General features: G+C 42.5%; 1 protein-coding gene across 6 annotated transcripts; it reads right to left on the bottom strand.

Annotated features, from left to right (window-relative positions):
• Positions 1-13,481: 13,481 nt before the first annotated feature.
• On the bottom strand, positions 13,482-59,514 carry ADGRF1 (adhesion G protein-coupled receptor F1). Of its 6 annotated transcripts, none has more exons than XM_045801859.2 (17): positions 59,067-59,514; positions 53,053-53,113; positions 50,744-50,809; positions 46,130-46,306; positions 44,747-44,804; positions 42,599-42,748; positions 41,187-41,360; positions 39,409-39,509; positions 38,496-38,554; positions 34,238-34,398; positions 32,926-33,089; positions 31,073-31,261; positions 28,037-29,410; positions 26,371-26,412; positions 25,047-25,106; positions 15,621-15,687; positions 13,482-14,217 (listed from the first exon to the last, which is right to left on the bottom strand). In XM_045801859.2, the coding sequence occupies exons 4-17, from the start codon at positions 46,196-46,198 to the stop codon at positions 14,144-14,146; spliced, it is 2,742 nt and encodes a 913-aa protein (XP_045657815.2). In that variant the 5' UTR covers positions 46,199-46,306; positions 50,744-50,809; positions 53,053-53,113; positions 59,067-59,514; the 3' UTR covers positions 13,482-14,143. The 6 variants fall into 6 exon arrangements, with proteins under 6 accessions (XP_045657815.2, XP_045657839.2, XP_045657824.2 ...); XM_045801883.2 differs by having other exon boundaries at positions 46,130-46,260; XM_045801868.2 differs by lacking the exon at positions 50,744-50,809.
• Between the last annotated feature and the right edge of the window lie 12,575 nt (positions 59,515-72,089).

The following is a 72,089-nucleotide window of genomic DNA, read 5'->3' as shown; positions in this document are numbered from 1 at the left end:
AAGAATGTTCTTTCTCTTCCCTTCAGAAGTGCATGAAGGTAAAGGTCCTTTTCTAAGCGACCTACTCCCCTCCCAGGCCCAGAAGAATGACGTTTGATTGCTCATTCCGAAGCTTGCATGACTACCAGTGTTAACAAAGGTCACAAAAGTGTTCAGCCCTTTACGAATGAGCCAGTTATTTATTTTTCCTGTGTCATGTGTGCACTCTGAGAATGGAGTATGTGTGGTAGAATTTATTGTGCATAATGACTTCAAATCTAGTCAAATCCTCGGATTTAGCTTCAACTAACTACAAAGAAAGGATCTATCCCAAGAGCTATGGGATATATTCAGGAGGAGGAAAGGCCCCAACTAAGAGAACACAGAATGAGTTGATATGTCAATTCATAAGATGAAAATAAAAAGGAGACCATGTTTTATTCCTTATCCTAAAACTAAAGGTAACTGTGATATTTCAGTGTTTTCTGAAAATGACACTGTCCTCATCCTCTCGTGCTCTCCACCTCTTCCACACAGACTTTTTCCTTCTAACACATGGAAGGAAGTAAAGTACGCAGCTCTTTCTCCTTGTGTAGTCTCCCAAGCCCTTCAGGAAAAGATCACGCCCTCCGTAGCGTTACCTTCAGTGTCTGCCCTTTTTTTTTCTTCTAGGAATATGAAACCTTTTGTGATTTCTCCACAACATACTCTCAGCAGCCCTAGGAATATAAATCATTGTTCTCTCCCTCTTTTCACTTTTTTTCTCCCCCTCACGCCTTCATGCTTTCCGATACCCAATAAAGGATTTTTACTGATGTGTTTGTTCTTCCTTTGTTCGCTGGCAGGTCTCCCCTGTGCCCAGGATCCAGAGAAAAGGGCAGAGAATGGAGTATTTCCTAGTCTCAGTGACGCGCCTTTTGAGTCCTCCACTAGGGGAGGAAGAACCGCACTTATCTCCCCATTCAGGAAATTCAGCCTGGAAGCCTGGCTTCCTGTGAGTGTGTCCTCACTCTCCTCAGAGGGCATTCAACCTTCCTGATGTTCTTGTCTGGCTGTGGATTGTGGGAGGGAAGGTTGGGGAAGCGAAGATTGGAGCCTGTGCTGTCTGACGTGGCTGCACATCCCGTGAAGGATGTAGGTAGACGCAGCAGAAGGCCACCAACAACGAATTCTGTGGTCAGTGTTTTAGTGGTTAAATGATGACATTTCTTGCTAGGGCTAAAGCAACGGTTGACAGAAAGACGTTAACCAAAGTAAAATAATGTGGTAGATATCAGAAGGCATCTCGGTAACCTCCCTCTTACCGGTGTTTCAGTGATTCTTGGATCTTGACTCGTTTGGGACCAGAAAGAACAAGGGGGATTTGGAGCGAGAGAGTTTCTGAGCTTAAATCTCATTTTTGTTATTTTCCAGGTAAGTTGGTCTCTAGTTCCTCATCTATAGAACTGAGAGGATAATAATGAGGAAGAGTAAGTGCCATTCTCTGTTAAAGAATCTCACGTTGAGTCATATCAACGGGACACAGAAGATTTGTCATAGGCTTGTTGAGCCTAAATGGGGTTGCTCTTTAATAAGCTGACTTGAGTGGACTCTTTGTGGGTAAGGTGGAGACGATAACAACGAACATCCAGCGTGGCACGAGGGAAACGTACCTGCATCTAGGCTCGTGTCCGACCAGGAGGCAGAGCTGTGTCTGAAAGGGGTGAGAGTGCGCGTGTGTGGGCACGCGCATTGCGCTTGTGCACACGCACACCTTGTCCTGGACTCCCTGTGACCACTCCTCCTCTTGGGAATGTCATAAGATAACCGAGCACATGTATACTGTGCTTTAGTTCATCCAGAAGAAGCATTTGCAAAGAAAAGGCTGGACTTCAGTAATGAAGTCTCACCTCTTGGTGGTTGACGTTGGCCCTGCCGAGGTAGAGATGATGTCAGATCTTGAACAAATTTGCTCATTGCCCACATACTGCTATGTATTTTTGCACATGAAACTGGTTCATCAGCTGCACTGGAGAGGGAATCCCAGAGTTAATACATTGAATTGGGACTTCATGGCACTACTGGGCCTGGCATGGAGATGGGAGGAGGAAGGGGGTGTGCGTGGGGCGGGGGTTAACACGTCTCTTAGAGTTACCTTTGGGGTCAGCATCACAACCTTCTGAATACCTTCTATGATGACAAAATCGGCAGTTTTGAGAGGGGTGTGAAGCTTTTGAGAAAATAAAATTCTTCCAGACGACTTTTATGGATTTAAGTAGGCATATAAAACAAGGCAGCTTTTATTTTGAAAATTAGGTATAACTCTAAAGTTCTAAACTTATAAGATCTATTCCGCCTGTATTTCATACCTAGGTCAATCTCATAGAAAATTTCCAAACTTTGTGTGAATTTTTTCTGGTTTGTAGCTCTTTTTTTTTTTTTTTTTCTTTTTGGTGCAAAATTGGTGGTTTATTAAAGCACGGGGACAGGACCCTTGGGCAGAAAGAGCTGCTGCACCGGGGTTGTGAGGGCTCTTTATATACCATGGGGTTGGGGGAGGTAAGGAAAAAGGGAGGTTGAGAAAATACTTTCATATGTTAAAGAAGATTCACAAGATACCGGAGGCCTTGCCATTGTCAAGTTAAAGCTGTTTTTCCCTCTAGCAAGGCTTTAACATTAAGATGGTTGGGAACTTCCTGGAGGCTGCAGATTATAAGGGCATTTAATTCTATCTACATTCCCTTCTGGAAGCTAGGTTAGCGATAGAAATGCTTCGTTCTTGAAAACTGCTAAGACATTTGCAAACTGAGGGTGTTAGCTCTTCTGTATTATTCTTTTTAAAAGCTTTCTTTTGCTGGGGGATTTTTTTCTTTCGTCAAATCAAGGGTCATTAAATCTTTCTATAGGATAATGAATAAGAAAAAGAAATATGCATAATGGGTCCCTCTCCTTCATGTCCTCCTCTGGTCTTTCCCCTCCTTTTTATTTTTATTTTTTTAAAGATTTTATTTATTTATTTGACAGAGACAGAGCACAAGCATGGGGAGCAGCAGGCAGAGAGAGAGAGAGAAGCAGGCTCCTCACTGAGCAGGGAGAGCCCCATATGGGGCTCAATTCCAGGACCCCGGGATCACAACCCAAGCCGAAGGCAGAGCTTAACTGACTGAACCACCCAGGGGCCAGCTCCCCCCCCCCCCACCTTTTAAACAAGTATTTTCTAATCCATCCAGATAGATGTCCTAATATGAATATTTTGCTTGATTAAATCCCTGGCGCATTGACCTTCATACTCTTAAAATTTAGGGAAGGAAGGAGAAAGAAAATTTAACACCTATAGTGTACAGGCACTCAACAAGCTGCTTTACGGACTTCATCTGAGCCTTCCAGTGACCCTGGATCTTTCCAATTTTACAAATAGAGATAAGATAGCCTGTCCTAGGTGGCCAGTAGCAGAACTGAGATCTGCAGCTTTGTCTATGGTTCCTGAAGACTGTACCTTTCCTCCCAGTGCACTGCTTCCGTGCAGTAACAATGTCATATGGAATCCATGCTTCATTATTAACACGGTCATTATAAATGTCATTAATAGCCACCATTTGTCGGATGACTAGCAAATACCAGGCAGTATGCTAAAAACTTCCAGCTTCTCTGGGCGCCTGGGCGGCTCAATCCGACTCTTGGTTTCAGCGCAGGTCATGATCTCATGGGTTGTAGGATCAGGCCCGGCCTCCGGCTTTGTGCTCAGCGAGGAGTCTGCTTGGAGATTCTCTACCTCTGTCCCTCCCCACACTTGTGCCTGCACCTGCTGTCTCTCTCTCTCTCTCAAATAAATAAATACATCTTAAAAAAACAAAACAAAACAGAAGGAGGAATGAACCATGAGAGACTATGGACTCTGGGAAACAAACTGAGGGCTTCAGAGGGGAGGGGTTGGGGGACTGGGATAGGCTGGTGATGGGTAGTGAGGAGGGCACGTATTGCATGGTGCACTGGGTGTTATACGCAAGTAATGAATCATGGAACTTCACATCAAAAACTAGGGATGTACTGTATGGTGACTAACATAATATAATAAAAAATATTATTATAATAAAAAACAAAAAACGAACTTTCAGCTTCTCTCTAATGTGCTCCCAGCAGTAACTTTACATGGAGTTAGTACCTTTGCTTACAGATGAAATAACGGAGGTTTGGGAATATAACAAGTTAATACAATTAGCAAGTGTTAAGAGCCAGGCCTCAAACCCTTTCTTTCTTAACAGTGATGTTACATTATCCAGAATCCCACCATACGGCGTTAAACACTTCTCTGCTCAGAAGTGTTAGCAATAGAAAATAAAACTGAAAAAAAAAAAAAATCCTCATTCTCATGACCTACACTCCCACATAAGGGGAGGTTCCAGAGTCTGAGAATGCTAATCTCCAGCCTCAGTCTGGAACATTCCCTCTCTGAGTTCTCGAAGTCAGTGGTTCCCAAATCTGCATGTGCATCAGAGTCACCTGCGGGCTTGTCAAAACAGAAGGCCCTGCGCCCCACTCCAGAGTGCTTTAGGAGGTTGGGGGTGGCATGTCTAACAAACTCCTGGTCATGCTGATGCTTGGAGAATGACTGCTCTGGTCTGAGAGAAAGCAGGGCTTGGGCACTTCCTGCCATGGCAGACTTCAACGTGCACACAATTGTTGATGTAAGTTCTGGAAATGATTCTGTAAATGCAACTTGATTTTTATTCCTTTTTAAAATTGATGGGGAGGAAGGCCACATAACATTGCCCACGATCAAGTGAAGCAGAGGACAGGTGGTACTGGCTCCCGGACCCACGCAACTTCGGGGAAACAAACCCACATTATCGCCAGGGCCCGCGAAGCTCTCATGCCTCAGAGAGTTGTCCTTGGCCGTGCCCAAAAGCACATTGTCATGGAATTCACAGCTGCCCTGCTCATGCCCTGTTGGGGGACATGGCTGACATCTAAGAACCAGGAAACCTTATCCACAAAAGCAATGTGTCCCTTGGCAACACATCACACTGGGGCGCTCCCCTGCTCTGGTTTGAAGCATCAGGTCAGAATTCCAAAGGGGTGTTGCCTCCATCTGGTAGGCATAAATGTAGCTGTTGGCAATGCTTTATCTATGATTCCTACCCAGCAAGATAAGGTCCTGCCAAACCCACTTGGGCTGGTACTCTTTGGTGATAAATTTCTCTTCTCTTGGCGTGTGACCTATGAAGAGACACAGAATCAGAGAAAGGCCGGACTGGCAGGGTTCTCTAAGCTTATCTAATGAAAGCAGCTCTGTGGTTTTACTGATGGGAAACTGAAGCTCGGAGAAATGCCCAAGGCAACTGGAGGCTAGGCCTCACAAGGACCCCTTCCCAGAGACAACCCTCCACGTTCGCCCCAGGACACCATCAAGAAAATGTAACTAGCACAGTTGTTTGGCATCAAGCCAGGTGAAACGTAGACCCATTCTGGGAAAATTCGTTGTCATCTCTGAACAGGGGACTCTACCCCCATCGCTTATGGTTTTGGTTGTTTCTCAAGTCCCAGCCCTTCCCCCAACTTCGCTCAAGTGATCAGAAGAATCTGGAGTCAAGTATCTGGAAAAATAACATCATGGTACCTTGGTACCACGGTATCCTTTTAAAAGAGAGCCTCGGGGGCCCAATATTTATCCCAAAGGGGTAAATCTCTGTTCATAAACTATCAGGTGCCATTGCTGCTTGTGTGGACGGAGGCCGAGAGGTTTTCTGAACAAAGGAAGTGAGGCAGAGTAGGGCACCTTGGAGCAGAATCTACTGTCCCCGTGTTCTCACCACAGGCAGGTTACCCAAACCCTGAGCCCCTACTTCCTTCTACAGAGGGGAAAATGATATATAACTTGCTGTGTGGTTTTGAGGATCTAAGGAAGTCATCTATGCTGCGTGTAGCACAGAAACAGGGATATCGAAGGCTCGATAGTTTCTGCTCTCTCTTCCACCCTTCCTTCATATCCCACCGAGTGCTAAGGCGAACGCTGGCGCTAAGCTGAGGGCCGAGGAGTGCCCTGCCAGCCACCCGATCCTTCCTGAGGAAGCTCCGAGGGCTGAGTAAATTCCAGCTCTAAATACAGCAGTTTGATATTGCTGTTATTTTGTCCCCTCTACCCCTAAGACGTTGGGTACAAAATGGAACCTGAAAAGAGTAGATAACTCAGTCAGGGAGTGTGTGGCTCGTATCTGACAAAGCTACAGAATTTACTAAATGACTTCCTCCCAAAGGAAGAGAGGAATCCAAAAAAATCCAGAACATTCCCAATCTATTTTGTACCATGTGCTTGAATTAACTCTATATTTGCCCAAAGCACCCAAGGATATCCCATTGATGCAGCCCAAATTTAAATAAAACACGGCCTTCCTAGCAGGTAGAAATCTCGAGCCAACCGTGGCTAATTCCTGCTTGGCGGAGAAGCAGGCAGCCTTCACTATTCACCAGCGCCCTCGGGCATGAACCCAGGAAATGGAGGTATTGTTTGCCGTGTCGAAACAGAGCTATTATGTTCTTAGCTCCCTAATCTCTTTTACTGTACGAAACACAGCAGAAACACTGCAAATCGTTCCTAATTAGGGCAGTTGGATTAAAACGCCTTTTATTCCCCCAGATGCCAGAGAGCGTGTCAGGTGTGTTTAAGCTTTGAGCAATTTGTCCGGGATTATTTCTTGGTCAGAGTCCGCCCCCTGAAGTTTGATATAGGCAAGTACAGCACAGCCCCGCTGCCTTCTTCACAAAAGACAAATTGTCTTTCCACTTAAGAATCACTTGAAAGGACACAGATTTGGGCATCTTGCCAAAATCTGCATCAGTGTGAAAAACCTTCTAGGTGCTCCAGAATGACTATTCCTCAGCCCCTTTATTTGTTCTGAAAGCAACAGGAAAAATTTGGAGAAAATAAGATGGGAATGAGCAAGTCGGGGTCTTTATCTTCCTTGACTCTTGAATCCTTGAAATCTCTCTTGAAATGCTTTTCTTTTTCTTTTTTTTTTATGATTTTTTATTATGTTATGTTAGTCACCATACAGTACATCCTTAGTTTTTGATGTAATGTTCCATGATTCATTGTTTGCGTATAACACCCAGTGCACCATGCAATATGTGCCCTCCTTGATACCCATCACCAGCCTAGCCCAATCCCCCACTCCCCTTCCCTCTGAAGCCCTCAGTTTGTTTCCCAGAGTCCATAGTCTTTTCTTAGCTCCTGGGATGGCACGTTCTCCTGGTTTCCCCCCTACTTAACAGGCTGCTCCTTCTCATTCCCCTTTCCTAGGTCTTCCTCTTCTCCCTACCTCTAGACGATGAGATGCCCAGGCTCAGTGCTTGGACCTCCTCACTTCTGCACTGTACTCACTAGGTTATTTCATCTGGTCCCATAGCTTTAAGCACCATCTTTAGCCCAATAGACTAGTATACACAGTGGCCAACTTGACATCTCAAATTGGAGGTCTCATAGGCATCTCAAAGACCCGGAGTAGCTAGCCAAACCCACATGAGCTTGGACAGCCCTGGGGCCTCTGAGTTCAAGGAAATGAATCAAGGGGACTTCCAACTTTAAGAGAGCCCATGCCCTCTCCAATTTAGACACACACACTCATGCACATTTATTTATATTTAACCATGGTTACGTGGATAAGACTCAAAAAACTATAATTCCTGCTTCTCAGAGAAAATCTCTGTTAACTGTTTTAGCTCATTCTTGTGATAGTTATTTCCATATTTCTAAGTATCATGATTATAGGTTGCTTCTTGGTTTCTCAGTTTTATTGATTTCCAAACACAAGGCAAGAAGATTTAGATCTCTTCTGCTGTCCCCCCAAATAGACATGTTATTCTCCACCTTCCCAAACATTTATATTGTTATTATCTCGGGTATAAAAAAATCACTTTGCATGATTGGTATCCTGTATACTCTATTCATAGTTGAGCTGGGTAGTAGGTTTAATTACTTTTTCTTTTCTGCACATTTTGTTTCTGTTAGATGTAACACTTGCTTTTTTTTTTTTCTTTTTCACTTGTTCGGCTTTCTGTGTTCTCATCAAAATTCATCCCAACCCATCCCCAGGTATGTAAATCTCTTCTAAATAACACTCGGATCTAGTAGGTGTCCTATTATCTGGGGCGCCTGGGTGGCACAGCGGTTAAGCGTCTGCCTTCGGCTCAGGGCGTGATCCCGGCGTTATGGGATCGAGCCCCACATCAGGCTCCTCCGCTGTGAGCCTGCTTCTTCCTCTCCCACTCCCCCTGCTTGTGTTCCCTCTCTCGCTGGCTGTCTCTATCTCTGTCGAATAAATAAATAAAATCTTAAAAAAAAAAAAAGTGCCCTATTATCTTCACCCCCTTGAGCAATCTCCCTTCACATCCAGCCTGGATCCGCCCCGAGCCGTTGTCCAGGTAGCAACTCCTTTTACCCCCACCCTGGATGCTCCCCCTGCTCTCTCTTCCAATGCACATTTGCACCTTTCGTTTCTGGGGTCCCAAGTCTTTTTCTTCTGGTTTATTGCCACATTTGGTATAGTGTATTTCCCAATAGCTTTTGGGAAAGGAAGAATTGCAGGAAATTTTATGGAGAATTTCTATGTCTGAAGAGATCTTCTTTCTTCCTTGCACTTAATTGTTCCTGGGTTGCAATAACTTTTTCTCAATATTTTGAAACCATTATCCCCTGTTATCTTAGCTGACAATGGAACTGGGAAGAGTGTGATAATATTCTGATTCTGACCTTTTACATGAAGCCTTTTTTTTCCCCCTCTAAAAATGTTTGGATCTTCTTTTTTTCTTCTGTGCCCTGAAATTTCACAATGATGCTGTCTTAGCTGGTTCAGCCGCTTGAATGCCTTATAAACACACACTTATTTCCCATAGTTCTGAAGGCTGTAAGTCCAAGATCAGGACGCCAGTATTGTCAGGTTCTGGCAAAGGCCCTCTTCTGAGATGCAGACTGCCAACTTCGGGCTTTGTCCACACTTGATGGAAGGGGCTAGGGAGCTCTGTGGCGTCTTTTGTAAGAGCACTATTCCCGGGGCACCTGGGTGCCTCAGTTGGTTAAGCATCTTCTTAGGCTGGCTCAGGTCATGATCCCATGGTCTTGGGATGGATAGCCCTGCCTCAGGCTCCCTGCTCAGCGGGAAATCTGCTTCTTCCTCTCCCTTTGCCCCTCCCCCTGCTCATGCTGTCTCTCTCAAATAAATAAAATCTTAAAAAAAAAAAAAAAGCTCTAATCCCATTTCAAAGATCCCACCCTCATGACCCAAATACTTCCCAAGGGTCCCACTTCCTACTACTATCAGCTGGGGGGTTAGGTAGTAACACATAAATTTGGAGGGGCACAAACATAAGTGTGGGTCTATTTTCCCCTATCTTCCCCTTGAGTGTGGCCAGGACCCGTGACTACTTGACAATAGAATATGGTCAAAATATGTGATGTCACTCCCCTGATTACCTCCTGTCATATTCTGTCTTAAAAGCAGACTGGAGTAAGAGACTCTTCTTGCAGACTTAAGGGCGTACGTGGCCACATTGGAGAATCCCATGCGGCAGGGAAGTAAAGATGGCCTCTAGGGTCTCAGGGTAGCCTCTGGCCAACAGCCAGCAAAAAGTCAAGGTTCTCATTCCCACAACTACAAGGACATGAATTCTGTCAACAACCTGAAATTGGAATTCCCCAGTCAAGCCCCTCGTTGAAAATGCAGCCCATGATTACAGTCTTGTGAGACCCTGAGCAGAACACCCAAGTTAGCTGCACCCGGACTCCCGGTCCATTGAAACTATGAGATAATAAATGTGTATATATTGTTTTAAGCTCCTAAGCGTGTAGCAGTTTTTTTTAATTCAGCAATAACAACTATTACAATGTCTTACTCTTTCTGACTCTTTTATTGTTTTTAGTAGCATTTGGGTAAGGAGCTGAGGTGAATGTTGTATGTAATCAATGGGTTAGACAAACACGGCATATGACATGGTCAAGCGCATTTTTTTTTTTTTTTTGTCTTTCATCATCCTTATAAAATTCATTCAGTGGGGAAAGCTTTTCCTTCCCACCGGATACGTTCCGGACGTTACTCCAACACGCTCCAGCAACAGCAGCGCTGTGGTCACTTTCAAGGGCTACCACGCTCTCAGTTCGGTGATTAGGATGCCCACTCCGCTGTGACAGCAATAACTACAAATCATTCGGCATTAAATTTCTCTTCTCCCCCAACTGAGTCCTGCTTTGTGATGGCTGCTTGCACTGGCACATCTGTGCTGAGGGACAGTTTTGCTTAGTCTTTCTTATTCTCCTTCCAGCCCATCGTGAGCACTGAGGTTTCTGACCTCCTTTCCCTCAAGCCCAGGGAAGAGAGGTTTGTATTACAAGATGGCGTTGCCTTTACATGGACTCAGGTCTCTCTGGATAATAAGCGGAGGTGCACTCAGGAACTCCATAAATTCCATATCCCTGACCTCTCTCACATGTAATTTCTTTACCTCGTGCAAATTCATCTGTATTCCAGGTGCTCACATGTGACTCCTTCCTCATCCCCTAATCTGGCTTCCTCTCCAGCTTCTTGCTGCTCTTCCTCCCCACTTTGGGTAGTCCTATCACACAGTACCCAAGACAAACCCACATTGGCCATCCCTTGCTTGCCTGTCTCACCATGTACCACGTGTACGGGAAGCACACAGACATGCTTCACCCTGCCAGACCCTAGGCGTGGAGGCTGGTCTCAATGCAGAGACCATTTAGGGCCCCACTACCAGAGCTGCGGCCACAGCTTCAGGCAAGAATCAGAACCCCTCTTCTCTCCTCCCGGTCAGCTGTGTGATCTAATAGAAAGCTGAGAAATCTTTCCTTAGGTTTGAGGTCAAGGGACAAGCATCTCTTCTCTCACCTTTTGGAGAGATGAGGAGGTTCATGGAGTAGCTTTCTCCAAGGAAATGCTCAAAAATTTCTCTTTTGATTTGTATACCTCTGTGGAGTTTGAGACCATCTACTGGTCCCTCGTTATTTTCTTTGAACATCTCACTTTAGTATTTCACGTGTGCTACATCTTGGTGCCACATGGAACCTCATATTTTCGTTTGCTGTATGAATGCCTATTTAATCTGCCACCACTAACCAGAAGTTCCCCGTTGCTCTCTTTATTTGAACATTATGAAGGTTATTCATGTCGGGAGGCCAACAGATACTTGTAGCTCTCAAAGTGGCCCATTCAGAAATCTGTTCTCTGTCCTACTAGAATATGCCTACTGAATGGTCAATGTGTCCCTGGGACTGAATTCAGGTGCACCACCCTGAGTAGGACCTGTTGTGGTAGAGAGCCTGGCTTGCGTACCAAATGGTTGGCACAAATTCACATCCTCCATCAGTGACTCCAAATGGCCATCATGAACATCCACATCTCCTCTCCTGTCAGTAGGAAAACAGTGAAAGAGTGTGGAGCAGGAACTGTCCAGCCAGGAGTTTGACCTCCGTGGCCTTGCTCTTCACTAAGTGCTGGCACTCACATCTGACCTGTCTAGCCTGAAAGACCGAACTGTTGACTGTGGGTGTAACCAGGCAAAGTGAGGCAGAAACTGGGAGGAAGCTACCCTGAGCCACTCTTACGCCATGAGCGTCGGGAGCCGTAGAGACATCTAGGATCAGAACTCTTGGCATGGCCATTGGCATGGCCATCAGAGAGAGGTGTGGGGTTGTGAACTCACCAAAGAGCTTCTATAAGCAGCAACTGTGAATGTGTGAGAGGCAGAACAAGAAAGGGAGGCCAAAGTGGGTGGACCTAGTCAGAGTTACCACAAACGACTGTGCAGATTATGGCCTAGACCACTTTCAGTAACACCATTAATAGTGCAGGTATGAGAATGACACCTTCTTCAGTACACAGCCTGTGAAGCCTTATGCGGTGACCCTGTGAGGTTGTCCTTCACCATTCCCTTGGGGACGTCAAGAAATAACTGGGAGAGCATGTTGAAAAAACCTAATTTCAATTAAATAGGCAAATTACTCTAGCTACTTGTTATGGACTGAGCTGTGTCTCGGCAAAGTTCATACATTGAAGCCCTAAACTCCCATGTGCCTGTATTTGGAGATAAGGCCATTTAGGAACCAATTAATGTTCCATGAGGAGATCGGGGGGGGGGGGGGGGTCCTCCTCTGGCAGGACTGGTGTTCTTAGAAGAAGAAGAAGAGACACCAGAGACCTCTATTTACATACACACAGAGAAGAGACCGTGTGAGGACACAGCAAGAAGGTGGCTGTCTGTGAGCAGAAAGCGTGGTCTCAGAAAATAACCCTAAAGACAGCTTGACCTTGGGTGTCTTATCCTCCAAACTGTGATAAAATGAATTTCTGTTGTTTAAACCATCCAGTTGGTGGTACTTTGTTATGGCAGTCTGAATTAACACGCTACTATAGAGAGCCATTAAAAGTGGACATGACTTCATCTTGTAATCACGGGCTGCTGAGACTCAGGCCACCAGGGTTACATGTAAAATACTAACTAGATGATGCAAGATCTCTAGAGGATTCTACAGACCAAGGAGTGTAGGATTCTAATTACAATTACATAAACAATGCCATTTCCTTCTAGTCTGATTTATATAACCCACTTCCCATTATAATTCAACATCCACAGCTACTGTCCTGGCACTGCCATTCACCATCCATGTCACCCTGCTCACATTCTTTAACCTCTTCATGCCTTCTTTACCTGCAGCTGTAAAATGGGGGCGCTAATGTTCCCCATTCATAAGTTTATCATAAAGACTAAATGAGTTAATGTAGGCAAGCACTTAGAATAGTGGACACTTGCTTGAAACACTACCTGTGCAGATTTCTAGGATTTCTAAGATTTCTGGAAGTGGGGATGAATCAAAGGGCTCCATCCTTCTGGGCCCAGTAGTCAGGGTTGAGACTCAGGTGAGTCCAAGGGGTGAAAGTATGGAAAGGAAATGTCACTTCATGTGGTGTCTATCCACCTGCTGTTCTGTATCTCATCTAACAGTGGCACTGGCTATACATGCAAAGAATCCCGAAAGTACTTACAGCAGTTATCAAAGAAAACCAGGACGTGTTAGAGTAGCTCAATTTGCCTTTTACATGAAGAGAATTCTGGGGGTAATGAATCTCATATCTGACCTTGTTAGGATTGCGGGTGATTCCCAAAGGCCTTTATGGACTGTAGAACCGGACTAGGAACCAAAGTCCTAAAAATCCCCAGTACCCCTTTACTGGCTTCCCAATCTTCACAAGTCACTCTGCCTCTCTGAGCATCTGTTTCCTCATCTCCGCTTTAGAGCAGCCCGGACACCTCACTTCACTGGATGGGGGACCAGATGAAAGCACCCTGTAGACTGAAAAAGACTGCATTACCTATGAAATCAGATTGTTATCCTTCCTAACTAATGGCTACAAAGCTGTCTGCAATGGAATTTTTTATTTGATTTCTGATTAAATTTCAAAGTTAAGTGACTAAACCGAAAAGGCAAAAATAAGCACATAATTCAACTCAAAAACTTGGAAGGGGAATGCCCTTTCTCTAGGAAATTTGCGCCAGTGATTTTTTTTTTAAAGATTTTATTTTTATTTTTTTGAAGAGATAGAGACAGCCAGCGAGAGAGGGAGCACAAGCAGGGGGAGTGGGAGAGGAAGAAGCAGGCTCGTAGCGGAGGAGCCTGATGTGGGGCTCGATCCCATAACGCCGGGATCAAGCCCTGAGCCGAAGGCAGACGCTTAACGACTGCGCCACCCAGGCGCCCCCATCGCCAGTGATTTTTTGATAGAAAGCACACATGGTCCATCAATGTATCTAAGGTGATTTCATGATGTTTTCTTACTCCAATTCAGATAACCGGAAATGCCACATGAATAATGCTATTTTATAAGAAAGGAAATCACAGTCTGTGGCAGTGAAAAGCTGGTACCACTGATGCAATTTCTAATAAAACCTACTTTTCTACATTTATGAAGTCATTCCTTTGAATCAAACCACATGGAAATAAATCATTCCATTTAACTGAAGATACAAAGAGCAGTGAGGAAGCTGCTGAAAACTTATTATTTTATTCCAGACTCCTAAATCAGAAAATTCCATTTAAGATTGAGCTAATTTTTTCACTGACATTTAGCTGTAAATGTCAAGTTGCTCCAAAAAATTTTTCTTGATTTTATGGTTCGCAGCCTTATTCAGTTGATAAAAACTGAGTTAGCATGATGTCGTTTGAGGATTCTCCAGTATGAGAAACTGTATAAATGCCTAAGAGAGGAAAGAGAGAATAAGAGTTATTGTTTCTATATTGGAATCAAGCATGAGACCAAAACGAAACCAAGCCTATGCAATTCCTTTCAACTCTGGCCAGTTCCAGGAAGATGATAGGGAAAGCTGCAGAAGGCAGTTGGTTGACAGACAGCATTTCATTAATGCCAAAGAGACCTGCATGTGTCAGACATCTCTCATTAGAGAAGAGAAGCATCACATCTTTCAGATACTGTTGGGAAGTGAGATAAAGTAGATTTGAGATCATAAAATGTTATTGCTGGAAGGAAACTTCGTGATCTCTTCGCTTTTCGTTTTACTGATTAGGGACAAATGTCCAAAAGGTTAAGAGGATTGTAAAAAGTACTGAGGCTGGTTGGTGACAGTGATAACAGGATACAAGGCTTCTAGGCGAGCATGTTGAACATTTTGGGAGGGAAGTGCCTTTTCAAGTTCAGAACCTTGAACTTTACTTTGGAAGTCAAATAATTGTGCTTACGATCTAAACTGAATGACCCATTTCTCTGCTTTAATAAAGATATCAACAAAATTCAACATGAAAAGGAAATCGGACACTTAAAGATGACTTCAGCTTGACTTGTAATGCAGTGACTCTCCTTCACCCCCCCTGCTCCACTCCTCCCCCAGGCATAGGGCGACTATTTGCAAGGCTTACAAGAGCTGAATATCCTTGACTTTAGCAACAGCCAATATACGAACATAAAACAATGCATGTCACAGGTGAAGGGGATAGTGCTTTCACACCCATAGCAGGTGGTGGCTTCTCCCTCGGTGGGAACATTTTAGGGAGAAGGGTATGTCTGATGGGGCACAAATACCTGGCCCACGCCCACTGCTCAGCAGCTGGCACAAGAAGGGTGATTCTCCAGTCAAGACACCATCGATGTTCATCTAACCAAACTCCTGCACCCCATGACCCCAGTGATCAAGGTCACCGATTTACAGAATGTCTAAGTGAGGAAATGGCTGTCATTTGTGATGAAATTAAAAGGGACAATAGTGGACTCCATGAGCATCTACTTCCTGCCCCTGTTCTATCAGCCCTGAGCACCAGCCAGATGAGCTCCAAAAACATGGCCAGCTGGTACTCCTGCACTTCTCACTGGTTTTTAAAAGTAGCCCTTCAGGGGCGCCTGGGTGGTTCAGCTGGTTAAGCATCTGGCTTCAGCTCAGGGCATGATCCCAGGGTCCTGGGACTGAGCACCACATTGGGCTCCCTGCTCAGCGAGGAGTCTGCTTCTCCCTCTCCCTCTGCCCCTCCCCTCCTCTTGTGCGTGCTCTCTCTCTCTCTCTCTCTCAAATAATACAAAATAAATAAAAATAAATTTAAAAATAGCCCTTCGTTTTACTTTTCGTTAACCTTTGGCGTATTGTTAACTCACCTTTGTGCTGCAATGGGTTGAAGAGCTTTGGGAATTTGGGTTTGGCAGATATATCTGATGAGTCTTGCTGCATCAAAGAAAAACAAGTCATTCGGGCATTAATAGTATTCTTTTAGTCACGCTCTGCATTTCCTGACATCTTAATGTCATTAGCAATTCTTTGCTTCACTTACGTGGTGCCCTATTCAAGAAATTAGAGTACTCCTTTCTTACCCTTTCTCTGGCTTTAATCTATTTAAAATGCTTAAGAACATATTTCTAAGTAAATTCTGTGTTCCTGTTTATTCTCACAACTTTTGACAACAAACTAGAAAGCAGTTTTAAGGAAGGCATTTCCTTTTGCATGTCCGTGCTTGCATTTCTTTGGTTCCCACATTTATCTCTAGAAGAGGAACCCACAGAGAATAAGACAATAGTTCTACAATAATCGTCTCAAAATAATACTTTGCCTTATTCTCACTCATCTTAGCATTCAAATCCCTTTATGAATAATCTTTTAGTAACTGGAGTAGAGGCTAAATGGAGTTCAAATTTTTGAAAACCGAATTATCTAATGGAAATAAAATATTTAATAAAAAACGTACTTATGGGGAAAGGTAGACGTTTAAGATAAATTGTGTTTTTGTCCACTCATTAATTGAATTATTCATTAATTTAACATCTCCTATTGAGTACCGCCATGTGGTAGACACTAGGAATATTGGAAAGAATGAGTTTCCATTTCCTGCCACAGTCCATGTCATGAGGAAGCTAAATCAAGATGGGAGAAATAGGTTCCTGTTATATGCAGTGGACAGCCCAATGATAGCTTCTGATTTTCACTGAAATATATAAATGGTTACCCCATATTGAGCCTTGGGGGGAAAAATTATCATAGGAACAGTAATGAGAAATGTCTAAAAATTCCAAAGCAAAATAATTGATTTTCTAGAATTCAGGACTCAGTAAACATATAATATGATAGCCCTAAAGAAAAATTCTACAGTCATCATTGCATTTAAAACTGCATCCTGCCCCATTTGGAGACAACTTAGATTGCAACACGCTCAGGGACTCCACATGGTCTGGGGAAAAGCAGGCTTTTCAGACATTAAGCTAAGCTGTTGGTCAAATAACAGGACCTGAGTCATTGGAACCATTAATAAATAAATCTCCTCTCTGGAGAGAGAATCTGTAGGGGCCACCAGTGTCTGTTTCTCAGTAAAGAGTTACAGAGAACTTGGCCAGGGACAATGGAAGGGCCAAGAAGGGGCCCTGAGCCTCCAGCAGAGAGAGCATTTTGAGAGAAACCACACTGTGGGTCCCCACAGTGTCATGGTGGCTTGGGGGGATGGTCCTTGAGGAGAACATTGTAGGCTTCTTTCATTCTTTTCAGCCAACAACCCAAATTTTCACTACCCTTTTAAGACCCTATTTTACCATCCATTTTTCCATCTCTTAGTGTATAGCCTTTTCTCCTACTTGAAAAACAAAACAAAACAAAACAAAAAGGTACCCAGGTCTGAATTCTTTCATGCTGTAACCCAATCTGCTTATGTTGCCCTATGTGCATCAGACTGATGCTTCCTGTGTCCGGGGAAGAGGCCGATCCTTCCATCTTCAGTCCAGCCACTCCATCTGCCTTTCCAGGAATCTTCTTCCCTCAATCATCCCCGCCCCCAACCCCCATTTGTCTTCAGACTCTCTAAGACTCTCTGCTGGCTCATCCCTCCCAGCATATGGACTTGCTCACATCCTCGTGACTCAGCTCTACTGTCGCCGCTGGTCCCGAGTCTGTGTCTGGTTTCCACCCTCACTCTTTTCTCTCACGAGTCTCTTGACAGGAACATTCCCACTGAGGTATCTCTTCCTCACCTTCTCTCTCCTCAACTGCTATAATCTGGGTTCCTGCTTTACACTCAAACTCCCTCAGAAAATTAAAAACACCCATCTTCTCTTCTGCCAAATATACATTTATTTTAAAGCAAACCTGAAAACAAAGTCATCTGATTTAAAACCTAACCTGAAAACAAAGTCATCTGATTTAAAAACGACATGGGGAAGGGAGCGCAAATCCAGGAGATGCAGAGAAAAGCGTCAACACTTCACATTAGAAACAGGGAGGGAAAAACACTGTGGGGCAGCCTTGCTTTTGTTCTTGTTTTAATTTACTTTGGGGTGTTTTTCTCTCTTTGGTTTTCAAATGAGAAAAATGCTCACTTCCTGGCAGGGTGGGGGGTGCCTGTCTCACTTATTAATGACAGGTTTTTCTATACTGCCGTCACATAGGCTGTAGCTCCCTCCTTTTCTTAAGCATAATGAGTGATGTATTAGTTTCACATTCTCTGGTTCAAGAGATTTTAGTTCTCCAAGACATAAACTCGAAATCACAGAAAGTCAGAACTTCTACTTTGAGTAACTAGTCCAACGGTTAATGTCCACGGCTGAAAAAAAATGAAAATCAAGATAAAAAAGATGGCGGAGGAGTAGGGGACCCTATTTCAACCAGTCGCCTGAATTTAGCTGGATATCTACCCAACCATTCTGAACACCCATGAAATCTGCCTGAGATGTAAGAATATATACCTGGATCTCTACAAACAGAATATCTCTGATGGTCTCGAGGTATGAAGTGGGGAGCCATGATGCTGTGCACAGATATTGGAAGATAAACAGAAGGGGGAGGGCCGCCATAAGCTGGTGACGGGAAGGTAACATAACACCCGAGCGCAAAAGCATCCCATGCTGGGGACTGAGCACAGACTCACAAACTGGTACGGGGGGGAAAGGACTTCAGTGCAGCCCCCAGATGGGATCCAGGGCAGCTCGCGGTTTTAGAAGCACAAAGGGCCGAGGTGTGCCTGGCCCTGGGTTCTACCGCTGGGAGAGCTGCTGTGGGGTGCACAACCCAGGACGCTGTGGGTTTTTAGCAGCACAGACAAAAATGCAGACAGTGTGGCCTGGTGAGCTCAGAGAAGAGCAGAACACGACCTTTCTGTTCTGAGACAGGTCTGGATGCAGTCATTTCTGCTCCGACTCTCAGAAGAGACGCGGAAAGCCGCCAGGGAAAGCTGCCAGAGGACAAAAGCCCAAAAACACTGGTTTTCACTGAGCCCCACCCCTTGACTGGGGGCAGGGCAACTCTGCCCAAGCAGGGTTGCCTCAGTAACAGCAAAGCAAACCCCTCCCCCAGAAGACAGGCTGGAAGAACAAGAGGATGACAACCCTAGGGTCCCTATAAAACAGGTGCATCTTGCTTGGGTTGTGGTTAATACTTTGGACTCTGTACATTCCCTCAACCACCCCCCAACAGAATGACTAAGAGGAGGAACCCCCAACAAATAAAAGAATCATAGACTGTGGCCTCTGCCGCAGACCTAATGGATATGGATATAAGCAAGATGTCAGAAATAGACTTCAGAGGAACAATTATGAAGTCAATATCTAGGCTTGAGAAAAATATTAGCAACAATATAGAATCTCTAAGGGCAGAAATGAGATCTAATCATGCTGAACTTGAACATGTTATGAATGAAACACAGTCTAAACTGGATACTCTGCCAGGGTAAATAAGGCAGAAGAATGAATTAGTGAGCTAGAAGATAAGATGATAGAAAAGAAGGAAACCAAGGAGGCCTGAGAAAAACAGATTAAAGCCCAAGAGATAAAACAGAGAAGTTAATGATGCCATGAAATGTTCCAGTGTCAGAATTATTGGGATCCCTGAGCAGATGGAGAGAGAGAGAGGTCTAGATGATATATTTGAGCAAATCATAGCTGAGAACTTTCTTAATCTGGAGAAGGAAACAAGCATTCCTGTCCAAGAGGCAGAGAGAACCCCTTCCAAGATCAATGAAAATAGACTGAGGCCCAGACATATAATAATACAATTCACAAATCTTAGCTCCAAGGAAACAATCTTGAAAGCAGATAGGGGGAAGAGATTTCTTACGTACAGAGGAAGGAACAACAGAAGAATATCAGACCTGTCCACGGAGACCTGGCAAGCCAGAAAGGGCTGGCAAAACATATTCAGGGTACTAAATGAGAAGGACATGCAGCCACGGATACTGTATCCAGCAAGGCTGTCATTCAGGATGGATGGAGAGACAAGGAGCTTCCAAGATCGGCAGAAACTGAAAGAATATGTGATCACCAAGCTGGCTCTGCAAGAAATATTAAGGGGGTTCTGTAAAAGAAGAAAGACCCCAAGAGTAATATAGACCAGAAATTTACAGAAACAATCTATAGAAACAAGGACTTCCCAGGCAACATGATGGCAATAAAATCATATCTTTCAATAATCACTCTCAACATGAACAGCCTAAATGTTCCCATGAAATGGCACAGGGTTGCAGATTGGATAAAAAGACATGACCCATCCTTATGCTGTCTACAAGAGACTCATTTTGAACCTCAAGATACATCCAGAGTGAAAGTGAGGGGATGGAGAACAATTTTTCATGCCAATGAACCTGAAAAGAAACCTGGGATAGCAATTCTTGTATCAGACAAATTAGATTTTAAGCTAAAGACTGTAGTAAGAGATACAGAAGAACACTATACCATTCTTAAAAGGTCTGTCCAACAAGAAGCTCTAACGATTGTAAATATCTATGCCCCCAACATGGGAGCAGCCAACTACATAAGCCAACTATTAGCCAAAATAAAGAAACATATTAATAATACTTTAATAGTAGGAGACCTCAACACTCCACTCTCAGCAATAGACAAATCACCTAAGCAGAAGATAGACAAAGAAAAAAGAGCTTTGAATGACACACTGCACCAGATGGATTTCATAAATATATATATAGAACATTCCACCTTTAAACAATAGAATACTCCTTCTTTTCTAATGCACATGGAACTTTCTCCAGAATAGACCACATACTGGGTCACAAATCAGGTCTCAACTGATACCAAAAGATTGAGATTATTCCCTGCATATTCTCAGACCACAATACTTTGAAACTGGAACTCAATCACAAGAAAAAATTTGGAAGGAATTCAAACACTTGGAAGCTAAAGACCATCCTGCTTAAGAATGTTTGGGTCAACCAGGAAATTAAAGAAGAACTTAAACAATTCACGGAAACCAATGAGGATGAAAACACGTCAGTCCAAAACCTATGGGATACAGCAAGGTGATCGTAAGGGGGAAATACATACACATTCTAGCCTCACTCAAAAAAAATAGAAAAAATCCCAAATACACAGACTAACTTTACACCTTAAAAAACTGGAGAAAGAAGAACAAATAAAGCCTAAGCCAAGCAGAAGAGAAATAATAAAGATTAAAGCAGAGATCAATGAATTAGAAACCAGAAATACATTAGAGCAGATCAACGAAACTAGAAGCTGGTTCTTTGAAAGAATTAATAAGATCGATAAACCACTGGTCAGACTTATCCAAAAGAAAAGAGAAAGGACACAGATTAATAAAATTATGAATGAAAGGGGAGAGATTACAACTAACACCAAGGAAATAGAAACAATTATTAGAAATTATTATCAACAACGATATGCCAGTAAATTAAGCAACCTGGAAGAAACAGATGCCTTTCTGGAAACCTATAAACTACCAAGACTGAAACAGGAAGAAATTGACAATCTGAATAGACCAGTAACCAGAAACGAAATTGAAACAGTGATCAAAGACTCCCAAAAACAAGAGTCAAGAATTTGTTTGATGGATTCCCAGGAGATTTCTACCAAACAGTTAAAGAAGAAATAATACCTATTCTTCTGAAGTTGTTTTAAAAAATAGAAACAGAAAGAAAACTTCCAAACTCGTTCTATGAGGCCAGTATTACCTTGATCCCAAAACGAGGCAAAGATCCCATCAAAAAGGAGAATTACAGACCAATATCCCTGATGAATATGGATGCAAAAATTCTCAACAAGATCCTAGCTGATAGGATCTTACATTAAAAGTACATTAAAAGAATTATCCATCTTGACCAGGTGGGATGTATTCCTGGGATACAAGGGTCGTTCGACATTCACAAATCAATCAGTGTGATAGAACACATTAATAAGAGAAGAGACAAGAACCATATGATCCTCTCAACTGACGCAGAAAAGCATTTGACAAAATACAGCATTCTTTCCTGATTAAAACTCTTCACAGTGTAGGGATAGAGAGATCAAATTCATAAAAACTGTCTCTGAAAAGTCCACAGAGAATATCATTCTCAATGGGAAAAGCTGAGAGCGTTTCCCTTGAGATCAGGAACATGACAAGGATGCCCACTCTTGCCACTATTGTTCAATGTAGTACTAGAAGTCCTAGCCTCAGCAATCAGACAACAAAAAGAAATAAAAGGTATTCAAATTGGCAAAGAAGAAGTCAAAATCTCTCTCTTCACAGATGACATGACACTTTATGTGGAAAACCCAAAAGACTCCACCCTCAAATTACTAGAACACATACAGCAATTCAGTAACGTGGCAGGATACAAAATCAATGCACAGAAACCAGCTGCTTTTCTATACACTAACAATGTAACTGGAGAAAGAGAAATTAGGGAATTGATTCCATTGACAATAGCACCAAAAACCATAAGATACCTAGGAATAAACCTAACCAAAGAGGTAAAGGATCTATACTCTAGAAACTACAGAACACTTATGAAAGAAATTGAAGAAGACTAAAAAGATGGAAAAATATTCTATGCTTATGGACTGGAAGAATAAACATTGTTAAAATGTCTATGCTGCCAGAGCAATCTACACTTCAACATCATCTCCATCAAAATACCAATGGCATTTTTCAGAGAGCTGAAACAAACAATCCTAAAATTTGTATGGAACCAGAAAAGACCCCAAATCTCCAAGGAAATGTTGAAAAAAAGAAATACAAAGCTGGGGTATCACATTGCCTGATTTTAAGCTATTCCAGAAAGCTGTGATCACCAAGACAGCATGGTGTCTGACACAAAAACAGACACAGATCAATGGAACAGAGCAGACGGCCCAGATATGGACCCTCAACTCTATGGCCAACTAATCTTTGACAAATCAGGAAAAAATATCCAACGGAAAAAAGACAGTCTCTTCAATAAATGGTGCTGGGAAAATTGGACAGCTATATAGAAGAGTGAAACTCGACCATTCTCTCACACCATACACAAAGATAAACTCTAAATGGATGAAAGACCTCAATGTGAGAACAGGAATCCATCAAAATCCTAGAGGAGAACATAGGCAGTAACCTCTTTGACATCAGCCACAGCAACTTCTTTCAAGACACATCTCCAAAGGCAAGGGAAACAAAAGCGAAAATGAACTTTTGGGACTTCATCAAGATAAAAAGCTTCTGCACAGCAAAGGAAACAGTCAACAAAACAAAGAGGCAATCCATGGAATGGGAGAAGATATTTCCAAATGACACTACAGATAAAGGGCTGGTATCCAAGATCTATAAAGAACTTCTCAAACTTAAAACCCAAAAAACAAATAATCAAGTCAAAAAATGGGCAGAAGACGTGAACAGACACTTCTCCAAAGACATACAAATGGCCAACAGACACATGAAAACATGTTCAATGTCATTAGCCATCAGGGAAATTCATATCAAAACCACATTGAGATACTACCTTATACCAGTTAGAATGGCAAAAATTAACAAGGCAAGAAACAAATGTTGGCAAGGATGTGGAGAAAGGGGAACCCTCTTACACTATTGGTGGGAATGCAAGCTGGTACAGCCCCTCTGGAAAACAGTGTGGAGGTACTTGAGATGTTAAAAATAGAAGTACCCTATGACCCAGCAATTGCACTACTAGGTATTTACCCCAAAGATACAGATGTAGTGAAAAGAAGGGCACATGCACCCCAATGTTCATAGCAGCAATGTACACAATAGCCAAACTGTGGAAGGAGCTGAGATGCCCTTCAAGAGACGAATGGACAAAGAAGATGTGGTCCATATGTACAATGGAATATTACTCAGCCATCAGAAAGGATGAATACCCACCATTTGCATCGATGTGGATGGAACTGGAGGGGATTATGCTAAGTGAAATAAATTAAGAAAAAAAGACAATTATCATATAGTTTCACTTATATGTGGAACATAAGGAATAGCATGGAGGACATTAGGAGAAGGATGGGAAAAAAGAAGGCGGGGACATCAGAGGGGAAGACAAACCACGAGAGACTATGGACTCTGGGAAACAAACTGAGGGCTTCAGAGGGGAGGGGGGTGGGGGAATGGGATAGACTGGTGATGGGTAGTAAGGAGGGCACGTATTGCATGGAGCACTGGGTGTTATACGCAAACAATGAATCATGGAACACTACATCAAAAACTAGTGATGTACTGTATGGTGACTAACATAATAAAACACACAGAAAGAGAAGAAAGAAAGAAAGAAAGAAAGAAAGAAAGAAAGAAAGAAAGAAAGAAAGAAAGAAAGAAAGAAAGAAAGAAAGAAAGAAAAAGAAAGAAAGAAAAAAATGAAAACTGAATGGTACCATATGACTTTCCTAAGATCATTCAGCCAAACGGTTACTGAATCAGAAATACAGGGCAGGTCTGCTGGCAATGGGGCCATTGCTCCCTAATTAACAGCAGAGCTCCGTACTAGAAAATGCAGACCCAGGGAAAAATTTTAAGGTCAAAGGTTAATTTCTTCACTTTCTAAAAATTATTATTTCAAAAGATTATGTTGTCCCCTGTAGAAATCTCTAAGCACCCATGTAGCTTTCCAGGCACTTGAGTCAGTTGACTTTTATCAGACACAGAAACTTCTCTGCCTTAGGGCTCCTTCTGAAAGGCGTTCAATGTTTTGCTGAAGGGCAGAAGTCTAAATCAGCTTCAAAAATACAAAATCTGAACACGAGGGCTTTTGTTGCAAACTCTGTCTCCTCCTACGGACTGTACTTTCGTGGCAAAGAATGAAACAGGAATCCTCTGTTTCCATCCAGATGTCTCAGTTTGTAGATTTAAGAGCTCAACTTGCAAGGGACAAAGTCAGTTATGCCTGCTAAAGAGGGAAAACTCAGAGAACATCTCGCATGTTAGAAGTTAACCAAGATTTCACCCTTTCCTTTTACGAAGGCAAAATGATCTACAGAAGGTCCAGAAAGTCAGGCAGAGAAAAGGTTCTCACGGACTCTAGATGTTGAAGGCAAGTCCGACTAAAGCAAATGATACCATTCAAAGGTATTTGCCCACCGCAGCACACACAGACCTCAATGCTTAAGCATCTTTGTACCTTTCCATGGCTTCTCATTCTCTCTCTCCCTTGTTCATTTTCTCACTCACTCAACGTTATGGATAGCGACCCTGTGCTAGGCACCACACCAGATAGCAGAAATAAAATGGTGATGGAGGCTCAGGGGGTGACACAAAGGTGGGCTCACTGTGGGACTGGACACGGTGAAAAGTGTGAAACCGGAACTTCAGGCATTGGACCTGTGGCAGCGGGAGATAATTACCTTGGATGCTTGCTTCCAAGAACTTAAAGGAGACAATTTGCTGAACAGCAATTGTCGCAGCTAGAAGGCAACAAAGAAATATTAAGGAGAGGCACATATACAATCACAATAGACAAAAACCCAGAACAAAACTGCAGATTGGAATTGTTACTTAATAGAGGAATTTTCTGGAAGTACTTACTAGACCATCATCAGCATAGCTATCTGATGAAAAGATTTGTTTTATTTGTTTGCTTTACCTATAAACAAATCTAGGATTAAACAAAGAACAACAGTACCAAAAGCCATAATAATTCAGATTCTAGACAACAGTAATTGATAATAATTGCTAAACTGTAATTTATCTCTCAAGTAAAGAGTTTCCTAATCATGTGAATGGTGCCATCTAGAGAATTATTTAGTCCAATCAAGAAAAGCAAATTGCTTCTTTGTAAACAGGGATTCTGTGTATGTGCTACAGTTGTGCTAATTATAAAATCTTCTTATCTCGGGGCGCCTGGGTGGCACAGCGGTTGGGCGTCTGCCTTCGGCTCAGGGCGTGATCCCGGCGTTATGGGATCGAGCCCCACATCGGGCTCCTCCGCTAGGAGCCTGCTTCTTCCTCTCCCACTCCCCCTGCTTGTGTTCCCTCTCTCGCTGGCTGTCTCTCTCTCTGTCAACTAAATAAATAAAATCTTTAAAAAAAAAATCTTCTTATCTCATTGAAAACAAAGTCTATCACTTAGCTTAGTTACTGTCTTCGCCTCTCTCAACAGAATTGTTCAAGGCTTGGGAAAAATATGAAACAAGTGTATATAAATTTTTTCTACCATCTTTTCCTTACATTCGTCGTCCTTCATTAGAGTTTTTATTTGATGTTAAGAGCTATTTATATTTATCATAGAAAACTCTAGAAATTTAGAAGTATTCTAGATATATCTCTCTGCATATTCTATATAAATGCATACATTTAATAAAGGAACAAAATGGAATTCACACCTCCAGAAAATACTTTTGCTCTTTGATGGTTGCCTAACCATAGATGAATGTAGCAAAATGAAAAGTAAAAACAACTTCCTTTTTTTCTATAATGTTCAGGTTATATGCTATCATTAGTTCTATAAATTTTCTTACCAGCACATTATATATGTTGTGATTAGTTCTCTACAGTTTTCTTATCAACAGTGAGTGTTTTCACTGAATCTTCTTTTTCATAAAATTATAGAATCTGATGACAAGAGTACCCATGGTCTCACCTCTTACATCTGAATAAGAGCCCAGAACTGAAGGGGATGGATGCCCTGGATTAGAGGAAGGAGATGAAGAGAGAAATGAACACACTTACCTTACTGTCCAAGAGCATTCCAAAACATAAGATGAAAAAACCCTTAAAAAAAAAAAAGGAATAAATCACCTCTGTGGTCTTTTCTTCCCCAGAGAAGAAAGCATTGCTCTGTAATACTATTCTATCACCCAATATTGTTTTCTCTCCTGTCTCCCTACCAGACTCTGGGCTTCTCAAGGCAAGGACACCGGCTGACTCTACAGTGCCTGGCATAACACAAAGCACTCAAAAAAATGTATAATATTGAATGTATAAATAAATAAATGAGTGAATACGGTTTTAAATGCATGCGGAGCTTTCTTTTCCCCTTTGTGTCATCCTAAACGCCAAACAAATCACTTCCATTTGCTTCTGTATCTTAGTCTTTCTTTAGAGCAGGCATTAAGTAAACATTTACTGAGTGCATGTCAGTCTGTGACGGCAGCGGGCACTGAGGTCCAACCCTAAGCAGAGGACCTGTATCTGCACTCTTTCCATCAAGCCCAGCCCTTGCGGAACTCTGGGCAGAGGCTTTCTTGGACCTTGAGATCCCCCTCCCAGTCAGAGCACCTCAGTGGGTGCCTGTTCATACAGCATCTACCCATGGACCTGCCCCCATTAGGCACGTGCTCCCCAAGTTTGTGAGCTGTACTACCCCCGAAACATTCACTGGTGTGCGGATATAGGGGAAGAACCAGTTGCTTTTAGAAGACAGATTAGCATTTCGTACATGCCAGGCACTGTGCTGAGAGCTAAATTATGTTATTTAATTTACTTTATGATAATAAAAGTAATATTATCCCTGTCTAACAGATGAGAGAACTGAAAGAGAGATTAAGTAATTTTTTAGAGGTCACAGTTGATAACATGCCATATTTGAGCCCAGACCTATTTAACTCCATAGCTCAAACATTTGCAGAGGTGACCAGCAAACGTCCATCGAACCAAGGCTAAAGGCTCTCTTCCAGACTCATGGAAACCTGAAGATTACTTTGTCCACCTACTCTCTGAACACTCTTTGATCGTGGACTGTAAAACCCATGCTTTCCAGCAGGTGTAGGCAAACTTTTTCTACAAAGAGCCGGATGGGATGTGTTTTAGGCTCTGCAGGTAGTCCAAGTGCAACTGCTCAACTTTGCCGGGTAAAGCAAGCATTCACAAACCAGATCTACACAAATGGGCATGGCCGTGCTCCAATAAAACTTTATTGACAAAAACAGAGTTGGTTAGTTTGCCATCTCCCGCTCTGTCGTGCTCTAGAGACTTCCTGTGCGCCATTCAGAGTCAACAAGCACTCTTGAGTTCTTTCCCTTTCCCTGTGTGCTTTTGCAGAGGTCCTGCCCAAGAGAAAGAGGACTGAGTTGGTAGCAAGAGGGATTAACATTAGCTCTATGAACTCAAACATTTAAAATCCTGGGTGGATTCCTGAAGAAGTCTAATACTCTGCTTCAGTATGAGAATAACTGTTAGAAAATATGGATCCTGTTGTTTGTTTATTTGTTTATTTTCTACTCCCTGCTGCCAGGCAGTGTTGGTTACAGAGTTGCTGGAGGCAGGGAGACGAGATAGCCTGCAGAGTGGTGGGACCAACCTCAGTTCTCTATCATTATTCCAGTCACCTGATGATAGAACAAGTTATTCTTAAAAAAAAAAAAAAAAAAGAAGAAGTTATTCTTATTGTTCTCACCTGGAATGCATTGAGTAATGCAAAAATAACATGCCAAGCCAGATTCCGGTTGTCCACTATTGTTCCTATGCCAAAGCCCCAGGTAAGCCCCAGCAGAGGGGTCAGGATGAGAAGGCTCTTCCCCATGCGGACAATAGTGGCCTTGTTCTCATGACCCAGTCTTTCTCCAACAGTGGGCCTCCAGAGCTTCGTGAGAACTAATAGCACCACCACCAAATTCACAGCCACAACAGTCAGTGCAGGAACAGCAAAGGCCAAGAGGGGTTTGCTCCTATCAGACCAGTTAAGCCAACATGCATCTTTCCTTTTGTAGCTATTGCTTGGCTGCGTGACAGCAATCGTGATGACAGATATGATGAGAGGGCACCCATAGCCCAGGCAGAAGCCAGCAGCCATGACTGAAGGCACGGCCATGTGATGGAACACGAGGAGGATCCGATACGCCAGCAGGATGCCGAGGGTGAGCATCCAAAAGAACAAGGAGAGGTAGAAAAAGTGCATGAAGAACACTGCAGCTATGCAGACTCCAGAAAGGTCTACGGTGGAGCCTCCAGCGGCAGCAACAAGAAACCAAACATCAGCAATCAGGAGGCACAGGGCTATGTTCACCATGCAAACATGACGTGTGTAGGAGGTTTGGTTCTTCTTGACCTGCTTCCAAAATAGAGCTTCAATGATCAGGCACAAGGTGAGACTTCCAATGGAGATGCCCAGTCCCACAAAAGTGATCCATTTCACCACGGGGATGATGGCAGGGGGGACAAAGGGTGACATCAGTACCGAGAAGGAGGTCAGGTGGGTACATCGGCACATCACGGTGTCTGGAGTTTCGTTGACCAGGTGGCAGCCCGCATTGTTCCATTGCAAACGACTGAAATCCCAAAACACACAATGGGGCTGGCTCAGATTTGACTCTACCTTGGAAAAAGTCAGGAAAATCTCATTTATGGAATAGTTTTGAATAATTGTGGATATCACGGGCCCATTGACCTGAGCATTTCCATTTTTGTTAACAGATAGGATATTCCCCAGGGTCAAAGAGGCCATGCTGACAATAGTTTCTGGAAGGGACCACTGGAATTGGTCTGACTCAATTAACACATGGCTTCTGATGGGACTGGAGGAATTTGGGGGGAACATTTCGGTCTGATAGTTGTAACCCATCTTGAGTTGGCTTTGGGACACTGGAATCCCTTTCCAGTTAATGAATTCCCGAGAAAAACTCAGAGGCAGAGCTGTTGGAGGTACGAGGCTACTGATGTTTTCCAGTGTCTTCAGTAACCGTGAGCTGGCTTGCTGTTCTTCCTGCAGTAACACCGTCCAGTTGGTCACTGATGTTGAATTCAGGATGTGGTCAGCTATACTGATGACATCCTGAAATACAAGGATGAAAGTCAGTTTGTGTTTTGAATAAGCAGGTCAGAGGACTAGGAGGGGATAGTCATTAGTATTAAGGATAGCACAGTGGCCCCAGAGGTGGCCCCGTTGAGGACCACGGCAAACTCAACAGTGAAAATCAGTTTAGTCACTGCACAGTGGAAGCTTTGGGTTAAGAAACTTGGGTCAGCGGAATCATATAAGTTCCACAGTGATCTCCCCAGGGCATTCGTATGCACACTGGGGTCCCAGCATGGCTGAGAGAGAATCCTGTGATGTGGGCTGCCTCAGGGCCCACTTTCTTCGTCAGAGATGACAAACATGGCTGCCTTACTGCTCAGGCTGAGGCTCAAAGAGTGAGACATTATTCTGAACTGCTTTCCAGCATTATATTTGTTTTGCTAACATCAGAAGTTCTAAATTTATGTCATGGACATTCAAGTTATAATTCACATGTATTTATGAATTAATAGAAAAAATATAAAGCAAAAGAGAATATAAAGCAAAAATCTTTAAACACTGGACGAGTGACTGAGAAACTTGGAACTGTTTGTCGGTTTTAAGGGTCAGTCTTAGTTTAAGAGATTCCTTTTCCAAACAAGTCCTTGAAAGGTGCCACTTTCCCAACAGGACCCTGTCTCTGGCTTATGGCTCTGGTTCCCAGGCATTCTGCCTCAGGCATCGTCACGCTGACCAAGCCTTGCCCTAAATGAGCCCTCTGCGGCTTCTGGCCCCGAGTCCCATAACATGCTTCTTTTACTGCCCTCTAACCTCTGCCTTCTTTTGGTTTCTGTTTGCCTGCTCTGCTTGTGCCCTTCATTTTATTTTTAGCCTTTCTGTGTCATTTTGTTTTAGTTGGTTTCTTGTAAACAACACAAAGTCAGGCTTAAAAAAAAATTTGAGCATCTTCTCTTTAATTCAGAGTTTTAACTTAGTTATATTTAATGTCGTCTCTGACATAATGTCACCTTATATAGCTAAAGTATAATTGTGTATTATGTAACAGTATAACCCACTGTTGTAAAAAAATATTACATACTTTAAATTACAAAATGCACACATCCAAAATATTTGGAAGGACATTTATTTAACAAATATTTATTGAGTACCTGCTATATGCTACTTTTCATTTTCTAGGCACTGAGATGATACCTAAAATGCAAGCAGTGGTTGCCCTAGGGTGACCAGATAGCATACCAATTTTTTTTTTTTTTGCCTACTTGCATTTCTTAGTAAGCAAGTTTTATTTGCATAAAATTCAAGATAATTTTTAAATATCCAAATTAAATCATGAATTCCCCAGTCAAAAAGCAGGAGTTCTTAAAATATACACTACTAAAGTCAGAGCTCTTAGCCACAGGAAAGACAACTGCAAAGACATTAAACAGTGGGCGTCTGTGTCATACAGTGTCATACGGTGCAGATGCTCACCCCTTCCTCTAAGCCTGCCTAGAGGTAGCCCCCTCTTGCTTTGAACTCACATAATTGATCCCATGAGTTTTTGGTACACTGTGGAGGACGCAATAATGCTCACACAACGACTGTTCCATGACCCTTCATTCCTTTCCATTAGTGCGCCTTCAACTCGGGCTTTTGTCATTCCTCCTGAGAGACTGAGCTTCTAAAGTGAGTCCAGAAGCACAGGCAGACAGACCATACCTCCATTGTTGAGTTGGACACCTTGAAATGGCTCGCCAGTGACAGGGACAAGACGTTGTCCAGAATTGACACCACTGAAGCCAGATTGCCAGCTGTGGTTGATGGGTTTTGCTGAATCACGACTGAAAGATTTCGTACCAAGGATGACACAGCTGTCTCAGTGGCATTGCCTGCAATCACACTGAAATTCTAGGAATAAAAATGGTTAAATTATAGAGAACAATGAAATGCTTGTGTTTCATATAAATTACTATCCTAGTTATACAGAAACTGATAATTCAGTGAGATTCGGTGACTTTCCAAATGGCACCCAGCTAGAAAGTGGAAAGGTAGGGTCTACTGGTACTAAATCCTGTTATATCCACTATACTATGCTGAGAAATCCTTGTAGGATGAAAAGATAGAGGGACATATGGGAGATCTGACTACACTTTGTCATTGGATTCAGAGTTGCTTCTTCCTTGAGGCTCCTCTCGTTTCTACTACACTGAGCTATCTTGGATGGCAGCCAAAAAGGGGTATTCCTTTCCATTCAAAACAAGTCAACCCAGGAACCAGATCCCATCTGGTTTGTTTTTTTTTTTTTTTTTTTTTTTTTTTTTGAGAGAGAGAGAGTATGTGAGCATGAGTGGGGCATGAGTGGGGCAGGGAGGGTCAGAGGGAGAGGGAGAGGGAGAGAGAGGGTCTTAAGCAGGCTCCACTCTCAGTGCAGAGCCTGACAGGAGCTCAGTCTCACGCCCCTGAGATCATGACCTGAACGGAAATCAAGAGTTGAACACTTAACCAACTGAGCCACCCAGGCACCCCTCTTCTGTCTTTCTGTTTGCTCTTCTCAGCTGACAGTAATGTTCTCTGCTCAGAGTGCCTGGGATCTGCCTGCCCTCACACCCTGGGTTGGACTAGTCCCAGCTATGGTCCATGTTCAGAAATGAGGCAAAGAAAGCATGAGCAAGGATAGACTCCAGAAGCCATCTGGTCCAATCTCTCCCATCCAGTTTACAGATGAAAAACCTCAGAAAGGGAGCAATAAACTTTCTATAGTCCCTTGAGAAAAACCATTCTGAGTTTCATCTGTAATAGTAGGGTCTCTGGCTGGGTGAGAAGTTCTGCTCAATATGGACATCTATTTGCAAAACAGTGTCTGTGAACTGGTCTCAGAGTCCCTCCTCTTTTCTATGACTTGAGTTCAAATTCCTCACCATTTGCTTCCATCTTTGTATCTTCCTTGCCTTAAGAACTTGAACCTTCCTAAGAAAGTATCATGTGGGGGTGATAGTTCTGGACTGGAAATCAAGTGACCATGTTTCTAGTTCAACACTATTGCTACCAGAGGGACTATTGGGCTCTTAGTCTTTCATTTCCTGATCTATAAAACAGGTTGACAAGCCAAATGACCCTTAAGACTCAGTGTAGTTTGGTCATTGTATATGGTTCACCTCTGGCTGACCCACTCCTGGCCCAGATTTCTGACATATATACATATCCTTACTTGTACTGAGTTTACAGTTTCTGACTCACACTTCTCCTTGGATCTTTGTTTCCCAGGCTTTCTGGACTTCTAAGAGCAGTTTAGTTGGTGTTTTATCACCTATCATAGATGTATTCAGCACGGATTCATTCTTCTGTAGTTCCCTCCCCACTAGAACCATCGACTGTGACTTTTTCTGACTCTCTTGGCTTCTACTTAGACTCTGCTACTCATGCCAACACTGCCTTAGTTTACCAGGGTCTGATAACACCCTTGACTTCTGCGCACTGACCAATGAGACAAACTGATATATTATTCTCCACCTAGCCGTGCTCACTGGGAGATGCCCACGTGAAACTCAAAACACAAGACAGAGGTGCTTTACCTTTCTCAGTTCTTCCAGCCGAGAGTGTACACACGTCTCCCTGAGGACCTGCCACCCAGAGGGCTGGCACCTGACTGTAATGTTCCCGGTGTAGCCGCTGCTACAGGGAAGAACGTACTCATCGTTCCTGGACCCAAATCCAAAGACAATGTTGTTACACTGGGCTGGGGGGAAAAATGGAAACAAAAAGGAAAACGTGTAAATACCCTGGCACTCTATACAAAGCATACAGCAGTGCTTTAGAAGTCATAGTTTCAGAGACAAAGCCCGGGCAAAATTCAGGAGTAGAAACATGTCCTTGATGCCCAGCCTCGTCCCTCTCAGTACCTTTTCTCCTTTCTGATGCCCTCTCCAAGGCCAGCCCCTTTCCCTCCAGGTGTCTGACCTGTGCCAACAATCCTGATTTTAGTGAGCCATAAACTAGTAAGCATCAGGTGAAAAAAAGACAGGGTATGATCATTCTCAGGAAAGAGTTTCATTCTGTAAGGCAATGTTAGAAAATCAGAAAACCTGCAAGAAGCTATGGAACAAAGCAGTAATGATGTGGTTACAAGACTGGCAGTTGCCATTTTAGTGTGACCCATCCTACTTTTTGCCCTTTGTAAAAGCTTTTCACACTGTGACCAACCACTAGCCCTCAATAGTATATTCTGACCGTGACTGGGACCAGGAGAAGGAAACCCTGAATGGAAGACCCTCCAGGGCTTTGATGTTTGCTTGTTTTTCCCAGTACTGTGTCCTAAATGCCTAGACAGTTGGGGCACTTAGTAAATATTGTTGAATAAATGTTATTGAAAGTGGCACATATCTAGGTACAAGAGGCTTAAGATTGAATGTAAAAAAAAAAGGGGAAAAAGTCTGAAGAAAAGTGGAGTGTCGTGTGTGTGTGTGTGTGTGTGCACGCGTGCGTGTGTGGGTGTGTATGTGTTAAAGATCGAGATATGTGCGTTCTTTCTTTGGTTCCTTGGATTATGATTTGGGAATATGTCAGCCCCAGGGCTCCTTCAGCATGTGTCGCAGTAAACTATTGCTGAGCGATTTCCATCAGAGCCTGCAGAGTGGTCAGCATTCCGCAGTGTTACCCTGGGAGCTGGAGACCACATCACTGGTCGGCAAGGATCTGAAATCGGTGGCCGACATGGAGTTTCATCATGGTCGGGGAGAAAACAGCTGCCTGTGTCTCCTGAAAGTCAGTGAGTCTTAGAACAATTCTGTATCAGAAAACATGTCCAGTCTACTTCCCAAAGACATAAATGAGCTACTAAGTGGGGGACCCCCGTCACCTAAGCCGGGGGTGGGAATTCAGAATTACCTTTTCCAAACACTCTGAAAGAGCTGTCTTCTAGTAGGAACAGCTTGTGAAGGCCAGCCTTCACCTTCTCAGCCACCTGTTCAATGGCTGACAGCAGCTCAGATGTGCTGCTGGAACCCACGACTTCAAACCCGGCAATGACGCTTCCATCTCTATAATGACTGCGTGGAAAGAAAAATGAGATTCATTCAGTCGGTCACTCAGGGCCAGCTGTGTGTATGCATGTCACTGGGTCCATAGGAACGCATCAAATAGATATAGTCCTTGCCTTCATGAAGCTTACATTCTAGTGCAGAAGATGAGGCAAATAAGAACCAGTCACCACCATATATAAGTAATTTTATAATTATATATAATATATATATATAAATTTAGTTAAGTGTTATGAGGGACAGATGCAGTGATAAGAATAGCAGGTGGAGATGAGGCCCACTTTATTTTTTTTTAAGATTTATTTATTTATTTATTTGAGAGAGAGATAGAGTGTGCACGCATACATGCGGGGGCGGGGGGGCAGGCAATGGGAGAGAATCTCCAGCAGACTCCCAGCTGAGCACAGATACAAGGCGGAGCTCCATCTCAAGACCCATGAGACCATGACATGAGCCAAAAACAAGAGTCTGATGCTTAACCAACTGAGACACCCAGGCGTCCCGATGAGGCCCACTTTCAATAAGGCTGGTCAGAAAAGGCTTTTCTGTGCAGAGGGTAAAAGCTGAGGCCCAAATGAGAAGAAAAGGCTAGTGTTACAAAGAACATCAATGTAGTGTGCCAGCATGTGTGAAGGTCCTGAGGCAGGAAAATGCCTATGAGTTAGGCACATTTAAAAACTAGCTGCCAGGTCAAGAACTGGACTTGCTTCTCAATGTGGGTTTGAATTATCCCAGGGAGAATAAATTGAATTCAGTAAAATCAGTTTAAGTTAGAGGACAAAAATTAATGAATTGATTTTAGCATAACTAAGTTTCAATGAGCAGTAGAGAAATGGTAGGAGGTGATATTAGGTAAGTATCCAGGAGCCAGATGGGGTGGAGCCTTAGAGTTTGAATTTTACTTTTATTAAAAGGTTTCTTTCTTTAGTAAAAGTCAGTGGCATGCTCAGGTTTATTGCTTAAGAGCATCACTCTGGCTGCTGCATAGAATGGACGGAAGAGAGGCAAGCAGGGAAACAGGAGGACCCATCAGGAAAGAGGTGATAGCGGCTTGAATTTGGGGACAGTGCCTGTGGGGAGAAGTGGTCAGGTTGTACTTGAAGTCTGAGCCACAGGAATTGCGTAGGATGCTGGGAATGGAGAAAGGAACCAGTCAAGAAAGACTGCAAGGGATGGAAAAACAAACTGCAGTGTACTCATACAATGGAATAGCACTGGGCAATAAAAAGGAAGGAATCCCACCCCCCACCACCAGGGGCACCTGGATGGCTCAGTTGGTTGAGTGTTGACTCTTGGTTTCAGCTCAGGTTGTGATCTCAGGGTTGTGAGATCGAGTGCCAAGACGGGGTCTGAGTTCAGTGGGGAGTCTGCTTAAGACTCTCTCTCCCTCTCCCTCTGCCCCTCTCCCTCCACCTCTCTCTCTCTCCCTCTCTCTCTCTAAAATAAATAAATAAATCGTTAAAAATAACAACAAAAGGAAGGAACCCCTGACACTCAGAAAAACAAGGAAGACTCTCAAAGACATTATGTTGAGGAAAAGAAACCAGACACACAAAAAAACTACACACTGGGTGATTCCATTTACGTGAAGTTCTAGAATAGACAAAACTAATCTACGATGATAGAAATAAAAGCAGTGGTGATTTCTGGTGGGAGGTAGGGGGTGGGCATGGAATTGGCTAGAAAGGGGCACAAGGGAACTTTCGGGGTGATGAAAATGTTCTGTCTCCTTAAAAAGGTAGCTGGTAAAAGCATTTGTCAAAGCTAATGAAACTATACGTATAAGGCTTGAGCTATCATTGTATGTAAATTACACCTCAATAAAAAATGATTACGAGGGATGACTCCAAGTTTGGGTGTGTCCAACTGGAAGACTCGCATCGCTATAACTGGGATGGACACAGCAGTGGGAGAAAAACCTTAAAGGAGGAGAAAAGATGGATGACCCGTTTTGAACACATGTTTGACATGCCTACTAGAAAATCAAGTGGCGATGTTAACAAGCAGTTGCGTATTTGGGTTTGGACTTTATGAGAGAGGTCAAGGTCAAGTAATAAATTTAGAAACCATCAGTGTACACATGGTGTTCGAAGTCATGAAAGTGAGTGAGGTCACAACAATTCCATGAGGTAAACATTGTATTGTCCCCATTTTGTAGTAAAGGGAGCTGGAGTCCCAAAGAGAAGTTGGGTCAGGTAATTATTAATTATTAACTGATGGATTAGAATCTCTAATGCTCCAAATATCAAATTCTTTTTTTTTTAAAGATTTTTTATTTATTTATTCAACAGAGACAGCCAGCGAGAGAGGGAACACAAGCAGGGGGAGTGGGAGAAGAAGAAGCAGGCTCCTAGCGGAGGAGCCTGATGTGGGGCTCGATCCCATAATGCCGGGATCACGCCCTGAGCCGAAGGCAGACCCTTAACCGCTGTGCCACCCAGGCGCCCCCAAATATCAAATTCTTAATCAGTACATGGAGCCATCACTCACGATGTTTGAATAAATCCAAAAACTCTTTTATGTAGTGAAAGTCATAGCGTCTTTGTGTTGATATGGCTCTTCTATCAACAAAACATTGCTTACAAAATATTTTCCTGCCAGTTATTTCATTTGGTTTAATGAAGTTAAACCAGATTCCACAGGCTTTAACAGTCCTGTTCAACAGAGAAGTAAATTGAGACGCTAAGAGATTAAGATTTACTTTAAATCATATACATAAAGAGTAAAACCTAAATAATTGTATTTTATAGACTTATGCCTACTTTATGATTGCATCTACAAATTATTGGAGACATCTCAGAAGACATACAGAATGAAATATAGGTTAGAATTATAAATGGAAAGCCAGCACCAAGGTAAAGAAAAATATGAATAGTGAATACAAAAATTACTTTAAGTTTCAAGTTTGTCTATGAATTAGGTGACTGCAAAGTCAAGAAGGAAAATATAATTCATTATATAGGACTTGGTATAAGAAAAAAGAAGCAGTCTTTCCTAGCATTGAATTGTAAAGAAAAGTAGACACATGGACCTTTATATAAGAACATGAGATAACTGGAAGGATAATATCCAGGACAGTATATTTATAGCAATGCTGTTGAAAATTTCCCATGGCTGTTCCTTAAGTTAACTGTGAAAAAAAATATATATATATATATAAGAAAAAAATATATATATAAAACTTCGTATATATATATATATATACATATATATATATGTATATATATATATATATATATATATATATATATAAAGTCAAGTTCTCTGACCTCTAAGCTATTTCCTCTATCAGGCAGACTATTAATAGTTATTAACCAATGCACACATGACTAACTAACCAAGTAACTTTTGGAATGAAAGCATAAACAAAAGGATAATTTACTAAATATCTCTTTATTTGCTGTAGACAATGCCTACTGGGTTTTCAGCTATGGTGCATACATGATATCTACACAAAAATATAGTAGTTTACCCCAGGCTTCCCTCATGGCTTCCAATTATACAACTTTGTATCATACCCCCCTGTGCTTGTGGACAGAGAAAAACCATCCTTCTGCAACCCACAAAACTCACCTCCACCCCTCCTCCCTTCCCGTACATGCATACCATGATCTCCTGCTTCATCCCAAGTTCTGCAACTGTGGATTCGCAGTTCCAGTCTCTAATCTACAGCTTGGAAAATGCCATTCAACATTTAAGTTTCCTCTTCTGACTTTAAGAAACATCACAGACTTTTGTCTAGTATTAGTAAGAATCCTATTAGAAAGACCAGTTCTTCCCTATTTTTTGTCAGGGTCATTTGGGAATGGCACTAGGCATTCTGCAGGATGGCTGCACAATTCTGGGGATGCCCTTCTTTTTTTTTTAAGATTTATTTATTTTAGAGAGGAAGAGAGAGACAGAGAGAGCACAATGACAGGGGAAGAGGGAGAAGGAGAGAGAGAATCTCAAGCAAACTCCCTGCTGAGCTCAGAGCCCAACACAGGGCTCCATCTCAGGACCCTGAGATCATGACCTGAGCCGGAATCAAGAGGCGGGTGTTCAACCGACTGAGCCACCCAGGTGCCCCTCTGGGCATGCCCTTCCAAGGCAATTGTGTTACTTACCGAAATTGGGTGACACGAACTGACTCAAAATCTTGAATTCTTTTGAATGCTTCTTTAAGCTTACAAAGAGAGAAAGGGGCAATATGTTCATCTTTGTCCCCATACAAGAAAGATATTTCAGAAAAAAGTGATGCAGACAATAAATAAACCCACAGAACCACTGAAGAAAGAAAGAGATCCCACAGGGGGTGCTTGCATATTACACAAATGCAGTTCAAATGACAGCTGAGAATTGTACACACACACACACACACACACACACACACACGTCATTTATTTTTGAGTTTGCTAATAAAGATGGAAGAACCAATTGTTTAGAAGAGGGAATTGGGTGCCAGATAATATAAATTTACCCAAAATCTGTTTTCTCCTTCACAAAAATAAGCCATACACTTCCATATGCATTTAAACTGAATCTATCTGGAAAGCATTTGTGTAGGTCTTCCGTGAAAATGGCACCTGAACGAGCAACCTCGGCAGACGGACACTGATTTAGTTTTTCTGTGACTTCATTACACAGTCCAGAATTTTGCTCAGTACTTCTGTTTAGCCCCCAACAAGCGAGGCTTCTCTATGGAACGAATTCCCAATGCTAACAATGGAGCCTAGAGCATGAAAAATTTTCTTTGGACAAATAAAAAACAGAAAATAACCAAGAAGCCTTGCTAGAATATGACTCACATAAATGAACAAAAGGGAACACAAGAGAAATGGAAAGAAGTCAACTGCTAAAACTCTCCCAGAAAGAAAATGTTCAACATACGTCAGTTGTGGGCAATGTGATTAACTGCTCTGTAATAACTCATTGAACGTGAATAATTAAGAATAGGTATTAAACAAACATGCTGAATTGAAAACATCTGAACTTATGTTTAGCCAACAATGTCTTATGTAGTAAGTAGAAAGTGCTTACTTGAATTTCAATTCCAGTGGCGTATTTGGAGAATGAAGGAGAAGATGAATTCAAAAGGTCTTTGGCAAATCTTTCATTAATTTTGAAAGTGCCCCAAACCTCTATGGGAAATAAAAAGAGGTTTATAGATACAAAAATTACTCACTTGAATTTATTACAGCATAGAATTAGAGAAGTACATTTGAAGCCCATCTGTCCAACAGCAATATTTCAATTTCTTCTTGTAATGAACGTTCACCTAAAATAATAGAGGAAGCATACGCAAAACTAGACTTCTCAGCTGTGGATTTGGAATATAACGAGAAGGTGCTGGTGATCAGGAAAACCTTGTAAGTAAGTAAATGTGTGGCCACCCACATGTGGTTAAGAAAGGCAATCACTTAACACTGAAATGTGTGCCCATCTAGGCATTGAGCTCAAACACTGTCCTTACGAAAAACTTTTTAAAAAGAAAAAAACAATAAAACACTACTTGCTAACTCCAATATACCCCTTGCTTGCCCATCACTGGTGCTTTTCTGGGCTGGGATAAGTTGTTGCTCATTTTCATATGGACAAACCCTGTTTATCCTTCATTCAGGACCTACACAAATGTACCCCCTCTGCTAGGCCTCTCCTGATCCCCCAACGCAAAGATTCTTTCCCTCCTCTAAATTCCTACAGTACTCTTCTCATCCCCCAGTTTACAACCTCTTGTACCAACATACTTGTTCGGGAGCATTTCTTGTGTTTCTACGAACCCACTCCACTTTGGGGAGACCCTTGTGAGTGTAATTCCTACCTGATCCATCTTTGTGTCTCTTCAAGGTGCATCAGACACAGACCACCTTTCACAAGGTAGGCTTTCACTCAAATTTGCTGAAGAAATTACACTGTCCTCTTTCTTGTATTACAGCCTAGCCTCCCCAACTGGGCTGCTAATTCAGAGAGAGAGAAATGCTTCATTGTGTCCTCCCAAAATCTGCCTCAGATCTGGGTCTAAAGATGGTGTTTAATAAATATGTGTGGCCATCACGAATTGGCATGGTCCTGGGAAGGGGAGCCAGGAATGCCCAGGGAAGCTGGGTTATTTCAGGTTCTCCCTCTCTTTGCGTGGCTCTACCAAAAACCAGAGCTTTAAGAGAACCGGAGTAGTCTCTGAGGACACTTCCCAAGGTCCTTCCAGCGCTGGAGCCCATGTCATTTGGCTCCCTTCTTCATCCACTGAACACAAACCTAAGGTGCCTTAGCTCCCTCAGCTTCCACTGGTTTCCGAAGCTAGACTTTTCACTCTGTTTTGTTTTGGTGATGCAACATACTTGTTGGCCATCTAGAAAATATATTTCAGTATAAACACTATGTGTTCCTCCCTGCTCTCACACCTCTCGACTTCCCTTGTCTGGAAATTGATGTTGGCAAAAGCAATGAAGAGAAGGGAGGAAAAAAAATTGTATTTACTCAAGTAGTTCCCCTACTTGAGATTTCCGTGAATCCGCCTCAATCTCAATAAAATCATAGACTTGCGGAGCTGAGCTGGATGAAGGTTGAAGTGATGTCCAAACATCAACTCACACTTCTGAATTTTCTGCACTTGGAGGCTCTTGCAGTGTCCAGCTAAGCCTAGTGGGGTATATGGTTATTGCCCTTTGATGACCCTGCAAACACTAGCTCTGCCCAGGGACACAAAGTGTTAACATGTGGGTGAGGAGCTAGAGTTCCCCCTCCTCCCCCCACCTCTCCCCACCTCCTGTCCCCTGCCCGGGGCCAGAGCTCTCCTCCTGGCACCCTTCAGGGCTTACTTGTTCTTTCACAGAAATTGATGCTCTGGGTGAGGTTGTTGAGGTGACAGTGACAGCTCTGGAGTGCTCCAGCCGTGTGGAGGTAGCATTTGTGGGGATCAAGGCATGAGGGAGGAAACCAGGTGTAGCCGTGCTCACAGGCACACTGCAAAACCCCATTCTGGTTGCCACAGTCTGCACAAAAAAAGTAAAAATAAACAGAGCTTGGTCTCACGGGATCTGGTTAATAAACCGACCAGTGCTAAGCTCTCATCCTTGGCTCTGCCTTAGAATCTGAACCAAGTGTGTCTCACCAAGAGCTAGAAGGATAAAACTAGGATGGCAGTATGTTTAAGGTAAGGATATGTCAACTCAATAGATTGTGAGTCTGACACCAGACACCTAGCAAACATAAAATCAGGTGGCTGAGCTTAGAAGCCAAAAGAAGGATGGATGCCAAGTAGATAGCCCTTGGAATGGGAAAGAGAAGCAAAGAATGTGTGCTAACCCGACAGTTATCTAAGAGAGCTCTAGAAGCTATTTTTCCTCTATTTTATTGGAGACTCCTCCCATCCATCTATTACCATTCTCAGGTAGGTCCCATAAGCAAGATGGCAAACACCGACCGACTTTTTTTTTTTTCTTGAAAGTCATGAAGAAAAATTCCATCAGCCAATTCTGTATGCTTATTCCCTACTGACTGACCTAAAACACCCATCAAAAGGCATTCCTCTATAATAGACAAAAAATTGGGACTAAGTCACCAGGCTTCTTTGTGAAAATATGCATTATAATATACAGTGAATGGTTCTCAAACTTTGTCAGGTGTCAGTATCACCTCGAGAGTCTCATCCCAAAGCTTCAGATTCAGTAAATCTGGGATTTGCATTTCCATTAAGATCCCTGATATTGCTGCTGCTTCAAATCTGGGCACCACACTTCGAGAACTCCTGCTTTAGACAAATGATTTAATGTCTCTGAAACCCAGGATTGCGATCATTAGTGCTGTTTGTCAATTACTTCTTGCTCTTTTCTGGGCACATAGTAGGATTACATATCCTGGCCCCCTGAGGTTGAATGGGGCCATGAAATCAGTTTGGGCCAATAAGTTGGGAGCAGAATTAATGTGTGTCACTTCCAAGTTAGAGAATTCAACTGCCAATGTGAAACCCTTGAGTGTTTTATTTCTTTTTGGCTCCAACTGGGTACATTTGAGATAGTGTGTGATTCATTAGCCTGGAATCCCAAGTGACCACATGAACATAACCCCGCTGGCAACCTGCAATAAAGATGTAGCATGAAGAAGAAGTAAAACATGTGTTCTTTCAAGCCACAGATATTGCGGGGATGATTGTCTCCACAGCATAACCTAACCTATACCGACTGTTACCGACTTCCCCCTTCCACTCCCAGCCCCCAGAGGGCAGATTTACATGTAGTGGCCTTTGCTCTAATAATCTTCACTGGTTCCTGTAACCATAACGATGGAGGCTTCAGAAGCTTCAGAAAATTCTTCAAGTCTCTCTTCTCCTTAGAATCTCGATAGGCCACCTGAAGCAGCAGCTCATACTCCTGGACTGGGCCTAGAGAGAGGAAGATAGTCAGGAGCCTTCTTTTTCAGTATGGGGGAGAAGTATTGCCAAGGAAGCCACCAGGAAGAATCACCACATGCACTCGGGGTCACGGGTTATGCCACGCTGCTAGTTACCGACTTCTGTTCATCCAGACGTTAAGTAAAAATTAGCATCCAGAGGAACACTGGCAGACAGCCCCACGTGGTCTAATCTATGTCTACTCTCCCACTTCTGCCAGGCCAGGTGCTCCCACTCTCCCTGACCCATCCCGGCATCAGTCACCCTCCTGACTTCACACAGCTCCTCAGGATGCATCCAAGGTCAAGTTTCAGGCATCAAGACCCAAGAGAGAAGAGGTGAGAAAATCCTAGTCACTCTTCCCTCTTGCTCTCCCAGCTCCAGTCTCCTTGAAGGATATTCAGTATAAAACCCCCGGTCTCACACTTTCCTCTCCAAAGAGCCCTTTTTTCTCCCGTGAAGAGTTTTCAGTAATTAGTCAACTTTGAGTACCTTTTATGAAATGCAAAAGCAAAACCAAACCAAACCAAACCTTACTTGAGCCTTTATGCGCCCTCAGCTCCGCCTTACCACTCTTCAGCGGCACCTTTTGTTTCCCTAAGGAGAGGCCGTTACGTGTTCTGGGCTCAGGAGAATATGAATCCTAGGAGTAGTCTCCCACCCACAACTCACTTAGGCACATTCACATGAAACGTAGTGTGAGATTTCATGGCATTTCCAGATCATCCCAAGCTCATCTAAGCACCCCAGATTAGGAATGTAAGGACCTTAGAGAAAAGAGGGGAAAAGTGAACATCCTTTTATCCTGGGTCTCTTTTGATTGCCACTGGCAGTGAAATCTCTTAGAAGTCTCAGATTTCTCAAGACATCCATGCTTTCTGCCGGGACAGATGAGATGGGGAGCTTCTCTGAGACTGTCCCATTTCTTAGGGGCCCAGGGAACCAGGCAGAAGGGAAATTTATAGAGAAGGAAATGAGCAGATCAATCCCTAGACTTCGGAGGTGGCAGTCAAGAAGGTAGCAGGAAGCTGGCTGAGTCTGACATGTCCCAAACATGGACAAGGGCTTCCCGCTGTCATAACTTCCACCACCTCACTGCATAGAGCTTCAGCGCCGCCTCTCTTTGCAGATTGGAACCTCTGTCCCAGGTCTTGGGAGCCACACCAAGGAGGGAAAGCTAAGGGGACTCCTTCTCCCACTGCCCAAGCAGGTAAGAAGTGGGGGAACAGTCAGTGTCAGAGGCTCCTGGCACTGGTTCTAGAGCCAGACTGACTAGGTTTGCATCATCCCTCCTGCTCTGTGTCTTAATTTCAGCATCTGTAAAATAAAGATGACCGTTGTGCCTAAATCAGAGGGTCATTGTGAGGATTTAATTCATCTAAGGCACTTAAAATAGTGCCTGGCACCTAGGAACAGCGCATTAAATACTAACTGTAGTTTTACTGTCAGAGAAAATGTTTTCATGACATTCCAAGTTGAATTTTTATTTCATTTACTGGAGAATTGCAGCCTTGTGTGGTGGAAGTTCAATGACACCATTAGCACACTGTTGTATGAGAGATCACTGCCCTGCAGAAAGGCTTTTGCGGACTGACCCGGGGACCTAACAACCATCTGCGTGCATCATTGTTTCCATGAGGAAATATATGCAGTGCTTGAAACATCAGAACAACAAATTAAATTCCAGAACACAACCTATTCCTAGACTGAGGGTTGCACCCACTAATTACACTGTTGGGATTGAGATAAGGAAGGAAAGGAAGAGTATGGAATAGCTACTTCTCAGGTATGGTGCAGGATACTATGCCTTTATGTATTATTTAATCTTCACAAATGTTTTGCTAGTACAGATTGCCATTATGCTCATTTCCCAGATTCGAGGTGTTTAATAGTGTTTTAAAGGTCCTATGGCCAGAAGCAGCACTGAGGTTGGCACCCTGGTCCCTTAGCACCAGGTCTACTGCACCACACTCCCTAAGGGAGACTCACCTGGATGCTTTTTCTTATTCACACTGAGTCCTCTTTTTGTTTTGATGCCTTCATTTCTCTGTTTAAAAGAAAACAAGAATAATTATGGAAGGGTTTGGTAAAGATGTACTTCCTAAGGCCTTGTTGGATCTCTGGATGAACTGAAATTATGGATCTAAAATCCAAATCAGGGATGGTGGAGAGGCAGCTAGGGAAGGCCTCCCTGAGGCAACTTTTGGGCACAATGCTGAAGGAGGTGAGGAAGTAAGGATCCCTGGAGAAAGAACTTTCCTAGCAGAGGGAATAGCACATGCAATGGCCCTGGGGTAAGCGTATGCCTAGCATGTGAGAACAGAGCGAGGAGGCCAGAGTTGCCCAGTGGAGTGGGTAAGGGGAGAGGGGGAGGAAGTGAGATCAGAGATTATCTCCAAGGAGGTAGGCTGTGTAGATCTTTATAAGGCAATGGCTTGGTTTTTACTCGAGTGAGATGGGAACCCACCAGAGAGCTCTGAACAGAGGTGAGAGTGCTCTACTCTACTTTTTGGATGGCTCAATCCTGTAGCCATGTTAGGAATAGACAAGCACAGAAGCAATGACAGCATCCTAGGAGTTACTGAAATAACACAGGTGAGAGATACTGTGAGAGATACTGAAGGTGTGGATTAAGGTGGTAGCCATAGAGGTAGTGAGAAATGTTTGAATTCTGGGTGTACTTTAAAGATAAAGCAAAACAAAACAAGAGCCAACAATTTAGATAGGGATTATGGAAAGAGTCAAATATGAAAATCAGTTTTTTGCCCAAGGACAATGGAAGGACATTGATACCACTTGCTGAGATGAGAAAGGAGAAGCAGGTTTGGTGAGAAAAAAAAAATCAAGAATTTAATTTTGGACGTATTAAGTTAAGGGGCCTATCGGACACCCAACTGGAGATACCATGGAGGTATTAGATACGTGGGTATAGAGTTCAGAGCAGAAGGCTGAGATGCAGATGTAAATTTGGGAGCCATCAGGGTATAGAAAACCTTAAAACCATGATCCTAGATGAAAGGGTCAAGAAAGTGAGTGTAGTGAAGGAAGAGAGTCCCAGGATTGACCATGCCATTCTTTATGGCTTTCCTCGGTCAAAGAAGCCATAGAAAGAAATGTGCTGAGCTACAGGAGATCTCCAAGATGGCTCGGTCTGGGTTCCTTATTTTGTAGTTAGGTCCTTTAAATTCCAAGAGATGAAACTGTTTGTCCAAGGCTACACACAGCTAACGTGGATCCTATTGAGACAAGGACCCAAGACTCCTGATTTCAAGTCTATTAAATTATGTAGTTCCAGTGGTGGAGACGGGTTTTCAAAGTGCAGAGGGAGAGGGGAGGTGGTAGAGAGGGAAAACGGGGCATAGGCCAACTCACCCCCAGGAAGCCTTCCCGGCCTTCAATGAGGGTCAAGAAAGAGAGGAGCCAGACCGCGCAGACTTGCATCTTCAGCAAGCCTCCCTCCTCCTCCTGGACTCAACGTAAACAACCTGGGCCGCAGTCTGTGGCTAGACAACAGATGAACCATGCAAGGCTGAGGCACGAACACAAGTCCTTCGAGACAAAATGTAAAAATGTACACAATGGTAGGGCCTAACTGAGCGAATCAGAAGCCCCAAGTGGTTGATGGTTTTTCAACTTCGAATATGTAGCCTGAGATACCATTACTTCCACTCCAGTTGCAGAAGTAGGAAGTTTCCATCTTTACAAACTGCCTAGAAAATTGCTCAAGAGCTCTCTTCTTGATGATCACATTTGACAAAACACAGGCTATTTTAAAATCATGACTTGCTTAACTTTGCCACCAAATGCATTTAACATCCAGCCTTTTTATATTTCACGGTTGCCTTTTCATCTCAGTAAAAACAAGCATTAAAATAACCAAAGATCCTTAGAACCATGAATACAAAGGTAGAATCAGAGGGTTTAAGCATAAAAATAATAATGAACCAATCCAGCAAATTTCTTTCTTCATAGTTGATGTAATTATCAACAAATTATCCTCAAGTTTATGCTTATGTCAGAATAATTTGGACAAAATTCAGCACATAGTCATGGTCACAAAATTAACTATGTATACCCAAGTTATTTGGTGTCAACAACAACAACAACAAAATCACCGTAAGTTAGAACGGTTCTGTCCAATATGGTAGCCAATGGATACATATGGTGACCTAAATTTTAATTTTAATTACAACAAAATGAAATGAAATGAAATTTCTCAGTCACACTAGCCACATTTCAAGTGCTCAATACCCACATGTAACTAGGAGCTACCAATGTCAGGCAGTGCAGACACAGAACACTTCCACTATTTTTTTGAAAGATTCATTTCTTTCTTTATTTATTATTTCGAGAGAGAGAAAGAGAGTGCACACGGGGAGAGGCAGAGGGAGAGGAGAGAGAGAATCTCAAGCAGTCTCAATGCTGAGCGGGGACCCGGATATGGGGCTTGATCCCACAACCCTGAGATCATGACCTGAGTCGAAATCAAGAGCCAGATGCTCATCTGACCGAGCCACCCAGGCGCCCCAGAACACTTCCATTATTGCCAAAAGTTTTCTCAGGCATGGAATAATATTCAGCCTTAAAACAGAAGGAAATGCTGTCACATGATACAACGTGGATAAACCTCAAGGACCTTAGATTTAAAAATAGAAGCCAATCGGAAAAGACAAATCCTGTATGCTTCCACTTCTATGAAGTATCTAAAGAAGTCAAGCTCATAGAAACAGAAAGTAGAATGGTGGCTGCCAAGGGCTTGGTGGAGGGGAAAACAGGGACTTATTATTTAATGGGTGTAAGTTTCAGGGTTGCCGGACAAGAAAGTTCCAGAGCTCTGATGCCCAACAATGCGAATGTACTTAAAACCACTGAAACTGCACAGTTACAAATGGTTAAGATGGTACATTCTGCGTTATGTGGGGTTTTAAACACCATTTTTTGAAAAGTTATACCGGCCAGCATGGAAGGAAATGAAGGAATACATCCTTAGGTCCTCTCCGCGTTCTTTCATATCTCCATGGGAAAAAATGAAAAACTCTAATTCCCAAACTCACTACCTCACCATGAGAATAAGTGTCCTCAATTAGCAGCACAGAAAATGCAGAGCTGGACCCTCCCTTCCAGCCCTTCCCTAGTTTCCCCGGGTGTACTTAACCCTCCTAGAAACCCGGCCATGCCTGACAGCGCTACCCCACACTTCGCTCTCTGATCTACACAAAAAGAAAAAAGATGTTAGAGACAGGATAAAGACTACCATAGATGTGGCCTACATGTTAGCAGAGACCCTTTCCAGAGCTTTCTAGAGAAGCATGAAAAGGAATGAAACACACAACTTTCATGTTTCCTTTCTCCCCTAAGCTGAATGGTCCTCTCCCGTCCCTACATTCTCGCTTGCCAAAGCTCCTCCAAAAATCTACCTAAGATCTGACTCTGAGCAACACCCTGTGCTCCAGATTGTTCTTCTAGATCATGCTTCTCTAAACTTATCTGCTCTGGGTCTTATTTGCTCTGGCCGGCTCTGTGCTTTCCAAAAGTGATAGGCATTTATCCATAGAGCAGGGGTTTCCAAACATTTTGATCAGGACCCATAAAAAGAAATATATTTTATAACATGTGTATATATACACATATATAATAAAATGTATGAGTGTGTATGTATAAAAACCAAAACAGAATAGTTAAATAAGAAAACAGCTCTGTGAAACAGAACTTAATATTTCTGAGGTGTGCCCTTGATTATTCCTACTCTTTTATTCCACGTTTTTACTTTAATTCCAGTTAGTTAATGTCAGTGCAAGATTAGTTTCAGGTGTACAATATAGTGATGCAACACTTCCATACAACACCCAGTGCTCATCACAACAAGTGCTCTCCTTCATCCCCATCACCTGTTTCACTCATCCCCCATCCACCGTGCCCTCTGCTAACCCTCAGTTTGTTCTCTCTAGTTAAAAGTCTATTTCTTGGTTTGCCTCTCTCTCTTTGTTTACCCTTTGCTCATTTGTTTTATTCTTTAAATTCCACACGAGTCATATGGTATTTGTCTTTCTCTGACTGACTTATTTCAGTTTAGCATAATATTCTCCATCTCCAGCCATGTCATTGCAAACGGCAAGATTTCATTCTTTTATATGACTGAGTAATATTCCATTGTATATATACCCCACATCTTCCTTACCCACTCATCCGCCAATGGACACTTGGTCTGTTTCCATAATGTGGCTATTGTAGACAATGTTGTTATAAATATTGGGGTGCATGTATCCCTTCGAATTAGTATTTTTGTATTCTTGGGTAAATACCTAGTAGTGTAATTTCTGGATTGTAGGGTAGTTCTATTTTTTTAAGATTTTATTTATTTATTTTATGACAGAGAGAGAGCGAGCAGGCAGAGGGAAAGAGAGAGAGAGGGAGAGAATCTCAAGTAGACTCTGGGCTGAGCACAGAACCTGATGCAGGGCTTGATCTCATGACCCTGAGGTCACGACCTGAGCTGAAACCAAGAGTCGGGTGCTTAACTGACAGAGGCAACCAGGTGCCCCAGGGTAGTTCTCTTTTTAACTTTTTGAGGAACCTCCATACTGTTTTCCAGAGTGGCTGCACCAGTTTGCATTTCCTCCGACAGTGTAAGAGGGTTCCCCTTTCTCCACATCCTCGCCAACATCTGTTGTTTCCTGTGTCGTTGATTTTAGCCATTCTGACAGGTGTGAGGTGATATCTCATTATAGTTTTGCTTTGCATGTCCTTGATGGTGAGTGATGCTGGCATCTTTTCATGTGTCTGTTGACCATCTGCATGTCTTATTTGGAAAAATGTCTATTCATGCCTTCTGCCCATCATTTAATTGGATTATTCATTTTTGGGGTGTTGAGTTTTACAAGTTCTTTATATTTTTTGCATACTAACCCTGTATCAGATATGTCCTTTGCAAATAACTTCTCCCATTCCGTTGGTTATCTTTTAGTTTTGTTGATTGTTTCCCTCACTGTGCAGAAGCTTTTTATTTTGATGAAGTCCCAAGAGTTAATTTTTGCTTTTGTTTCCCTTGCCTGAAGAGACATATCTAGAAAGAAGTTGCTATGCCTGATGTCAAAGAGGTTACTTCCTGTGTTCTCCTCAAGGAGTTTTGCAGTTTCCTAACTCACATTGAGGTCTTTAATCCATTTTGAATTTATTTTCATGTATGGTAGAAGAAAGCGGTCCAGTTTCATTCTTCATGTGGCTGTCCAGTTTTCCCAGCACCATTTGTTGAAAAGACTGTCTTTTTCCCATTGGATATTCTTCCCTGTTTTGTCAAAGATTAATTGGCCATATGGTTGTGGGTTCATTTCTGAGTTTTCTAATCTGTTCCATTGATCTATGTGTCCTTTTTTTGGTGCCAGTACCATACTGTTTTTATCACTATAGTTTTGTAATATAACTACTTGTCTTTATTTCATTTGTTTTTTGTTTTTGTTTTTGTTTTTGCTTTGGTAAATCGTCACATCCTACTAAATTGATTTACCAATACCTGCTTCGAGCGCAGCCACATTACAGAGGAAGCTTGTGCTCTTTCCAACCTCATTGTCACTTTTTCTCTACTTCCAGAGAAAACTTTTTAATGTCACTTCCTGACGCTGAGCACTATTGGGACCAGGTCTGTAGTGCTAGAGCTTTCAAAGAGGGAAATAGTCACCATGCATGTGGGTGTGACCTATCCTCTCCTCATGCCAGGGCCTGCTTCCAGATGGGAGGCCTGGTCCTTTTATGGCTCTTTCTCTCAATCATTTCTCTCAATATCTCTCTCTCTGAAAAATCTTCTTTCTCCCTCATGTTGTCCAGGCTTGAGCCTGCAAACCCAAGTCTAGAAAGCCTGGATGACAGCCTGGACATTATGAGGAAACTCTCTCTCATACTCTTGGCCTCTTTATCCCTTCTTCCTCCCATGTGGAGGGTGTATTCCAGGCTGTCTCTTGGACTTGCTAGAAATGGTAAATTGTTACTTACAGTCAGGGTTTCAAGACCAGTGATTCCTGGTCACTGTTCTGTAGGCCAATCATGAATAGCTAGACTCTAAAAAAGGAGGAGGAGAAGGGGGAGAGAGGGGGAAGGAAGAGGAGGGAGAGAAAAGAAAATATTTGGAGGCTTATTAGAAAATACAGGTGCCCCCATTCCACCCTAAACCCTACTAAACCTTAGACAGGCCAGGCCCAGCCATGTGCATAATTAAAGCAACCAAGGGATGTCAGAGTTGTTATTCTAGACTGGTTCTGGAATGGGAAACAGGAGTTCAGCACTGAGGCCAAGCCTGTGATTTGAATTCTACTCTGGGGTATGGGACCAAAGCTCAAACTAGTCAAAATGTTTTCTTTGCTTCTTTGGTGCATACACCTCCTTCTGGGGTAATTGGAAGACTCAATTTCAGATAAATAATGACTAATTTTTTAGTGTTCAGTATGTGCCACACAATATTTGAGACACTGTTCATTGTCCAGAATTATTTGTTGGTTTTCTGAAATTCAAATTTAACTGGGCATCCTCTATTTAACAATTAGTCAATTTGAGAAAATGGTATCTCAAGGCACACGGGACCCAAGCACTGTGGCTGGATTGCCCAGGGTTCAGGGGCCAGCTTTGACATTTGACAGGGTTTCCATACCTCAGTTTACTAATCTATCACATGGAGAAAACAGTGTTAATTCAGAGGTTCTTAGGAGATCTGAATGCATTATTGCATGTAAAGTACCCAGAACAATGCCTCGCGGGTAGTAAGCCTCAATTATGGTTAGCAATTAATACTACATTACTGAAATTTAAATTTCATCACCACTCTTTATAGTTACTTGTTGAATTGTGTCAGAATTTGACTTCAATTGTGAGTCAGATTAACTTACCAAATAAAAAGTGCTCCCGGGTCAATGACCACCACAATGTAAATGGAAGGATGGGACCCAGCCTCAAGGTAATAAAAATACATTGTTACAGTAACTGAATTATCTGACTCAAAAGAGAGTCCTCGACAGTGTGGATGTCAAGAAATACTCTGTGTGTGTGTGTGTGTGTGTCTGTGTGTGTGTGTCTGTGTGTGTGTGTCTGTGTGTGTGTGTCTGTGTGTCTGTGTGTCCAGGGTAATCTTAAACCCCACTTAACTCCGACTTTCCTAGAGGCAACCCTCATGGCATTTTCAGCACTTCCTTTCCAAGCTGAAAGGGTCCTGGTTATGAAAAACTTCTCGGAATCTGTGTGCCCCTGCCACAGACAAGGAGCTCTTGTTGATATCACAGTATGTGTGTTTACATCCCGTGCTCTGTGGCAGCTGGGGGCCGATGATGCCCGACCCACAGCTGTGTTGGCACCAGCTGCGGTGGGAAGGCGTGGTCACGGTAGAACCCCCCTCACTTCCTCGAATTCATTCAAGTGAATTCATTCCTGATAATCCCTGTCCTTCAGTTTCCAGAGAACAATCATTAGGATTTGCTACTGTGCCTCTGGAGAAGGCCGTCCATTGTCTCTCCATTCTTCCAGTTACGTATTTACGGGCTCCAAATATTAGTTATGTATGTCAACAGCTGTCACCTTATCAACAGTAGTGCTGAGTTGGAACTGCCCGCACCTACACTTCCCAACATTTTTAGCAACAGTCCAAACTTAGGCTCTGTTGCACACGTGGCTTGCTTTCCTGGCACCAATATTTATGGGATTGTTTCTTCCTCTATAAATAGAAGAATTCCCAGTAGAGTTGTCTCCCTCCTCTCTGTCCTGAACTCACAGGAGCACACGTGCATACCACACACACACACGTGCATTCACACACTATTGGAAACAGCAGATCTCCAGTTAGGATCTGAAGGACACCATGACTCAAATACAAGTGACTGTTTTACAGGCAGAGGACCTGTAAAACCTTGGTTTTATTTCACCCTGTGTTTTATAACTTTTTGGTAACATTTTCATTGGGATCTGCCTTTGTGGAGGAATCCTTGGGTCTTTTGCCTTTGAGACAAGTTTCTTTGTGCTGCTTTAAGTAGGCAGATCGAGTAGCCGTCAGATGAAAAGGTAGGTGGGAATAGAGAAAACCACCACTCCACATCTGGAAAACTACTGAGAGGTTTGGTGACTCTTGAGCTAGACGCATTTCTGAAAGAACTACGATTTAAAGTTATTTAAGATCTCAGTGACTGTCTGCAGAAACGTGTGCACGGTACAATTTTAAGGGTGTATTTTACATTTTCGCATGTTTTTAGTGTGTTTCTCTTGTGTACCATAATGGCAAAGAGCTGGATGACTTAGACTCTAACCACAGGTTTGTCTCTTACCTGTCAGAACTTGTGACAGTTAAAGAGAAAAGCGAACAATGCTGGAACTCAGTTTCCTCTTCTGTAAAATAAGCAATAGGATAAGGTGAGCTCAGATCCACCCACATTTGGATTCTACTGTCATACACCCATTGCCCAGTTTCTCTTTGGTTATTATTTATTTATTCTTTTCTTTAGTGTCTGTTGGTCATCAAATCTAAGCTAGGAAAGATTTTAAAATTTTCTTGGGCTTTATACCTGTTTCCTCCTTAAACTTATTATAATTCTGGGTTATCTGTTGAGATGGGCTGAGCACCTATTAAGAATGAAGTCCTTGGGTTGAGAAGAGAGGTGTGATTTTTAAGAATCCTAGGATCATAAGGCTGGAAGAGACAAAAGGAATGATTTAGCTCGGTCATTCCTTCCCCAGGACGCTTTACAAATCTGCTAAACTCTAATTTGTTCAACCACTGGATATTGAGAGCCTCTAATTTCCCAGGCACGGTGCCAGGCACTGGCGGTTCACAATACAGTCAGGCAGGGCGTTCATACACGCTAGCTCCTCCCATTAAGGGAAACTCCAAAAGCAGTGATCCAGACCCACTTTTGAAAACAACTGCTGGGTGGCTAGGGTCTCTTTGTTCCCTATTTTAAACTCTGCAACGTTTCCTTGAATGGATCTCCCTTTAGAGTCCAGTATGTGACCCTACCTCCTTGTCGGGTCCTCTTCGATCCAAAAATTGAGAAACACTTTTTACAAGTCTGTGTGTCCTTTCCCACTCGTGGGACCTTTGGCTACAGAGCGTTTCTCATATTGCTAGTGCTGTCGGCCTAGCACGGCTGTGTGCTCCCCAGTAACAAAGATTCTGGGCTTTTTAAAGCTTTTTCATCTGTACTTTGTATCTCAGCGAAGATACAGGATGATCTGTTGTTCTTAGTTCATCACCCAATACTTCTTCCGATGTCCTGGTAGAGTTCATTTCCTACAGACAAGTCCAGCTCAACTCCGTTGTAAGAGCCTGACTGCCACACTCAGGGGTTGGCTCTCTTCCAACCCCTTATAACTGAAGATTTTCTCCTCTCATTCATGGTTCGGTAGAGCCAACATTAGCACCAAGCCCTTAAAGGACGATTAGTGGCATTCCAGGGAAGGTGCCAAGATGCTTCTTCCAGCCAAGCCTTTGGCTCAGCAGTGGGGACCCAGCCTTCCCGGAATCCCCAGGTCGGGTTTATTTCCCATCTTCCCCGCATGATTCTGTTTACTTAGAGCGGGTAAAAACCCAAGGAATTTGAACTTCCTCTTACATTGTTCCCTTGAAAAAGTACTTGAATAGCACTTGAGGGAGGTGATGGTTACATGATAAGAAATAAGAGAAATTCTTTGTAATTTGCTAAATGCTCTCATATGTATCGATTTGCTTCTTTTGACAATCTTATAAATAAAGTGGGGATCATTTCTATTTCACACTTGAGGAAAAAGAGAAGGGTAAACCTAAATTCTAAATAAAAAGAGTTTATCAACTATTTCTCTCCCCAAAGAATCTAGTATTTTTCTTGGACTCTGAGCCAGTGCATTTTGTTGCTTGGGATATGATTTTAATAAGGTCTTGATTATTAATTTGATGTCCATCTGAGTTCCTTACAAATAAGCTTTCTTTGTTCAAGAAAAAGAAGAATATCCATTTCAAAGCTATCCTCCTAGCAAATGTGAGTGTTGTCAGTGTCTAAGGATGAAAACACACTTTATCAGGCCTATTGGAAAGAACCAGAGAACAAGTTTGTGGCATCTTCCTATGCGAATGGTCAGATTAAAGATGCTACAAGCTTTTCTTGGGTACCTTTTTAGATAAGAGAAAAACGGATACCCAACTTTCATTCAATGCTTAGACTGATAAATCTTAATTATTTCAAATATACTTAAGAACATTCATTCTTTGTTTCCCTATGCCTATTAACAGTATTTTCATCATAAGTTCCTAATGAGTAAAAGCAGGTTTCCCAATCATATTCCCCAAATGCTTCTTCTAGACAAACAACCAGTTTCCTGGCATTCCACCTATCCTGCAAATATTACCGCAGTCCATACTCCAAAACCTCCCAGGCCCCACGCTATGTTCAGATAAAGAGCACACGCATGATGGTGGCAAATTAGTTCTTTAGATTCCTACAATCTGCCTTCAAACATTCCTTTCTGTTAAGCTTCTTCCTGTGCATCCTTAATTCTGGGCAAACTGGGATTTTTCCAGCTACTTCAAAAGGTCTATGCATTTTGAATTTTGATCAGCGTGGCCAAAATGCCCTCCCCATTTGTACACACCCCAGCGAGGCGTAGAAATGCCAGTTTCATCACACCGTCCCCAGCACCTTTTTTAAAGTTTGCCAAAATGATAGGCAAAATTTCTGTCTAATTGATTTAATTTTCATGTCTTTGATTTTCGCTAAGATTATGCCTTCTTTTTTTTCAGATGTTTATTAGCCATTTGTACTTTTTTTTTTTCCTGGCTTGACTTTTTAAGTCATTGTTCTAAGTTTTTCTATTGGAATGTTTACTTTTTCTTAAGAACTGCTTCTTTGGAATTTTTATATAACATGGATATTAGCTCTTTGTTACTTCTGGTATAAATTCTGTTAAAATTTTTTTAACTTCCCGTGTTCTGCACAAGAGCTCATGAAATCACATCTGTCACTCTTTCCCATGATACATTTTAAACTAGGGGTTCTGTTCAAAAATCTTTTTTATGAAATGACTGTAAAAATATTCTTTTGTTTTTGTTTTTTCTAAACCTTCTTTAATCTTAAAATACGTTTAAACTTTTAATCCTTCTGGAGTTACTTTAGGTTTTGGTATGAAATAAGTGTTTATTTTCATTTTCCTCCAAATGAACAACCAGTTATCCCAACTATGTTTCTTGACTAAAACATTCTTTAGCAAGACACCTTGATAATTCTTTATCAGCTTTAAAGGCCACCTTCGTCGTATAATAAAATCCTGACTTAAATATCTGTAAATTCTACCGCTGTGTCTTTTCTTCTACTTACTTGTTTAATCGGTATTTTGGTCAACAACCTACTAGAGTGTTACATGCCTCAGAAATAAATCATTTTCTTATGAGAAACAATTAGCCTGGGTCTGTAAGAGATTAAGCACAGGGAAGGCTTCAAGCAAAATTGGGCTAAACTACAAACACAAGTATGCAGGGTTTTCATGGAAAATATAATCTGCTTAATACCAAGTCTCTTCACCCAAAACTTCACAGGTGTGGATCTATCCCATTATGACAAGCTACCCAATAGTGCGAATTTATAGTAAACGCCTGCTTATCCCTCACAATAAAGAAACTCATACAATCGGTTTTTTTAATTTCATCTTATGATAAAAAAGCAAACAAGGAAATTATCCAAGACTTCACTTAAAGTCTTTATTCTAAAAGACTTTATTTAAAACAAAATGAAAAACTAGGCTTCCAAGGTTTGTGGGTCTCAGAGATCAAGAACGGACATTTGCACCGAGGACCCGGAGACCCCACGGCGTCCATGAGAACCCCCATCAACAAGATTTAACTCCAGTTTGCCCAGTGTGAGAGCTACATAACTTACCGCTGTTTCCTTTACATCTCATTTATTCAACCGACTGCGCACGGGGAATTTACTACAACTCCATGAAATGCCTGGGCACTTTCACACTTGTTCATTCTCATGGATTTTCATTCGCAACATCTCAGAGTTCCGGGTTTCCACCTGCCATGGGACAGGAGCCTCTGAGACTCTCTGTGGCTTGCAGGGGAGGGGTGTGGTAAGAGAGCTTCCCTTCCCCACCGGTTTGGGTACTAGGGTTGTGGCTCTCAGCAAGTCTGGAACCAGCGGGGCGTGTGAGAGAGGATGTGTCAGGCCATGATGCTGTAGACCTTTCGCACTGTCTCTCCAAGTTTCTAGATTATTTTCACAGCTACTAAGACCAGGTATCTAGCCCCTCTGGAACTGTGGAGACAGACCCTGACATCCCGACAGCACTTCCCTGCTCACACACAACTCAAACTCCGTGATGTGTTTGGGAACAGGGTTTCCCCTTTTCTGTAGCTATGGGTATTTCCTGCCAAAGAACTTTAGGGAGAGAACAAGGTAGAATATTGTTAAAGTTGCAAATACATGTTTAGATCGGGTGGAACGCGGTTTCATAAGGAGTGGCGTTCAGCAAAACAGAATTCAGTGCCATTGTCCCAAGGATGCCGCTTGTCTACCTTCTGAGCTCTTCCCCCTTGTGACACACCCCTACCACTGGTGACGCCCTTCAATACCCAGGACGCTCTTACTGCTTTCAGTTTGCCCTCGCTCCCAACCAAAGGGCTTAAATTAGTCACTTATACCCTAGTTTAAGTGAATGTGCTCATTCATTTTTTTTCCCTAGAATAGTCGCATTCCTTTAATTGTGCAATGAATGACAGCAGAGGGCGTATGGATGCAAAAGTCTGGTGTTCCCCTTACCTTCAGCACAACAAGACATAAATCCTCTAATGGGAACTGTATCCCTACTTGGAAAAAAAATTAAAGAAATGTACTCTCTTTCTAGAGAAGTAGGACATGCATACCTACGAGGCACGTCAGCAACAATTCCCATCAATTTGTGGCTGTGCACAGAGAAGGGTTTGCAAGTCAACCTGAGAAGCCTCAACATGCATATACGTATTTTAAATCCTAATTTAAATCGTATTTTAAATCTTTTGTTTGTTTGTTTGGAAGATTTTATTTATTTACTTGACAGAGAGAGAGAACGCACGTACACTCACAAGCAGGGGCAGCGACAGGCTGAGGGAGACGGAGAAGCAGACTCCCCAATGAGCAGGGAGCCCGACCTGGGGCTCGATCCCAGGACCCTGGGATCATGCCCTGAGCTGAAGGCAGACGCTTAACCAACTGAGCCACCCAGGAGCCCCTCTTATTTTAAATCTTAATGCTTATTGCCATCATTTTGCAAATCAAGTAACCAGAGCACGAAAAGCTAAATAATGTGCTCAAAGTTACAATACTGGCTAATAGTTGAGTAAAGTATTATTTTTGCAGCCATTTTTGTTAGATTGTTTTTGATTTTGGTTATGGTTGGATAATTAGCGGTGGCTCTATTATAGGGAAATACCCATAAAAGGCTCTGCTAATATTTGAATAAATTATAGAATAAATGTTTATCTGTCTTTATTATTTCTTTTCTATCTGTAATTTTCCACCTGTGTGTGTTGTTATCAGGATTCGATTAATGAATATCACCATGCAAAAGCCACAGACATCATTTCTCCACATCGCTTCCCCTTTGACCTTCTTTCTGTACTTTCTTCAGTAACTTCCCATCATCTAGGATATCGGGTTTACATAAATGGATTTTTCTTTAAAAAAAAAAAAAAAAAGAAAAGGGAAAGAAAAATTGCCAATTTTCAACGCCTGTCAGTCAGAAAATACAGTGTATCCTTTTGTCTTTATTAGGGGGAAGGAGAGGAGAAATGATTATAAGGGTCAATTTTGGGATTTTTCTGAGTCCAGGGAGGGAGCTAAGTTGGGAAATACTTCCCAGAGTTACACTGGTTCGGGCAAAGCGCATTATAAATTCGTTTTAAAGTGAAAATAAACTTAATCCGCTCAAGCATATTTTTTAAAGAGATTGCTAAAGCGGGTATGTTAGTGACCAGTGGAATCCTGAAATTGTTATGTCTAATGAGGATTCTTGGTGGCATCTTCTTTAGTCCAGTCAATCTACCTCTCAGGCGCACCTGGAGAATAGGGGGTCCTGGGTTCTAATCCACAACAAGAAGTGTGTGCTTTGAGTGGGAAAACCTGAAATCTGCAAATTAGCAAATCACCTCAATTAATACAGTCACCAACACATTGCTTTTTCCATTCTCTGTTCCTTTATTTAACCTTCGTCAGGAAATGGGTGCTTGAAATCAGAGTCTTTCCCCAGGGGGAGGGGAAACCGTCTCAAATTAACAGATAGTACTGGTGAGAGTAATACACATTCTAAGGAATCAAATCACAGCTCTTGGGCTTACCTGGTGATTCCTCTCTCCACAGCCTCTGGGAGCCCTTCCTCCTGTACTTGTGATTCAATCACTTCTTAATGCTGTTTGGAAAGACATCGCTGATTAATATCTGAACAGCAGCTCACGGACGTTCAGGCAGGTCCACTGATACCTAATCAACTCCTGGTGCACGCGGCTGTCCTTGTAGGCAGACAAGCCCAGGACACACCCCCTTCAAGAAAGAAAAGTGAAATACTTTTCGGCTGACTCTCCCTCCCACTTGGAGTCAATACCAGGCGGGTAAGAGGAAGGAGCTCTGAGTCCAAGACCTAATGATTCTTGCCACCGACAACAGACAGATTTCTGAAACCACAAAAGGAAAATGGGAGAAAAATGCTCCGGGGAATGTGGACCACTTCTGTCCTAGATCTGTCTGCTACAAAATGCCGCTCTGTCGAGCTTTCGGGTCCAGCCTCAGGACGCCCCGGGTCATACCCCATAAAGCAGAAGGAATGCGACCTTCACGTATCATTCCACTTGGGGGAGGTGGGCAATTCCAGGGGAGTAAAGGGAGGGATCCGTATTATTTTTCCTTTGCTGACATTCTCACTCAAAGCTGAAGAACCAACTTGGTTCTTTCCCAAAGGAAGCTCAGCCCTAGCGGTGGCGTGTTACGGAATGGGGGCATAATACGGAACGGGGGCTGGCCAAACAGAACAACAGTGTACATGCCGTCGGTGAATGACTTCTGTAGATTCTTTGTCCTTAGAAAACCTAGAACTAAACTTCTTAACTTTTTCATACATGTTTCTTTCCTTCCTAAGGACCCACCTGGTTAGAAAACTAACACTGTCTGTATTACAAATGACTTGAAGTGGCCTTAAGCCACTCCCTGTTTTGCAAATGACTTGGGGTGGCTCACAATACCAGTGCACTAAAAAAACTATATTAGAATAGAAATAGGGAGGGTGCCTAGGTGGCTCAGACTGTTAAGCGTCTGCCTGTCTGCCTTCGGCTCAGGTCATGATCCCAGAGTCCTGGAATCGAGCCCTTCCTCGCCTCCAGCCCCCTGCTCAGCTGGGAGCCTGCTTCTCCCTCTGCCTCAGCCCCTCCCCCCGCTTGTGCTCCTTCTCTCATTCTCTCTGTCAAATAAATACATAAAATCCTTTAAAAAAATAATAGAGATAAAAAGCTTCTGCACAGCAAAGGAAACAGTCAACAAAACAAAGAGGCAACCCAGGGACTGGGAGAAGATATTTCCAAATGACACTACAGATAAAGGGCAGGTATCCAAGATCTATAAAGAACTTCTCAAACTCACCATCCAAAAAACAAATAAGTCAAAAAATGGGCAGAAGACATGAACAGACACTTCTCCAAAGACGACGTACGAATGGCTAATAGGCACATAAAAAAATGCTCAAAATTATTAGCCATCAGGGAAATTCAAATCAAAACCACATTGAGATACCACCTTATACCAGTTAGAATGGCAAAATTGACAAGGCAAGAAACAACAAATGTTGGAGAGGATGCGGAGAAAGGGAATCCCTCTTACACTGTTAGTGGGAATGCAAGTTGGTACAGCCACTTTGGAAAACAGTGTGGAGGTCCTTCAAAAAGTTAAAAATAGAGCTACCCTATGACCCAGCAATTGCACTACTGGGTATTTATCCCAAAGATACATAGTGAAAAGAAGGGGCACATGCACCCCAATGTTCATAGCAGCAATGTCCACAATAGCCAAACTGTGGAAGAAGCTGAGATGCCCTTCAACAGACGAATGGATAAAGAAGATGTGGTCCATATATACAATGGAATATTACTCAGCTATCAGAAAGAAAGATTACCCAACATTTCCATTTCCATCAGCATGGATGGAGCTAGAGGGGATTATGCTAAGTGAAATAAGCCAAGCAGAGAAAGACAATTATCACATGGTTTCACTCATTTGTGGAACATAAGGAATAGCAGGGAGGACATTAGAAGAAGGAAGGGAAAAATAAAGGGGGCAAAACAGAGGGGGAGCTGAACCACGAGAGACTATTGACTCTGGGAAACAAACTGAGGGCTTCAGAGTGGAGGGGGGTGAGAGATTGGGATAGGCTGGTGACGGGTATTAAGGAGCATGTATTGCATGGAGCACTGGGTGTTAAACGCAAATAATGAATCATGGAACATTACATCACAAACCAAGGATATACTGTATGGTGACTAACATAATAATTTTTTTTAAAAAGAACAGAAATAAGGAAACACAAACTGTAAAATTTCCTTATAAACTACACAAACTATAAAAAGGGAAGCTATAAAAGCAGAGTGTCGATTAAGAAAAAGAATGCAAATAAAAACCTATGCGGTATCTACACTATTTTATAAATTTGAAACTTCACTTTAGGAGCAGAGCTGCCTAGCATTCAAAGAAAAGGGGAAGCTAATCAGGTACATTGTTCTTATCACAAAAGAGGAAACATTCTTCTTCTTAGGAAGGAGAAAATGATCTTCGGAGCACTAAAGTCTAATAGAAACATCTTTTACAGAATGAACAATACTCCTAATAAAATCGGAGCCCATAATTTCATGCTGAAGGTCTTTTGTGCCAAGAAGGCCCAAACACAATGTGACCCTCTTGTTTCCTACACCAGCTGAGCCACTTGGTCTTTAGCACAATTCTTCCTGATTAAGTAGGAATCTGGTCCAGGGAAAACCTGTCAAGAGAAAAAGGTCTCCTTGACTGTCCCTAACTGTTCAAAGCATCAACCAGCCTTTGTATCCCACCAGCCTGGGCAGGATAGAGCTGGTCTCAATTTAATCAAGTTAATCCCATTCTCCTCTGTGCCCTTTCCGCAGGGTTTTGCCTCTTCCCTGATCCACCAATTGTAAGTAGAGACCAAATACAGAGAGTGGAGAGCTTCCAGAAGGACTTCACTTAATTGATCCAATGTCTGAAGTCCTAGGATTAAATGCTATCTTTTCAGCTCAGTGCTGCCCTTTTCCTATTATCTATATTAAAGTGTGAGTGCCTGAAGGAGCACAGAAGTCACTGATACCTTAGCGGGAATGTGTTTATAAAACGGGGCTAATAATCTACCGATGACTTAGGGAGCAAAGTGGCTATGGAACTGGACAGGGATAAAGGGAAAGAGTAAGGCAGACCAAATGGCCCCTCACTGTGGAGCTTCGCGTGGGGAGGGCTTGACGCTCGCATAGACCTTTGTTACTGATCTCCAGCTCGTTGTGTTGTAAAGCCCAGTAACTTCCGAGGGGCTGGCCTATGGCCCAAGGAACCAAAGGAATCCCTACAGTTCTTATTAGACCAAAAACATTTTAACAGATAGTAGAAAATGAGACAACCAATAGACATCAATAATTTCTTGAGCACATTGGTTTGGGGGGGAAATCTGACTCTAAACAAATGAATATATTTAATAGTTTTTAATTCCATATCTAATGGAAGGCAACCATAGCGTATGCCCAATATTTAGGTTGCTTCACAAAGAGGGTGTGCTTTTGAATTACTGATGACTCACCAGTAAGCCACTTACTCACCCCTTCTAGTTTCCCCCTAACGATGTACTAACACATGCGATGTTAATTCCTCAGTACTTCCTGGTCAGGTTATAGGGTTCTCCAGTCCCTGCAGAGGACAGAAAACAAAAGAAAGCAGCACGGGTTTTAGCACTGTGGCAGCATTGTGACATATCATTGTTCTGTGCCCAGAAAGAGCTGAGCTTCTGCGAAGGCAGAGTTGAGGAAGCCTTGCTCCTCTGGTATAATTGTAATTCTCCTTCCGCTACGAAATCTCACCCACATTCACCCGTGAAGCAGGAACACGTTGTTCACCTGAGCACACAAAGGCAGCTAAACAAATGTGTTTTGGTCCTTCTGGTCTACTTTACATCTCTTTTCTGGTAATCTTGACCACAGAGTTTCCTTGACTAGGCCGGGCCCAGCATTCTACAGATGCCCAAGAGAACAAGGAGGAAGACCAGAGGCTGAGGGAGCACTTTGAGACCTGCCATGTCTTCTGTTTGTTTGTGTTGGTTTCCTGAACAGTCCGATGGCTTAGTTTCCCAGCAAAAGAGCAGAGTCACAGGAATAAACAGCAACAAACCTGAGGCCCTGGAGAAAGGACTGGAAAACAGAATCACGATATTGGAACTCATTTTCTAAATCTCATCCCGTCTTATCACTGGGTGTGAGGTGATATCTGAATGAGGGCAGTAGGTGAACCTGGAGCAGACTCTGGAGGAGAGTGTGTAACCCTCAGAGGTGCTAGGCATTCTTTGCCTTTGGTCTTAGAGAAGCTCTAATCCAGGGGCCGCAAACACAATTGGCTGCCTTGAGTGATATGGTGACTCAAGGGTGGATAGGCCCTGAGCTGTTTCAAGTGGCTTCATTTCATATTATGAAATGATTCAGTGCAGTAAGAAACATTTCAGGGGCGCCTGGGTGGCTCAGTCGGATGAGCATCCGACTCTTGATTTCGGCTCAGGTCATGATCTCTGGGTCAGGGGATCGAGGCCCACATTGGGCTCTGTGCTCAGCGTGGAGTCTGCTTGTCCCTCTCCTTCTGCTCTTCCCCCTGCTCTGCTCGCACTCACTCTCTCTCTCTCAAATATATAATTAATTAAATAAAATCTTTAAAAAATATATTTTGGGGTGCCTGGGTGGCTCAGTCAGTTAAGCATCTGCCTTTGGCTCAGGTCATGATCTCAGGGTCCTGGGATGAAGCCCCATGTGGGGCTTCCTGCTCAGCAGGAGTCTGCTTCTCCCTCTCCCTCTGCTCCTCCCCCCACTCGTGCTCTCTCTTTCTCTTTCTCTGGCTCACTCTCTCAAATACATAAATAAAATCTTTAAAAATATATTTCAGGTATGGACCGCCTAGGTGGCTCAGTCAGTTAAGCATCCAGCTCCTGATTTCGGCTCAGGTCACGATCTCATCGTTGTGAGATCAAGCCCTGCATTGGGCTCCACATTGGGTATGGAGCCTGCTTAAGATTCTCTCTCCCTCTCCCTCCACTCACTCTTGCTCGCTCCCTCTTTCTCTAAAAAAAAAAAAAAAAAAAAAAAAGGAAGGAAGGAAGGAAGGAGAAGAAAAGAAATATTTCAGGTATATATTTTTTAAAACCCTGAAAAGAACAGTGGAAAGAAGAAAGGTTGAGTATAAAATGTAAATTATAAAGTTTTCCTAACTAATATGATAAGATTTTCTCAAAACAGATATAGTCTCCTAACACTCAGAACTAGGACTTAAAATAAAGAGAGGTGGACAGGGAATTATTAAGCTATTTGAGGTTAAAACTTAGTCAAAGGGACTTATAAGAAACTCTTGGGGGGGGTGATATTCAATAATAATTGTAATGTTAGCCTTTAAATAAAGTACATTCAAATAAACAGAGGGAGAGTTCACACAACTCTAGGAAATCATTTTCCATTGGTATCAGTGACAAGAGTAACAATCTACACACATGAACTCTGGTCGGGACAGAAAACCAGAGAAGACATCAATGATCGAGCACGTAGTAACAGCTCACATTTACTAAGCACTTACTATGTTCCAAGTACTGTTCTGAGCAGCACCTGTGTGTTTTTATACTCCCAGCAACCTGCAAGGCATCACCACTACCATCGCCATTTCCCAGGTGAGGAAATGGAGGTACAGAGCGCTTAGGTAAATGATGAGCCAGGGCGCCAACCTGCCTTCAAAGGCTGTCATCTGTTACCCTGTACTCTGCTACTTCTCAAAGACAGATAAGAAATGCAGGGGGCGCCTGGGTGGCACAGTCGTTAAGCGTCTGCCTGTGGCTCAGGGCGTGATCCCGGCGTTCTGGGATCGAGTCCCGCTTCCGGCCCCTCCGCTGGGAGCCTGCTTCTTCCTCTCCCACTCCCCTGCTGTGTTCCTTCTCTCGCTGGCTGTCTCTCTGTCACATAAATAAATAAAATCTTTTTTAAAAGAAAGAAAGAAAGAAAGAAAGAAAGAAAGAAAGAAAGAAAGAAAGAAAGAAAGAAATGCAAACAGGAGTATCCAATTCTTCCAAAATAACCAAAGAAAAGACAAAGGTGACATCATGGCTTAGATGCTAATGAGACGTAGGATTCTTATCATCTGAACCTTTCACAGTAAACTGCAGAGCTCCCAAAGCCCTGTAGAATCCACCTTTCCATTTCATTCAACAAGGAAGCTTCCAATGTCACTAAAAACCGAGGCCTGGGCAAAGCCAGCAGGGCCAGGCAACTCCACCATAGCCTTTCATCGGTTCAGCACACACAGTATCTCAATGGCAGAGCTAACACTGAGAGAGAAAGCTATGCACTATGAAAGCAACGAACTTTGTTTTTTTTCACTCTGCCTGTCTTTAAAATGAGCATTACACAGCATCAAGCATCCTCCTTTCCAAGCTCGGAGGACCTTCCCTAGGTGGCAGGGAAGACTGGGCTGCAGGCAACCGACCACGTGACCCCGTGTTCACGTGATGTGGGGGAAATGCGCATGCGGGTCAGGGCAGCCTTGGTGAAGCTCGGCCTGATCACAGTTTACAAGAATCCTGCTTTTACGATGCAGGTCCTAGAATCCCGGATCCTTAACAGTAGAACGCATTTCTCTGTTGGCTGATTGCAGCAGAAAGAAGGAACACAAACAAGGTTCCAGAAGCACAGTCAAGCGTCTGCGGCGTTAGAGGCTAAAACCCAACAGGCGGCCATTCAGTCCCCTGGGGGAGAATTCCTGTGGGTGAGAAGCTCTCCCAGAACAAAATAAATCTGATTCTGTGCCTGGGCATTTTTGCTTTGACATTGTGGGTGTGCTCAACTTCCTCATGAGGACAAACATCTGAAGATGTGGCCTGAGATTAAGACATTCTTTTTTGCGTAAGTGTTGTTTCTGTTTAGCAAACCGCCCATTGACCCCAGGGCTTCAGAATGTCCTTTAAGCAAAGGGAGACACCTAGTGGCCAAGACTCACATCCGTGGAAGAGGCCACCTGTTTACAAAATTCCCGTAGGGTCCAGAGGTTTGGTTGCCATGAGGGTGAACGGGGGCACTTGGTGAGAAGGGAGGAAAAAGAAGGAATGGTCTGAATCGGGTAACATCTGAGACCCTGTGCCATTTTGCTCAGATGCTTGGGCAGGAATTCTGTGTGCAGCGGAGTTATGCATTCATCCATGTATTCATTCAACAAACAAACTTGTTAAATATCTACGAGATAGAAGACACTCCAAGGCCACTGGGGACCTCAAAATCTATATATACGGCCTTCAAGGACCTTGTAGCTTAACAGAAAGACTAGGCTAGCACAATCAGTTAAAATACATTGTGATAAAGGCTGACCACCCTGTGTTGTAGTGGCCCATAGAAAAGGCACTTAAATGAATCCCCAAGGGTGAGAATAAACGTCTAAACCACAGGTCTCCAACTGGCACCCTGTGGGTCCCATCTGGCCTGCAGATGTGCTTTGCTTGGCCCATGCAGTGTTTTTAAAACTCTGAATTAGTTGCTAACATTTAAACATCAGGGGATTTCACATGAAAATCCAGATTTCAGCTTCTTTTGAAAAACGAGAAGATCTGGCAACATTGTTTCCATATTCCTGTAGGGTGATATTTAACTGGAGCTGAGTAAGGGCTGCTTACTTCCCTGTTCCTTTTCTCATAACAACGAAGAATTTATTTCAATGAAATTTTGGTAGATTTCATATAAATGGGGTGCAAAAGTCAGAATTACAAGAATATATTCATTGGAAAATTAGTTTCTACTATGCCTTGTTCCACAGCCAGCAAATCATCACCCAGAAAGGCCCTCAGTATTATTACCAGTTAAAGATTGACTGTATCCCTCCCTCACCCCTTACACCAAAATTAATTTCATCTGTATTACAAATTTTAAAACAAAATATGAAACTACAAATACTAGAAGAAAACAAAAAAGTGCTTTCCATTGAATTCTTTAAATAATATGTTCATTTATGAAAAAGACCTTTTGCAAAGAAAGACCATAACTCAGACATCACACACAGGTTGGTATTTGACTTCCTAAAAAGGGGAGGATATCCTCCATGGCAAAAAAATACAACGAACAACATCCAAATATGAGTAAGTAATGGGAAAAATATTTTTGATTTATATCATAAATGGCTCTTTTCTTGAATATGTAATGAGTTCTTATAAATCAATAAGAAAATGAACACAACCAAAGAGACAAATGGACAAGCAGGAATAAACCAAAAAAGGATACAAATAATGAAAAATTATTCTGTCACCTCTCAGATGGGAAAAAAAAGCAAAAGAATTGATGGTATTTTTGTCCGTAGGCGGAAACAGGCAGTCTCATATACTGCTGGTGGGTGTATAAACTAGTAAATTTGTATCAAATTTTAAAATGCATGTAGCCTTTGGCTTAGCCATTCTACCGGCATCCATCCTGCCGTTGCACTTCACTCTTCCGTGCTCCACAGCTAATGCATTTTTACAAGTTGAAGGTCTGTGGTGACCCTGAATCAAGCCAGTCTATCAGCACCATTTTTCCAGCAGCATTTGCTCATTTCATGTCTGTGTCACAGTTTGGTAATTCTCACAGTATTTCAAACTTTTTCATCATTATTTTATTTGTTATGGTGATTTGTGATCAGTGATTACAACTGTCTGAAAACCCAGGTGATGGTTAGCAATTTTTAGCAATAAAGTACTTTTTAATTAAGGTAGGCACATTTTTTTTTTAAGACCTAATGTTATTGCACATTTAGTAGAGTACAGTGTGGTGTAAACATAACTTTTCTATGCACGGGGAAACCAACATTTTCATTTGACTTGTTTTATTGCTCTGTTCACTTTATTGTGGTGGTAAGGAACCAAACTGGCAGGATCTCCAAAATAGGCCCGTCTTTCTAGAACTATAACCTACAAATATGCTTGCTCATGTGCAAAATGATACAAATATATCATTCAAATACATATCTATGCAAATATATCCAGGGCAGAATTATTTGCAATATGTGAACATTGAAAGCAGTATGCAAGTCCATCAATAAATGTGGATTATATTTGTTTAAAATGTTATATGTTCAAAACATAAACTTTTTTCTTTGTTTTCAAGCCATTGAAATTCTGAAATTGTTACTGCAGTGTAAATTAGCTTAAGTTAATACAGAAATGGGTACCAAACGTGGGACAAACTCTTTCCTAAGCGAAATCTTAGTCTGTGGCATTTGCTTCTGGTCTGGCTGGTGGGAAGCAAGGAAACTTACTGGAAAAGAACAGAGGTGGTAGGTGGGATGCAGTGAAACATTTATGTGAAGTTAGATGGCAGATAAGGGGCTAACCACGCTTTTGGCTTTAGGCAAAGGAGTTAGAATTCCTTTTAGTATAACAGTGGATTCCCTCATGCAACTCTCTTAAAAACATAGTTGTCTTTTTATCTATTTCATTCCAATTAGCTCTTTGTGCCTGTGATATTGTGACTAATAATAAGAAACATGTATTTGGTCTTTGTCCCTGTTTCTGGCACAGAGCTCCTAAAACCCTTGGAATTTCCTAAGTAATGAATGCGGTAAAATTGTCTTATGTTATGTTAAGGAGATGATTTTTGCTTAGCAACTAAGGATGGGGGTGCTGGGTGCCAGGAGAACCAACTGAGTGATTGAAGGATTAGAACAGAACGTTTAGCCCCACTCCTCCCGGGAAGGGATAGGTGTTGGAGGTTGATTCAATCACCAATGGCCAATGATTTTATCAATCATTTCTGTGTAATGAAACCTACATAAAAATCCAAAAGGACAGGTTTCAGAGAGTTTTCAGGCTGGTAAACAGGTGGCAATTTGGGGACAGTGGCACACTGGGAGAGGGCTCCAGCCCTCTCCCCAACCTTGCTTTATGCATCTGTTCCAGCTGGCAGTTCCTGAGTAATATCCTTTTTTAATAAACTGGTAATCTAAAGTAAAATGTTTCTCTGAGTTCTATGAGCCACTCTAGCAAATTGCACAAACCCAAGGAGGGAGTCATGGAAACCTCTGATTTATAGCCAGTTGTTCAGAAGTACAGGTAGCAACCTGGAGTTGCAATTGGCATCTGAAGTGGGGGGTGTGGGGGGCAATCTTGTGGGAGTAGCCCTCAGCCTATGGAATCTGGTGCTATTTCCAGATAGACAATGTTGGAATTGAGTTAAATTGTAGGTCACCCGGCTGGTGTCCAAGAATTGCTTGGACATGTGGGGGGAAACCTGTCCCCCCCCACATGTTGGAACTGGATACAGAACTCTTAGTGCCAATAGCTATGGCCCCCATTCTTTTCCAGGCAGATATCTTGAGGGACTCAGGCTTCATGGGGACAGCCACACCTTTGGTGTCTTTTCCCTGAACAATTTTTTCCAACTGAAAGGATTTACTTAGAACCACCTTAATCCACTTGTTTAAGCGCCAGGCTTAATGGCCATACGCTGACTTGTTCCTTGTCAGGAGGCTTAGTTGTAATTGGTCCTCATCGCTGACAATCCATCTCAGTTGTATATATTAGTAGTTAGAGGTAGAAATTAGTTGCGTCTTCTGTCTGGAATTTTTGTCCTTATTTTTCCTCCTTTTTCCTCCTGCTTAAGAACCAGTCATTGTTTTCTTAGACTATGTAGTCAAAGCGGGCCAGTAGCAGCTAAATCATGCTAATAACTGTTTTTTCAGTTATCTAGGTATTTGTTCCAACACCATTGATTGAAAAATCCATCTTTTCCTCCTTGTTTTGCGATGTTCCTTTCATTAAATATGGAATTCCTATGTGTCTTGGGCTCTACTTATGGACTTTGTTGTCCTTTTCATTCATCTGTGTTTACGTAAGCACAAGCTCAACACTATTTGCTGTAGCTTCATGACACGTTTTCAGATCCAATATAATAATTCCCCCTTGTCATTCTCCCTCTTCAAGTTTTTTTTCTTTCTATTGTTTAGTAGTTTTTATCTAAACTTTGGAATAATTTTCCATATAGACTTTAAAATCAGCCTGTGGGTCCCTCCCTCCAACAAACATTACCTCCTTCAAAATCTATTTATTTTAAAGATTTTATTTATGTATTTGAGAGGGAGAGTGAGTGAGAGAGCATGAGCAGTGGGGAGGGGCAGAGGGAGAAGCAGACTCCCTGCTCAGCAGGGACCCCAACGAGGGATTCGATCCCAGGACCCTGGGATCATGATCTGAGCTGAAGGCAGACGCTAAACTGACTGAGCCACCCAGGTGCCCCCAAAATCTATTAAAATATTTATTGAGATTGTGTTAAATGTATAGGTTAACTTGAGGATAATTAGTATCTTTTGAATGTTGGGTTCCCATAATTAAGAATATGGCTTGATTTTTCTACTTGTTCAAATAAAATAGCAAGGAACGATTCCAACAAATAGACACGATCAATATGAACACACCTTCCGTATTTACTAAAGAACACAAAAGAGTTTCAGTTCCATCCAAGGCTTGTAGGCGCGCGAGCATGCTCACACGCATCAATAAAATACAAAACAAAATTAACCTGATGTTGAGAAATAGTTCCACTCAGGATGATGTTCCATTGCAAGTTTACCATGAAATTACAAAGAGGAGCTCCTGGGATAAATGGATTAAAAAAAAAAATACACCTTTAAAGAGCAATACGTTTCTTTCATAGAGAAAGGGTGGCAGGGGAGAGGAAAGACAGAGAGACCGAAAAAATACACTCACTTTTGCTACTCTGGTTATTTATGGTGGTTGCTGCTCCTTCTTTATGGCCTTGGGATATGGCGTGCGTTTGCAGACAGCTTCTATTTTCCTGCACACAGATGAAAGGGAAACAGAGTCAGAGCATGCTTCATTATCAATCTTTGTTACCTCCTTTTTCTGTCCCTCTCCCTTCCACCTCTTCCTCACCTTGGCAGTTCCTCTGCCTTGCAACGCAGGGTGGGGGAGGGTACTGCAAATGATAAAGAATAAATCCAAAACCTTTCTTTTGAAATATGTGTTCAGGGCCCAGGCAAGCACTGGTATTGACGAGTGCAACCTCTCTTAAAAGACTTCTTTCAACTTGACTTAACTCTAATTTTCAGACCTCAAAGCAGACTCTTATGTGGAGTATTCTCAAATGTAATGCTTCTTTCACATATTCTGTAAGCCTTTATTCATGAACTTGATCAAACACATTCCCACACTCACACTTTGCAAGCTGGAGACCTAATTTATAATCTGTCATACACAAAACTTTTTAACAAAAACTTTTAAAGAAAAATCCACATAGATCCACATAGAGGATTTTAGGGGGTAATGTAAATTTATCTTTATAAACCTACATTGTTTTTTCTAGTTCCCCGTCATAACAGCAGCTCACAGTTAGGCAGCAGGCCAGAGTTCGGGATGCAGTTACTTAAAGTGGAAAAGCAAATTTAAATGACTCATCAAATGCCTGGACAGAATAAACAAAAACAAAAGCACGTTTAATTTAGCAAGTGTATTATTAGTCGGGCTTCTCCACGGAAATAGGACCAATAGGCTATCTGTATATATCTACATAGACAGAAAGAGATTTATTGTAAGGGATTGGCTCATGTGATTATGGAGGCTGAGAAGTCCAAGTTCAGCCGTGGGCAGGCTGGGGACCCAAGCGAGCTGATGTGTAGCTCCAGTCTGAAACTGGAGCCCTAAGAACCAGGAGAGCCAATGGTGTAGGTTCCAGGCTGAAAGCTGGCAAACTCAAGATCCAAGATCCAAGAAGAGTCTAAGTCTGAGGGCTGGGAAAGACCAAGGTCCCCGCTCAATCAATCAAGTGGAAATATTCTCTCTCTTCACAGGGAGGTCAGTATTTTTGTTCTATTCAAGCCTTCACCTGATATGATGAGGGCTACTCACATCATGGAGAGCAATTTGCTCTACTCAGTCTATCAGTTCAAATGTTAATCTCATCCAAATACACCCCGCCCCTCCTTACAAGCTAACTAGCGGTAGACACAGATGATCCAACCCATGTTGGTCTGGATTTTTCATGCTACTCTTATTGGCCTCTATATGATTTCGACCACGTTCTTTGAAAATTGTAATATTGTACTTTTTGTTGAGA

The sequence above is a fragment of the Ursus americanus genome, chromosome 29 (assembly GCF_024610735.1).
Source record: "Ursus americanus isolate L20-20 chromosome 29, mUrsAme1.1.p, whole genome shotgun sequence".
NCBI classification, from domain to species: domain Eukaryota; kingdom Metazoa; phylum Chordata; class Mammalia; order Carnivora; family Ursidae; genus Ursus; species Ursus americanus.
This window is presented reverse-complemented; position numbering and strand designations above follow the sequence as displayed.

What these genes read in the sequence shown, in the direction of transcription:
- ADGRF1 (XM_045801859.2), bottom strand. Translation starts at nt 46,198, where the DNA reads ATGCAAGTCTGCGCGGTCTGGCTCCTCTCTTTCTTGACCCTCATTGAA. An exon ending in CAATTTCTGTGAAAGAACAA is followed by an intron (nt 39,510 to 41,186) that starts GTAAGCCCTGAA and finishes TATTTCCCATAG; the next exon opens with AGGTTTGGGGCACTTTCAAA. An exon ending in TGTCCAACTCAACAATGGAG is followed by an intron (nt 29,411 to 31,072) that starts GTATGGTCTGTC and finishes CTTGTATTTCAG; the next exon opens with GATGTCATCAGTATAGCTGA.